This window comes from Rhinoderma darwinii, chromosome 2 (genome assembly GCF_050947455.1).
Source record: "Rhinoderma darwinii isolate aRhiDar2 chromosome 2, aRhiDar2.hap1, whole genome shotgun sequence".
Taxonomy (NCBI): domain Eukaryota; kingdom Metazoa; phylum Chordata; class Amphibia; order Anura; family Rhinodermatidae; genus Rhinoderma; species Rhinoderma darwinii.
The window spans coordinates 277,315,080-277,387,168 of NC_134688.1; the positions used below are offsets into that span (position 1 = coordinate 277,315,080).

The 72,089-nt window shown below is 43.2% G+C and overlaps 2 protein-coding genes across 3 annotated transcripts; both read right to left on the reverse strand.

Moving 5' to 3' along the window:
* Window positions 1-4,111: 4,111 nt before the first annotated feature.
* Window positions 4,112-23,497, reverse strand: ADPRS (ADP-ribosylserine hydrolase). 2 transcript variants are annotated; one of them, XM_075850542.1, is made up of 6 exons: window positions 23,260-23,497; window positions 21,598-21,691; window positions 15,242-15,449; window positions 14,077-14,261; window positions 7,621-7,721; window positions 4,112-4,737 (listed from the first exon to the last, which is right to left on the reverse strand). In XM_075850542.1, the coding sequence occupies exons 1-6, from the start codon at window positions 23,405-23,407 to the stop codon at window positions 4,439-4,441; spliced, it is 1,035 nt and encodes a 344-aa protein (XP_075706657.1). In that variant the 5' UTR covers window positions 23,408-23,497; the 3' UTR covers window positions 4,112-4,438. The 2 variants fall into 2 exon arrangements, with proteins under 2 accessions (XP_075706657.1, XP_075706656.1); XM_075850541.1 differs by lacking the exon at window positions 23,260-23,497 and adding an exon at window positions 22,830-23,039.
* Window positions 23,498-53,894: 30,397 nt separating this feature from the next.
* On the reverse strand, window positions 53,895-69,374 carry TEKT2 (tektin 2). Its single transcript, XM_075850544.1, has 10 exons — window positions 69,216-69,374; window positions 67,692-67,849; window positions 60,028-60,153; window positions 59,286-59,491; window positions 57,405-57,548; window positions 55,642-55,756; window positions 55,220-55,327; window positions 54,857-55,000; window positions 54,651-54,730; window positions 53,895-54,217 (listed from the first exon to the last, which is right to left on the reverse strand). Exons 2-10 carry the CDS (start codon window positions 67,845-67,847, stop codon window positions 54,004-54,006), a joined length of 1,293 nt encoding a protein of 430 aa, XP_075706659.1. The 5' UTR covers window positions 67,848-67,849; window positions 69,216-69,374; the 3' UTR covers window positions 53,895-54,003.
* Window positions 69,375-72,089: the final 2,715 nt, after the last annotated feature.

A 72,089-nucleotide genomic window follows, 5' to 3' on the forward strand; every position in this document is an offset into this window, starting at 1 on the left:
AAGATCGTTCTTAATGACATTGGCGATGTTTGGTCGTTGTTCTGCTGCAAAATAAACTTGGTGCCAATCAGACACCTCCCTGATGGTACTGCATGATGGATAAAGATCTTCCTGTATGTATCAGTATTGAAGACACCATTAATCCTGACCAAACCTCCAACTCCACTTGCTGAAATGCAGCCCCAAACTTGCAAGGAACCGCAAACATGATTCGCTGTTGCCTGCAGAAACTCATTATTGTACCGCTCTGCAGCCCCTTTGGCAAATAAACAGTCTTCTGTTACAGACAAAAATTTAACATTTAGACTCGGTTCAGAGCACCTGCCGCCATTTTTCTGCACCCCAGTTCCTATGTTTTCATGCATAGTTTAGTCGCTTGGCCTTACCACGTAGAAGGTATGGCTTTTTGGCCGAAATTCTTCCATGAAGACCACTTCTGACCAGACTTCTGCGATCAGTAAATGAGTGTACCTGTGTAGCACTGGTTTCTGCCAGTACTGAGCGGATGTCACTGTTGGACATTTTCTGATTTCAAAGGGAAGTAAGAATGATGTGTCTTTAATCTGCTGCACTAAGTTTCCTTGGCTGACCAATGCGTCTATACGGTCCCTAACGTTGCCCGTTTCTTTGTGCTTCTTCAGTAGAGCTTGAACAGCACACTTTGAAACCCCAGTCTGCTTTGAAATCTTTGCCTGGGAGAGACCTTGCGGATACAGAATATCTACCTTGTGTCTTGCTGCTGTGCTCAATCTTGCTGTGGTGGGCCGGTGACATGAAACAGTCTAGCACAACCTCACCTTTGTAGCAGAGTTTGGCTGTTCCTTACCCAGTTTTAAGCCTCCTACACAGCTGTTTCGGTTACAATTAATGACTATTTCAACCTATATATGAAAAAGATTATCATTATCACCGGTTAGGTGTATAATTAACCAATTATACCAGACAATCACCCTACAGCATCCATGACTTGGGCAAATGTACCTAGACAAATTGATGCTGTTTTGAAGGCAAAGAGTAGTCACAACAAATAATGATTTTAATTTAGATTTCTCTTCTGTTCATTCACTTAGTACATTAATTGATATTAAAAAAAAACAAAAAAAAAACACAACCTATTAACACCTCTACTTTTAAGGCATTCTAACGTTGCAGCATTTTTCAACAACTGCCTAAAAGGGTTGCACAGTACTGTATATCGACACGGCATTTGCCGATCTCAAGCATAGAGGCACCTGATCGCCAGTTAGCAGGAAAGAGATGACCATACATGTAACTAATCTCAGTTGTTTTCCTATCTCACATTCATCATAATTGAGAGTAACCCCACGTGACTTCTCCGCAAGGAATGAAGGACCAGGCTCAATCATTCTTAAAGAGGCTCTGTCACCAGATTTTCAAACCCCTATCTCCTATTGCAGCAGATCGGCGCTGCAATGTAGATAACAGTAACGTTTTGTTTTTTTCAAAAACGAGCATTTTTGGCCAAGTTATGACCATTTTTATATTTATGCAAATTAGCATTTCTTAAGTACAACTGGGCGTGTTTAAAGTTATGTCCAAGTGGGCGTGTATTGTGTGTGTACATCTGGGCGTTTTTACTTGTTTTAGTAGCGGGGCGTTGTGAATGGAAGTGTATGATGCTGACGAATCAGCATCATCCACTTCTCTTTGTTACCACCCAGCTTCTGGCAGTGCACAGACACACAGCGTGTGCTCGCGAGATCACGCTGTGACGTCACTCACTTCCTCCCACAGGAACTTCATCGCGTCGGATGAGCGAGGACACGCTGTGTGTCTGAACTGCCAGAAGCTGGGTGGTAACGAAGCGAAGTGGATGATGCTGATTCGTCAGCATCATACACTTCTATTCACAACGCCCAGCTAGTAAAACAAGTAAACACGCCCAGATGTACACACACAATACACGCCCACTTGGACATAACTTTAAACACGCCCAGTTGTACTTAAGAAAGGTTCATTTGCATAAATATAAAAATGGTCATAACTTGGCCAAAAATGCTCGTTTTTGAAAAAAACAAAACGTTACGGTTATCTACATTGCAGCGCCGATCTGCTGCAATAGGAGATAGGGGTTTGAAAATCTGGTGACAGAGCCTCTTTAAAGTTTGGTCAGGCCACCAATCAGACATTTAATGGCATGACCTTAAGGCAGATTGACAGGGTATGTTCACACATAGCGGATTAGCTGCGGATTTTCCGCATCGGATTTCATTGCGCAAAATCCGCTGTGTAATACGGTAGCAGCAAAGCGGTTGAGATTTAAATAAATCCCATGCAGACGCTGCATAAAAATTCAGCAGAGAAAACGTTCATAGATTGTAAATAACCTGTCGTGCGGTTAATTTGTGGCATGTAAATTTACGCAGCGGAATCACTGCACTTCTTTTGTAGGTTTTCCCATATTGAATTCATTGGGGAGGTATAAGGAGCAACAAATAGCAAATGTTGCGATTTTTGCAGCGGAAAACATGAACTGCAGCGTCAACATAGTAGGGCCGGACTGCACAGAGAACAGAGGGAAGTGCCCGGTGGGTACCGGATTTTTAGCAAGAATCTTGCTAAAAAGTTGCTGTGTCTTATATAGTCAGCAGTATACGTGTATGTTTCTTTGCCTGATGAAGAGATCGGTCCGATCTCAAAGCGTAGCATTCTTATCCATTAAACATATATCTCATTTAAACTTCTTGCGTTGGATTGAATCCTTCAATTCCACAACATTTGGACAGCGCTGGAAAAGTCCTTTGAGCTGAGCCCGCTCCATACACTTTTGATGTCCGCTGTGTTTTACAGCTGACACGCTGCTCTAACGGCCAGGAACAGCAATGGCTCTGTTCCTGGCCGTTTAGTTAAATGCCGCAGTCAATAGCGACCGCAGCATTTATAGGGGTCTTCCCATAAATGTTAGGTAGATGCGGGTTCCACCTATCTCTAGAACAGGGCCACCTAAACCGATTTCTAGCTTACTCGCTCCGCTGTCTCCTGGCCACTTCCTGGTTAGGTGGTCGGAAGTTACGGAAACAGCCGAGTGCTCGCGAGCTACACACAGTTTCCGGAACTCAGTAGCTCGGAAAACAGCACACATGGTCGAGTTACGGAAACAGCGTAACTCGCTGAGCTACGCGGTTTCCGTAACTCTCATAGAACTAAACCGTAGTTATGGAAATAGCCTAGCATGCTACGCTGCTTCTGTAACTGCCATTCACTATTATGGGAGTTACAGAAACAACGTAGCTCAGCGAGTTACGCCGTTTCCGTATCTCATCCATGTATTGTACCAGCGATCAAATGATCGCTGTTTCCAGTCCACTAGGGGAACTAATAAAATGTGTAAATAAAAATAAATAAATAAAAGTTAGATACATTTTCAGGAGTGTAAAAGAATATACTAAAAGTTAAAAAAAACAAACACCTTTTCCCATTTTTACCCAAGTACAATGTAAAAAATTTTTTAAAAAAAAGGAATGAAATAAAAAGATTACAAAATAAGTCTCTCAGAATTAGGTGAAACAGTATTTTTTTTTTTTTAACAAATAGTTTTTGCTTTGTAAAAGTAGTAAAATATGATATTTTTTCCTATTTTCTGTGGTCTAAAACCTGGGTGCATCTTATAGTCAGGTGCGTCTTATAGTCCGAAAAATACGGTATATGGTAACTTTTTAGGAAAAGCAACAGAAGGAAAAATTCCAATTCCAAAAGCCAATTGAATCCAGCAAGTGGAAAAACTGTGTCTTGGCACATTCTGTTTTTATTCCACAATATTTTATAGCTGATCGCTAAAGGAGCAAATGAATAGGAAGTGAAAGAATGTCAGTGACCGTGTCTGGGGTATTTTAGGTTATTCCTAGAGGAACGATGAGGTGAAGGAGGTACATATTTTTTTATTGAAGTTAAATTAAGTATGTCTGGCAGGTAATGGGATTTAGACTGGACTCAAATCTGCATTTTTCCCAGAGATCTGCTAAATGAAATTCTGATCATATATTCTCTCTGTAATGAGCCTGCTGTTTATGAAAGGACAACCAGCGCCATTTACCAGACCATGATTTACAACCAAGTCAACCCCTCCTACAATACAGACAGAAAACAGAAGAATGAGTCATTGTTTATTAACACCACTCTGTGGTGATATAAAGCCATTATCAATGCAAATCACACCTCAGGTTATTAAAACAATGATTTACAAAAATACATTGGATGGCCACGACTAATCCGTGCTATGAAAACGGTAAACCCTTCATCTATATTGCCAGTAGTCAAAACACAAATAGGATTACACTGTTAAGAATAGTTTTTAAAATGTTTGCCAAGCTCTTAACAGTAGCGCTCACTGCAATAGAACTACTTAAGTCTTTCATTTTGAGCTCTATTAATCCTGTATTCAGAAACACCAGGCATTTCGAGAAGTCCCTCTGGTCACTCAGGAAGTAAGTCGAGAGCTGTATAATTCCCACAGTTGTTTACCCCAATCTTCTGCATCTTTGTATCCCTCAGAATTCTTTTTCCATAATTCAGGAACCTGATCTTCGCCATGGTAAGCACCAGCAATAGCTCCAGCCATGGTCGCAATAGTATCAGTGTCTCCACCTAGTAAGATGCAGAAGATGACCGTACGTTGCAAGCTGTTCATCTCTTTGGGAAGATCATCCACTGGGTCCATACAGCGAAGGAAGGAGTAGATTGCAGTGGGAACAGATTCCAAAGCAGCAATGCCATGACCTTAGGGACATATGAATCAAGAATTAGATATACTACATATACGGTTGAGATTTTTTTCCCTTTCTTACCATGTACTACTTATAAAAACTTATAAAAGTCTTGTTTTTGTATTGCAATGATAAAAATCGTATTAAAGCAGGCAAAGCTTATATATATATATATATATATATATATATATATATATATATACATATACATATATACATACACACACACATACATATATATATTCCAGAGGAAAAATGCAAGGATGAGGCAGCACTCCAAAAGTAAAGTAAGAAAAAAAGTCAAGATCTTTATTCAGGAATATGCATATTCGGAAATACCTGCTTTTAGAGTGCCACCTTATCCTTGAATATTCCGGGGCTGCCGGGAGGATTAGAACCAATTTTCTTGTGGCTATGCTGCTTTCTTTTTTGTTTTATAATCGAGAGGGGAGATGTTTGCATAAAACATACTTATGTGTTGAACTGCACAAAAATATTATACATATAGAAAAAATTGTGGAGGGAAGGCAGGTCGCTATATTAAGTCATCAGTGGTGAATCCGTATGTCAGAAGTGGCACATCACAATTCTACTGGCATGTGCCGCATCATCAGTTGGCGGTAGAAGTGGCTTTGGGAGTCGAAGGGCTACCTCAGCAACAAGGCCGCCGTGTACAACTTTGCATCTCCCGCCATTACTTGCTAATTTCTCGTTCTTCATGAGTGTAACTTAATGGTGCTGAGCATTGGAGGTAATCCAGCGCTTCTACTGCTAAGAGACATCTAGAGCATAACTGCACTAACTGACCTATAGCGGACAGTAGCAGGAAAAGCGCAGACACACTGGTCACATTCTTTCACCTCAGGACAGAATCGCACAAGGTATTGCTTTATTACCACTGTTATGGGGGCCCTGTGGCGGTCACTATATTTGAGGGTTTATCTTGCAGTCAGTCACTGCCATACTCAAAATAAACTTCTAACACTTCTGCTGTAAGCACGAGTAACTGTAAGATACAGAAAGGCAGTGGTGAGGGAATCAGACGCCTGTGTAAAACAGTGTTGACCTGCTGAAGGAAATGTACCCGATCAAGCTGTAGATAGTCCCTGCTCACAGCAAGATTGCTTCTCCTCCGACAAAATACTAGAGAATTGCAGAAGTAGCCAGAGTAGTTCTAGACTGAAGATACACTTTAGGTAGTATGTGTAGGGTCACATTTTGTTAGGGAGTTGTATAAACAGTAAAGCTCTAATATACTTGTGTTGTTAGTATTGTTTCATGAGAAATTAAGTTCTCTGCAGCTTTTCTGCTAGAATTGGTCTGAGTTTTTTCATGGGCAGACCACTGGTTGCTGTAAACGGCAGCCTGTATTTTGCTGGAAGTATTGAAAGGCAACGAAAGAGAATCAAATTGTCCTGCCCCTTCCTACTCGCAGATAGAGATAACCTCCAGGAAGGCTAGGAGCTAGAATACAGTGAGGCTGGATAATTGACAAAACGCACCTTCTGTATCAAGAAACCACTGGGGAAAAAAAGGCAATAGATTGTCCTAAATAATATTACATGTGCGACATTTAAACTTTGGAAATTGTAAGGCTTTGTACACATGGCCATATTAGAGTTCCGTGTGCTAAGGCTGCAGAATACCACACCAACAGAATTCTTTGTGCCTACGCTGTATCTTCATACCCTTCCAATTTTACAAAGAATTTTTTTTGCTGTAGTAAAGAGGTATTTAGTACAATCCTTCATAATACGGCATTGTGGAGGGATTTTGTGCCATCATGCAGGGTCTGTGCATCCAGCAATGCCATGCGCATAAGCCCCTTCTGACACTTAGGCACTTTCCACAAGAAGGTATGCCACGGTTGTGATTAGTTGCAGTGTGTAAGAAGTACTTCTGAATGTGTAATAACTCTCCCGGTTTGGTTGTTTTTTCTCAGTATGGGACACCTAGAAGCAGGCAAAGACAATACAATCAGGAGCCTACTGAACATTTAGCAGCCCAACCACTATTTTCATTGACAACAAATTGGGCCAATTAGCCAGGAGGAACCTGCGATTGGCCAACCTTGCCTTGAAGCTTCTAGGAAAGGGGTGGTGAATCTTTTTGTCCTAGGTTAACCAAATTCACAATAATTTGAAAAGTACCAAGGTACCACTATGGCTGGGACTAGAAGGCAACAGTAAATAGAGACAAATTGCTGTAAATTTCCAGCTGCAAAACCATAAACAGCCACAAGATCTCCCCTAACAGTAATACTGAAATACCTTGAGGGGTTCTGTCTTGGGGTGGAAGAATGTAACCACTGTTACTAGTCTGGTGGACGGCAGAAGCAAGAGAGAAGTCAGCGCACTGAATGTCTCTCAGAAGAACTAGCGTTTCACAACCTCCGATCGTCACCAACGTGACAAAACAAACCACACCTCTGATGGTGGCAGATGCAGCAACAGACAGGGCTGTCAGATTGCCGAAATCCTATCCTTTCACCGCACGATGATGTATGTGCCACCCAAATGTATACCATTTTTCCAATACCAATAAAGTAATGGCCATTTGGAAGAAAAATAGATATATTCTGACGATTGCCACTGACAAACAGCTGGTGCTAATCTGCTAAGATTGCCAATTCATCAGCAGTAGCATTGTGAACACCCCAAACTCTGGTTTGAGAGAAGGGGATTGAGTGAGGGCTGTTGGGCTCTTAGCATCCACTATGTGAAACCCTAAGCTATTATAGATGCCATTGTTTCAATTGCATCAGTCTTATCACCGGTATATGTAGTATATTAGTGGCTTCTAAAGCACCGATGCAGCGAGCGCCGATCAACGAGACATCGCCCATTGTAAAACCCCCTTAACTACAACCACATTTACCTAAAAAGAAAACACTCACCAAGTTCATTTACCACATCACTGCGGGACACATTTCCTTTATCTAAAAACTCCTTAATCTTCTTTAATCTGTTGCAGTAAGGAAACTCTCCCAGCTCTAGCCTGAAATGAGAATTAGATTATAGAAGAAATAAGAACCATTTAAATAATATTTGATATTAAGTCTAACCTAATACTAATAACCGGTGCAGTTTTTCTAAATTGCAACCGAGATCCTAAACATGTGAAGTTGAACAGATTTTCGGTTTCATATTTTTTTTTTAATGCTCATCAGAAAAAAAAAAAAAGTATACAAAAATAAACATTTCTCATGGTGTAAATGAAAATTGTTCATATCATGGTAAATACTGTACTGCCACACATTAACCCCTTCAGGACTGAGCCTGATTTGGCCTTCAGGACGAAAGCCAATTTTTCAAATCTGACATGTGTCACTTTATGTGGTAATAACTTTTGAATGCTTTTACCTATCCAAGTGGTTCTGAGATTATCTCGTGACATTTTGTAATTTGTTAGTGAAAAAATTTGGTCGATAAATTCAATATTTATTTGTAAAAAATACCAAGATTTGGAGAAAATTTGCAAAAATTTGCATTTTTCTAACATTTTAATGTATCGGCTTGTACAACAGAGATAGTAATACCACACAAAATACTTACTAGTTACCATTTCCCATAGGTCTACTTTACGTTTTTTGAACATTCTTTTATTTTTCTAGGACGTTACAAGCTTAGAACTTTAGCAGCAATTGCTCATATTTTCAAGAAAATTTCAAAAGGCAATTTTTTCAGGGACCAGCTCAGTTCTGAAGTGGCTTTGAGGTCCTTATATATTAGAAAGTCCCCATAAATCACCGCATTTTGAAAACTGCACCCCTCAAAGTATTCAAAACAGCATTCAGAAATCGTTTTAACCCTTTAGGCGAAGTAGAGGTGAAATTTACAAATTTTTTTTTATTTTTTTTACAAAATTCATTTGTAATAAAAAAAAAAAAAATCTGCACCACAGAAGGTTTTACCTGAGAAATGCAACTCAATATTTATTGCCCAGAGTCTGCAGTTTTTAGAAATATCTCACAAGTGTGGTAATGGACTGAAGCAAAGGAGCACCTAGTGGATTTTGGGGCCTACTTTTTTTTTTTTTTGGAACATATTTTAGGCACCATGTCAGGTTTCAAGAGGTCTTGTGGGGCCAAAACCGTAAAGACCCCACCCAAAGTGACTTCATTTTGGAAACTACACCCCTCAAGGAATTTATCTAGGGGTATAGTAAGCAATTTGAAACCACAGTTTTTATGCTAAATTTAGACATTTTTACAAGGAGAAAAAAACACCCCAACATTTGTAAAGCAATTTCTCCCGATTATAGCAGTACCACATATGCGATAATAAACTGCTGTTTGGACCCACAGCAGGGCTCAGAAGAGAAGAAGGAGAACCATTTGGATTTTGGATTTCTGATTTTGCTGGAATAGTTTTCAGTGCCGTGTCGCATTTGCAATGCACTGGAGGGACCAAAACAGTGCAAACCCCCCAAAAGTGACCCCATTTTGGAAACTACACTCCTCAAGGAATTTTTCTAGGGGTAAAGTTAGCATTTTGACCCCACAGTTGTTTTGCTGAATTCATTAGAATTAGTCTGTAATAGGGATGCAGGATGCATCGAAACTTCGATACTGTGGATGCCGTGCACCCTCAAACTGTTCTATTTCCATTATTTCATGTATTTCGATACTAAGCTGTGCGGCAGCACAGCCTAGTATAGTAACACATGAATGTATGGGAGCAGGGCTACGGCTGTGTAAAACAGCTATTGCCCCGCACCCGAGTCCTGACAAGTGCATGCGGTCAGCATGTGATGCGACCAGCGCTGCACTGAAGACCGAACATGGCGAGCACACTGCAAAACACTCCCGTGTTCTGTCTTCAGAGCCTGAACCGCCGCTCATTAGTGCAGCGCCGGCCGCATTACCTCATGCTGACCGCGTGCGCACTTATTGTCAGGAGCAGGGCAATGACTATTACACAGCCGCAGCCCCACTCGAATGGCGGAGATGAGAGAAACCCCTAATTTACGTCGTTATTCCCCTGAATGCTGCGATCAAAGCGGACCATGGGGATTCAAGGGGAAAATGAGAAGGGGGGGGATGCCCCTTGTGTCGCGTGACAGGGATGCGATTGAGGGACATACCGTATATGGGCAGACAGCCCAGGGTCCTTCCCCAGGGCTGACTTACCATATTTCCTGTTAGGGCATACTTTGGTATGTCCTAACAACTGCCTGTGTACTATCCGTACACAGACTAATGTACTGGAATATAGATTTAGGCCAGTACATTAAAGTTTAAAAATAAAGTAATATTAAATTTAAAAAAAATACACATACACCTTTTTTGCAATAAACATTAAAATAAGTCTCAATACACAAAATATACACATTCAGTATTGGCGTGGCCGTAATAACCTGCATAACAATATTTTTTTGCCGTTTATGATGTGTACGCTGTAAAAAAATAAAATAAAAATTAGTAATTAACCCCATCATGTACCTTACACATTAACCCATTATGACTGGGAAATATGATGGGGTTAATTACTATTAACGTGAGGCATATTTAAAATTCATCACACCTCGCGCCTCACATCAGAAAATAGAGGAACTTATTTTTCTTTATTACTGTTGGCAAAGTATCGTTATCGCAATACCACACAAAGTATCATTATCGAAGTCCAAATTTTGGTATAGTGACAACCCTAGTCTGTAAAGGTAAAAATGTACTTTTTTTCTGAAAAAACTTAGACATTTTTTATTTTTACAAGGAATAAAGGTGAAAAAGCACCCCAACATTTGTAAAACAATTTCTCCCGATTACGCAAATACGCCATATGTGGTAATAAACGGCTGTTTGGACCCACAGCGGGGCTTAGAAGGGAAGGAACGCTATTTGGCTTTTGGAGCTCAAATTTAGCTGGAATGGTCTTCGGGTGCCATGTCGCATATGCAAAAACCCTGAGAGGCCAAAACAGTGGAACCCACACAAGTGACCCCACTTGGGAAACTACACCACTTAAGCAGAATTTATTAGAATTAGGCTATGAAAATGAATATCAACATTATTTCCACTAAATGTTGAATTTTTTCCTCAATTTCACAAAGGATAAAAAGGAGGAAAAAGCACCCCAACATTTGTAAAGCAATTTCTCCAGAGTACGGCAATACCCCACATGTGCTCATGAATGCTTTTTCATTAGAAATTAACCCTTTCCGGAGTGATCCATTTTTTGCTTTTTCGTTTTTCCCTCCCCTCTTTCCAAGAGCCATAACTTTTTTATTTTTCCGTCAATAGAGTAGTGTGGGGGCTTATTTTTTGCGGAACGAGTTGTAGTTTTTATTAGTATTTTTTGTTACATACAACTTTTTGAGCACTTTTTATTACATTTTATGGTAGAGCCAAGGTGACCAAAAAACAGCAATTTTGCAGTTTTAAATACTTTATTTTTCACGGCGTTCACCGTGCAAGGTAAATAATGGTATATTGTAATAGTTTGGACTTTTACAGACACAGCGATACCAATTTTGTGTAATTTTTTTTATTTGTTTACATTACTTTAGAGAAAAAAAATGTGAAATGGGTTTTTTTTTTGGACTTTAAATATTTATTTAATTTTTTTCACTAATAATAACTATTTACTTTTGTTTTTACACATTTTATTATTCCCCATAGGGGGCTTGAACCAGTAAATCAGTAGATAGCTGGTACATTAGTATTGCAGTGTATTGTATTACAGTATACTGTCATTTTTACAGGCTCCTGTAACAGCACAATCGCTGTTCCTGTCAGTTAGTCCCGGGTGTCATCTGTAATACACAGCTGACACCCGCAGCATATGGCGTTGGCTCAGCGCGTGAGCCCGCTACATTCATCACCCCCACACCACGACATGCTATTAAGTCGTGATGCGCGAAGGGGTTAATGCGCAGCGGATGGCGCAGAGTGAAAATTACAATTCTCCACTGATATGCCATTTTAGTGCACTATATGTTATGCCCAGTTTGTGCCACTGAAGACAAATACCTCATAAAATATTAACTGTGTTCTCCCGGGTATGGCGATGCCATATCGGTGGACGTAGACTGCTGTTTGGGCACGCTGTAGGGTTCAGAAGGGAGGGAGCAGCATTTGGCTTTTGGACCGCAGATTTAGCTTGGTAGTAGTTCTGTTTGGCGTTTTGCTGGTATTTAGTTTATAATGTGGGGGGGTATATGTAATCTGTGCGGGGTACATCAGGTCATAATAAGAGGGTATAATAATGGGGTAAATAAATAATAATTTATAGATATGTGGCCGGTGTCGCACTGATAAATGGTGCCCAATCTTATTGGCTTTTGGAACACTCTGCACATTTTGCATCGCTATATTCTGAGAGCCAGAACTTCTTTATTTCTTCTTCACCGGAGCTGGGTGAGGGCTTATTTGTTGCGGGACAATCTGTACTTTTCAATTGTACAATTTTGGGGTACATGCAATTTTTTTGATCACTTTTTATTCCATTTATTGCAAGCCGGGTGACCAAAAACCATCAATTCTGACAATGTTTTTTATTGTTTGTTTTTTCTTATGGCATACACTCTGGGCTATAAATGACCATTTTACTTTATTCTGCGGGTTGGTATGATTATGGCGATACCGTATGTGTGTAGTTTTTTTTCAATAAAATCACTTATTTATAAAATAATTTATTTTCTGTGTCACCATATTCTGAGAGCCATAACTTTTTTATTTTTCAGTCAAAAAAGTGGTGTATGGGCTTGTTTTTTGTGGGACGGGTTGTAGTTTTTATTGGTACTATTTTGGTGTGCATGCGACTTTTTATTGTATATATTGTGGTGGTGACCAAAAAAAATAGTGATTCTAGCATTGTTTTTTTACTTCTTTTTTTTGCGGTGTTCACCGTGCGGGAAAAACAATATTATAGTTCTATAGTTGGGGTCGTTACGAACGCGGTGACGACGTTGCTATAAAAAGCCCAAGGATAGGAAGTGTATCCACACTTCAGTGATAGGATTTTCATTTAAGTGGATCCAAAATTACCTACTCCATTGAATGATAAAAAAAATAAAAAGGGGACACCTTCACAATCTTTATCATAAGGATTAAAACCTTGGCGAGCCAATGTGTGACTTACAAGTTCTTCAATACACAAAACTCTTCTGTTCTTCTATGAAAAGTAAAAGTCTCAAGTACTCCAACCACAAAATTTTAAGACCGTATCCAATTGAGACACTCACTGCTAGAATAAAGAGGCTGCAGGACTCTCCAGATCACCACGTCACTTTGGTTCCCATTGGCCTCTCTCCGCTTACTTGGGAAAAAAAGCAGTAGACACAGGAATTGTCCGAAAGATTTTTTTTCCAAAGTAAAATGATTCTATTTTGTTTCATAATTTTTTTTAAGAATGTTGTCATTGAATTTTCACAGTAAATAAAATCAGAGTGGAACAATAAAGAATCAGTGCATTCTTCCATTAGTAATGAAGATGCAGATTCAACAATGACACCATTTAATAGGCCGAGTTCCAGTTACTTAACAAACGGGCCTACAAACATGTATTAGGAAATGAGAAACGGTGGGGGGCTGGTGATTTGGGGGCAGGGGAAAAGCGGAATCTAAGTAGGGATTCCTCAGTCCCAGTCAGTTTTCTATATAACGGGTTTCACTGCAGGGAATGCATAAGTCGTGCATTTGTCCCATATTTTCTGAAAGAAGTATAAGGTACCTCACCCCTGAAGTGAGTTTCTCATTCATAATTAGGATTCTGTTTCTAATTATTTTTTTTTTAAGTAGTCTCTCAAACAGTTAGAAACTTTCTGAACAAACGAGTTAAAACGTGTAAATGACACCGATTTTTTTTTAAATAATTATATATATATATATATATATATATATATATATATACACACACACACATACATACACACACACACACATACATATATATATATATCTATCTCGGCAGAGACTTTCGAAAACCTCAATAATTAAAAAAAGAGGAACAATAAAAGTTCTCTATCTCTGTTATAACAAGAGTCCAACCCTTTATATCCAAATTTGTTTGACAGGAGGCAGGGGTGGACAAATTACCGTGCACTTAAGGAGCCAGGTACATCATTCCAGAAGCCAGTTTCATTGGTGTAGTGACCAGAAATAAAATTTTCAAGACATGAATAGAAAATAAACTAAAAAGTTATGCACCAGTAGGACATTTTTTGGGCACATTGGCTAACATCTGGCTCCTGAGAAGTCCATCCCTGTATTAAGGCGTTCATTTAAGAAACTCCACATGGCAAAATATTAACCTGTGTAAAATGCACAAACGGAAGCCAAAGGGTGTATACATAATGGACTGCAACTTCACAGACAACAGAACTGATGAAATGGCATTGAACATTAACTTACTCCACAGCATCACTCCGAGACTTATCATCTGCTTCTACTTCCTGCATGTTGGCCAGAAGACACTCCAGAAAAGCTTCCCGACTCAGATTTCCCTGAAGAGCGTAATGCACAGCAAGGGCCAAAAGGATGGCCCCATTGTAGCCCAGCGAGGATGCATGTGTTAGTTCTCCACTGGTTTTAGCATACTGTTTAAAAGACACAAATGTATTAGTGGTGGGTCAAACACATTTTTTTTCTCCAAATCCCGTTATTTGAAATCTCAAACAGAACCCTAATATAACAATTTGTAGATGGAAGATTAAACTCCATTGTGGTCTAGAAAACTTTCTGGACGATAAAACTAAAATAAACGATCATGAGAACGTGGGTCCTGAACCCCTATATCCTCCTCACTGCACTCCCTACAGTGAGGAGCTTGAATGGAGTGGCGGTAGAGCCTGCCGTTTCATTCACTGTCTAAGATACCGGAAACATCCGAGCGCTGTACTCCATCATCTCCATAGATGCAACTGCGCACATACTCAAACAACACTCCATTTAATGTCCTCCTCACTGCAGTCGAGCAGTGAGGAGGATATGGGGATCGAGACTCCGTTCTCACAATCGGTCCCCCAGATAGCTGATAATTTAGGATTCTGGTAATACCCCTATAAACCCTGATACGAATCATATTAGCTGTTTAAATGAACAAACAACAATTCAGGTATATGTTAAACCAGGGTTCATCCAGTTTTCAGCATGAGAGTTATAGTTTTACAACAGCTGGGAAGCCACAGGTTGGAGACCACTGCTGTAGACACTCTTAACCATTTCCCTGCCAAGGATGTTTTTGACAGGTGCTAGCAGGGAGGCACTTTTGTAGCCAAGGATGTATCGGATACACTACCATGGCAACCGGATGCCGATGCACTACAATGGCAACCGGGGGCCTAACAAAGGCCCCCAGGTCTGCCATAGGTATGTGCCTATTGATCAACTGATAGGTAGTGGATACACTGTTCCAAATTATTTATCTTAAAGTACTCAAGTTTAATAAAAATTAAAAAAATTGCCCCCCAAAAATTAACTAAATAATAACAATAATAATAATAATAATAATAATAATCTAAAGCTATTTTTTAGGGGAAGGATGCAAAAAAATAATTGGTGACGCTACTGTATTAACCTTTATGATATCCTGAACATTGGGAAATGCCAGTGGGATGCCGACTACTCTCATGGCTGCTCCATTCCCATAGGAACCTTTCCCATTAAATTGCTCTTTAGCTGGCGCGAACACACTATGGTACTTTCCACTTTGAAGCTTTTCAAACACATGTACTACACCCATGCCATATCCACGGTCTGGATCATTAAAATACTCTGTGGTGAACCTGAAAAATAAAAAATACATTTAAAGAAACTAAAAAACAAAGTTAAATAACATTTAGAAAAAAAGACATGCATAAACATAAAAAATAAAATCTCCAATATCGCTGTGAAAAACATTATAGCCCAAAAGGGGAAATTGCCTCGGCGTCTCCACCACTTAATGGCCTCCACCACCCAGTTCCTTCCAGCCCTACCTACAGTTACAAGAAAAAGTTAGTGAACCCTGTGGAATTACCTGGCTTTCTGCAGGGCTGCAAATAATTTTCTTGGACAGCTGCAGCTTCCTTACGTGAATAATATTTTTGTTTAGTGTTTTTCCAAGGGCTTATTCAGATGAACGTATAATTCGTCCGTGCAACGCGCGTGATTTTCACGCGCCTCGCACGGACCTATGTTAGTCAATGGGGCCATTGACGGTCCGTGATTTTCACGCAGCGTATATCCGCTGCGTAAAACTCACGACATGTCTTATATTTGCCCGTTTTTCGCGCATCACACACCCATTGAAGTCAATGGGTGCATGAAAACCGCGCACGGCACTCGGACGCACTTCTGTGTGCCACGTGTGATGTGCACTACAGTAGTCAAAACTATGAATGAAAACAGAAATAGAAACAGAGTGTCATAATGATGGCGGCTGCGTGAAAATCACGCAGCCACGCATCATATGCTGCTGACATACGGAGTTTTTATGGACCTTTTGCGCGTGCAAAACGCGGCGTTTTTTGAGCTCCTGTGAATCCGGCCTAATAGTGGACACACGAACAGAGGTTTCTGCAGTTTGTAGAGTCTTTAGTAGGTATTTTGCAGTTACCATTGGATTCTCTCTCACCTCTTTCAGGGTTTCCCATTGTGCTCTTGGAGCGATCTTTACAGGACACCCACTGATAGGGAGAGTAACAACAGTACTGACTACTTTCCATTTGTAGACAATTTGTCTAATCGTGAATTGACGAACACCCTAGTCTTAGCAATGCTTTTGTAGGCTTTCCAGCTTAATGCATCTCTATAGGAAGTTTTCTGAAAGTTATTTTCCTTGAGGCATGGTTCGCACTAACCAATCTTTCTTGAGAAGAACAGATTTACCTGGCATTGTGTGCCTTTATTTAATGGGCAAAACACCTGTGAAACCCAGACTTCCACTCTTATCTCCTTAGTAGAAACACCTTTTTTGGAAAAGTCATTAACCCTTTCAAGACTGAGCTCAATTTGGCCTTCAGGACCAGCCCCATTTTTTCAAATCTGACATGTGTCACTTTATGTGGTAATAACTCTGGAATGCTTTTGCCTATCCAAGCGATTCTGAGATTGTTTTCTCGTGACATATTGTACTTTATGTTAGTGGAAAAATTTGGTCAATAAATTCATTGCTTATTTGTGAAAAACACCAAAATTTAGAGAAAATTTGCAAAAATTATGATTTTTCTAATTTTAAATGTATCTGCTTGTAAAACTGATAGTAATAACACACAAAATAGTTACTATTTCACATATGTCTACTTTATATTTGCATCGTTTTTTGAACATCCTTTTATTTTTCTAGGACCTCACAAGGCTTAGAACTTTACCAGCAATTTCTCACATTTTCAAGAAAATTTCAAAAGGCCATTTTTACAGGGACCAGTTCAGTTCTGAAGTGGCTTTGAGGGCCTTATGTGCTAGATAGACCCCATAATTCACCCCATATTAAAAACTGCACCCCTCAAAGTATTCAAAACAGCATTCAGAAAGTTTCTTAACCCTTTAGGCGTTTCACAGGAATTAAAGCAAAGTAGAGGGGAAATTGACAAATTTTATTTTTTTTGCTGCAATTCATTTGTAATACATTTTTTTCTGTAACACAGAAGATTTTACCCGAGAAACGCAACTCAATATTTATTGCCCAGATTCTGCAGTTTTTAGAAATATCCCACATGTGGCTCTAGTGTAATAATGGACTGAAATAAAGGCCTCAGAAGCAAAGGAGCACCTAGTGGATTTTGTGGCCTCCTTTTTTTAGAGTATATTTTAGTTACCATCTCGGGTTTGAAGAGGTCTTGTGGTGCCAAAACAGTGGAAACCCCCAAAAGTGACACTGTTTTGGAAACTGCACCCCTCAAGGAATTTATCTAGGGGTATACTTAGCATCTTGACCCCACAGGTCTTCTGCTATATTTATTGGAGTTTGCCTGTGAAAGTGAAAATCTACTTTTTTTTCTGAAAAAATATTTAAAAAAATAATATTTGCAAGGAAGAATAAAAAGCACCCCAAAACTTGTAAAGCTACTTCTCCCGATTACAGCAATACCCCATATGTGGTACTAAACTGCTGTTTGGACCCACGGCAGAGCTCAGAAGGGAAGGAGCGCCATTTGGATTTTGAAGCGCAGATTGTGCTGGATTGGTTTTCAGTGCCATGTCGCGTTTGCAACGCCCTGGAGGGAGCAAAACGGTGGAAACCCCCCAAAAGTGACCCCATTTTGTAGACTACACCCCTCAAGGAATTTTTCTAGGGGTATAGTTAGCATTTTGACCCCACAGGTTTTTTGCTGAATTTAGTGGAATTAGGTCGTGAAAATGAAAATCTACTTTTTTCTGAAAAAACATAGAAGTGTTTCATTTTTACAATGAATAAAGGAGAAAAAAAAAAATCACCCCAAAATTTGTAAAGCAATTTGTCCTGATTACAGCAATACGCCATATGTGGTAATAAACTGCTGTTTGGACCCACGGCAGGACTCAGAAAGGAAGGAACAATATTTGGCATTTGGAGCTCAAATTTAGCTGGAATGGTTTTCGGGTGTCATGTCGCATTTGCAAAGCCCCTGAGGTACCAAAACAGTGGAAACCTCCCAAAAGTCCCTTTAGGGGACTGGAACGAGCGATCATTAGGTCGCTGGTACAATACACTGCAGTACTAATGTATTGCAGTATAATGTCATTTTACAGGCTCCTGTAACAGCGCGATCGCTGTTCCTGTCCATTAGTCCCGGGTGTCAGCAGTAATACACAGCGGACACCTGCAGAATATGGAGCGGGTGCAGCGCATGAGCCCGCTCCATATATAACCCCCCGCACCACGACATGCTATTAAGTCGTGGTGCGCGAAGGCGTTATTGCGCAGCAGAATGTGCAAAGTGAAAATTACAATTTTTCACTAATATGCCATTTTAATGCACAATATGTTGTGCCCAGTTTGTGCCACTGAAGACAAATACCTCATACAATGTTGAGCGGGTTCTCCCGGATATAAAATGTCACATATGTGGACGTAAGCTGGTGTTTGGGCACGCTGTGGGGCTCAGAAGGGAGGGAGCGCCATTTGGCTTTTGGAGCGCAGAGTTTGCTTGGTAACTGTTCTGTTTGGGGTTTTGCTGGTATTTCAGTTTATGATGTGGGGGGCATGTGTAAATTGGGCAGAGTACATCAGGACATAATAAAAGGGTATAATAATTCGGTAAATAAATAATAATCCGCAGATATGTGGCCGATGTCGCACTGATAAATGGCGCCTGATCTTATCAGCTTTTGGACACTGCACAATTTCTGTCGCTATATTCTGAAGCCAGAACTTTTTTTATTTTTTCTTCACCGGAGCCGTGCGAGGACTTATTTGTTGCGGGACAATCTGTAGTTTTCATTGGTACCATTTTAGGGTACATGTGATTTTTTTATCACTTTTTATTAGATTTTTTTTGGCAAGCAAAGGGACAAAAAAACAAATTCTGACAATGTTTTTTGTCTTTTTTTTTTTTTTTTACACTTTTCACCGTGCGCTATAAATGACATTTTACTTTATTCTGCAGGCCGGTACGATTATGGCGATACCAGATGTATATCGTTTTTTTAATGTTTTGCAGCGTTTGCGGAATAAAATCACTTTTCGATAAAATTATTTATTTTTTGTGTCACCATATCCGGAGAGCCATAATTTTTTATTTTTCAGTCAAAAAAGCTGTGTAAGGGCTTGTTTTTTGCGGGACGGGTTGTAGTTTTTATTGGTATTATTTTAGGGTACATGCGACTTTTTGATCACTTTTTATTCTATATTTTTGGAGGGTTGATGACCAAAAAAAAAGTGATTCTGACATTGTTTTTTAATTATTTTTTTTGCGCTGTTCACCGTGCGGGAAAAATAATATTATGGTTTTATAGTTTGGGTCGTTGTGAACGCGGTCATACCAAATATGTGTACTTTTTTTTTACATTTTAATTTTTTTCCTTGTTTTTACACTTTTATAAAACATTTTTATTACTTTATTTTTTACTTTTTACTTGAAGACTGGCAGCACTTATCGCTGCTATAATACATTACACTACCTAGGTAGTGTAACGTATTATACACTGTCAGTGTGACGCTGAGAGTCACACTGACAGGAAGCTTATGAGGACCGGCCTCCGGCTGGTTCTCATAGGCTGCTGTGCATGGCAGACCCGGGGGCCGTTGTAAGCACCTGCAATCGGTCCCCGGGAAAGTTTGTTGTAGTAACAAACTTTCCAGTTTGTTGTAGTAACAAACTTTCCAGTTTGTTGTAGTAACAAACTTTCCAGTTCGTTGCTACAACAAACTTTCCCTGCGATCACATGACCGGGACCTGAACCAATTAGGTCCCGGTCATGTCTCCGGGACCAGAGGCAGGGGTTAACAGCGCGATCCGGGTGTCAGCGCTACTCTGAGACACCTAGATCGCGCTTTTAACACCCACCGTGAATTCACGTCGGCACTGCACAGAGCCCAGCAAGCGCCGACGTGAATATACAGTGGGCGGTCGGGAAGCGGTTAACAGAAAGGTTCACTTACTTTTTTTTTTCCTGCATGTGGATGCTTACTCAACGTGCTCAATAAAAGACATGAACAGTACAGCAGTTTGTATGTTATTACTTTAGTTAGATTATGTTTGTTTAAAATTGCGACTTCGATAAATAGAACACAATTTATTAGTAATCAATGCAGAAATCCAGGTAATTCCAAAGGGTTCACTTTTTCATGGAACTGTATTCTCCCGCCTGAAATCCAGTTTTCAAATAAGCATATTTATTGCTATAGAGAGAAAAGATAAGCAGTTGTCAGATACCTCTGGCGATGCTTATCACCTGGTTGGACAAAGAGTCAGGTTAACATGCTAAACCTTGCTCCAGGGGATAGTAGGGCTGCTTGGAAACCAGGCTGTTCAACTCACAGAACTGTCTAGACTAGATACAACTGTATCCACTTATCGGAGAGCCAGCACTAGGTCTGAACACCGGCTCCGTCACCATTGAAATCAATGGTGATGGAAACGGAAACCAGAGGTGTCAGTTTGTGTCTGCTCAGGGTCCCGTTCTGACAGAAACCTCAGACGGAATGTCAGAACGGGACCCCAACGCAGATGTGAATAGAGCCTTATGGATGTAAACAAGAATGTCCTCATTGACTGACTGCAAAGAAAGATCATGAAAAAGGAAAGGAATTGAAACATCAAGTATTTTAGGAAGTTAAATAACCTTTCATTATACAATGATTAAAGAGGACCTGTCACCTCTCCTGACATGTCAGTTTTAGTAAATACTTGCTTTCCCATGATCTTTTCTTAGAACTCTGCATCGTCATTCCTCTGACCATTCCCCTTGTCAGTGCGTTAGACCAGTTGTCACTTCATTCATGCATCTCCAGGAGGAATAACAGAGGAAAGTCAGAACACAGTTCTAGGAATAGGTGCTCCAGAATTGTTTTCTCTCTCTGTACAAGGAACCGCAACACAGTCCCATTCACTTCAATGGGGTGGTGTTGCAATTCCCTGCATAGCAGGTGGCCAGAAGTGTCACTGAGAAAAAGAAAAGGGAAGGGACCTTGGTTCTGCTGATCGGTGAGCTCCTATTAGTTATACCCCCACTGATCAGAATGTTGTGGCATAGGGAAATTATGGAAATACCCTTATAGCTTAAATGACCAAAAACCCCAATGAAGCCCATGGTTTTATTTGAAATGTACAAGAACCACATATGGTGTTCACATACTTTTGGCCATGTAATGTAGAATTATATAAGGCATTTGTATGTAATTTTTAAGGGTCCATTCATAGGGTGCGGTCAAATCTTAGTTTATTGCAGCAATTATGCAAGAACCACGGCATTAAACTGCAATTTTACTGCACCATGTGAATAGAGCATTTAAAAAAAAAGCAGCTGTACCTCTCAGCAAGATCCCTTTCATCAAACGGAGGCTTCTCCAGCAGAGACTGCACCACTGATCTGGCCATGGCTGTGTCATCTGTGTACATCAGCACTTCCAAGGATAAAAAGAAAAAAGGTTTGATTATTGTTCATCCTTGCGATCATCAGCTCTAAGGCTGTGTTCACACTTGCATGTTGGTGCAGTTTTCAAATTGAGAAAACCCCTTTAAAAGGTGGCCATACACCTTCAATAGCTGTGAAAGGAGAACAAGCTCCTGCCTGACACCTCTGGTGGCGGATCATTTCGATTAAGAAAAAGGATCGGGCATGTTGAATTTCAACATACCTGACCCCTTTTTTCCCCCAACATCTGCCAAATGAATGTGGGCACATCTAATACACATTAGGTCAGCATGTCCTGCTAAACATCAGTGAGTTCGGCCGACGATAGTCTAATGTGTATGGCCACCTATAGGTTCACATCAGCGCTGGTCTCTGTTCTGTTGGGTATCCACTGCTTTGAAAGCACGAATAGCGTAGAACTCAGCGCTGTGGCCGTCATAAAATTATAAATAATAGAATCTATTCAAATATATTAATATCAGTTTCAAAACAAATCCACCAAAGATCTCATGGTTCTGAGACAGAGGCTATGACGCCAATGTGAACAGAGCCTGACCGGTTTATTCACCAGATTTATACTCCATTTATACTCCATGTACGCCATGACAACTTCAAACATTTTGGAGACATTTAAACGGATATTAAAAATACAATATTTTTTACGTCATTCTACATAATGTGGTCCAATATTAAATTACTGGTATATTCGTACAGGTTACCCGCCTTCTCTACTAGATCTCACAAGAACATGGATGTCCGCTGTCACCCACCAGTCATGCCCGCTGTCACCCACCAGTCATGTCCGCTGTCACCCACCAGTCATGTCCGCTGTCACCCACCAGTCATGTCCGCTGTCACTATGCAATAGCCCAAACATAAACCAATGGCAGCACAGCAAACAGCTCAAGAATTGATCCAGTAGAGGGCCCTCCATTACTACAATGGGAAACGAATTCATCACTTGTTACCGATAGCAACCAAACAGATTACTGCTGGGCTACAGAAGCTGAAGTCTGACGGTCCCTATGGGCAACAGCTCAGAAATGATAAAGTCTGCATCTCCCCGGTGACAGGCCGCCCTCACCTGTCCCTTCCGAGTGACTGTGTAGGACTCCCGGGCCTCCTACCTTGCTTCTCACAATTATTATTCTCGAGGCCGCGCAAAAAAGTGAGCACTGGCCGAACAGCTACTGACTCCATAGTTTCAAATATCGCCCCTATGCAGTCCCCGACTAGCGCCCCCAGGAGGGCACCCCGGAACCGAGACAAAAGCATCGTATAGAGGAGGCGACCTGAGGCGGTAGCAGGCCGCACAGTGCACGTGACGAGGCGCTCCAATCACACAACGCGGAGCGCCGAGCCCACTACACACAGCGGTGTCGAACCAATCACGGGGGCCCGATCCGGCTCTCTTCTCCGGTATATAATTGATTTCTCCAGTATATAGTACAAAACACTTGTCTAAGCCGAGGCGGCTAGTTGTCAATTAAGCTTATTGTAATTATAGTAAGAAAAAACAACTACAAGGCGTCAGCGTACCCAACAGCAAGAGCTTACCGTCCGCTCTGGTGTTCAAGTCGCGCAGGAACCCGAGCACCCAGTCAAGAGATACATGTTGGCTTCCCTCGACCAAGGATCCTAAGCAGTCTCCAACCAGTGCACCGAGCAGCGAGCCTCGGAACCGACACAACTCAGCTGAAGCCATCTCTATGCGCGATAGGGCAGACTAAAACATCAGTCTGACAGGAAATGCCCAGTACTTCCACACACCAATCATACGGCACGTAGAGGATCTACATTATCTATCCGCAGTCAGGGTTAGGGAGCCGTGTGAGACGCCACACACAGAACTCCTAGCACAAGCTAATGTATGTAAACAAGGCAGATAGAACAGGGTCATGTGTGATAAAGAACACATAGCACAAGATCATGTATTACATAAGGTAGATAGAACAGGGTCATGTGTGATAAAGAACACATAAAACAAGGTCATGTGTGGTAAAGAACACATAGCACAAGATCATGTATTACATAAGGTAGATAGAACAGGGTCATGTAATAAAGACAACAGCACAAGATCATGTATTACATAAGGCAGATAGAACAGGGTCATGTGTGATAAAGAACACAGCACAAGATCATGTATTACATAAGGTAGATAGAACAAGCTCATGTGTGATAAAGAACACATAGCACAAGATCATGTATTACATAAGGCAGATAGAACAGGGTCATGTGTGATAAAGAACACAGCACAAGATCATGTATTACATAAGGTAGATAGAACAAGCTCATGTGTGATAAAGAACACATAGCACAAGATCATGTATTACATAAGGTAGATAGAACAGGGTCATGTGTGATAAAGAACACATAGCACAAGATCATGTATTACATAAGGTAGATAGAACAGGGTCATGTAATAAAGAATACATAGCACAAGCTCATATATTACATAAGGTAGATAGAACAAGGTCATGTATGATGAAGAACACATAGCACAAGATCATGTATTACATAAGGTAGATAGAACAGGGTCATGTGTGATAAAGAACACATAGCACAAGATCATGTATTACATAAGGTAGATAGAACAGGGTCATGTAATAAAGAATACATAGCACAAGCTCATATATTACATAAGGTAGATAGAACAAGGTCATGTATGATGAAGAACACATAGCACAAGATCATGTATTACATAAGGTAGATAGAACAAGCTCATGTGTGATAAAGAACACATAGCACAAGATCATGTATTACATAAGGTAGATAGAACAAGCTCATGTGTGATAAAGAACACATAGCACAAGATCATGTATTACATAAGGTAGATAGAACAAGCTCATGTGTGATAAAGAACACATAAAACAAGGTCATGTGTGGTAAAGAACACAGCACAAGATCATGTATTACATAAGGTAGATCGAACAAGCTCATGTGTGATAAAGAACACAGCACAAGCTCATGTATTACATAAGGCAGATAGAACAGGGTCATGTGTGATAAAGAACACATAGCACAAGCTCATGTATTACATAAGGTTGATAGAACAAGCTCAAATATGATGAAGAACACATAGCACAAGCTCATGTATTACATAAGGCAGATAGAACAGGGTCATGTAATAAAGAATACATAGCACAAGCTCATATATTACATAAGGTAGATAGAACAAGGTCATGTATGATGAAGAACACATAGCACAAGATCATGTATTACATAAGGTAGATAGAACAGGGTCATGTAATAAAGACAACAGCACAAGATCATGTATTACATAAGGCAGATAGAACAGGGTCATGTGTGATAAAGAACACAGCACAAGATCATGTATTACATAAGGTAGATAGAACAAGCTCATGTGTGATAAAGAACACATAGCACAAGATCATGTATTACATAAGGCAGATAGAACAGGGTCATGTGTGATAAAGAACACAGCACAAGATCATGTATTACATAAGGTAGATAGAACAAGCTCATGTGTGATAAAGAACACATAGCACAAGATCATGTATTACATAAGGTAGATAGAACAGGGTCATGTGTGATAAAGAACACATAGCACAAGATCATGTATTACATAAGGTAGATAGAACAGGGTCATGTAATAAAGAATACATAGCACAAGCTCATATATTACATAAGGTAGATAGAACAAGGTCATGTATGATGAAGAACACATAGCACAAGATCATGTATTACATAAGGTAGATAGAACAGGGTCATGTGTGATAAAGAACACATAGCACAAGATCATGTATTACATAAGGTAGATAGAACAGGGTCATGTAATAAAGAATACATAGCACAAGCTCATATATTACATAAGGTAGATAGAACAAGGTCATGTATGATGAAGAACACATAGCACAAGATCATGTATTACATAAGGTAGATAGAACAAGCTCATGTGTGATAAAGAACACATAGCACAAGATCATGTATTACATAAGGTAGATAGAACAAGCTCATGTGTGATAAAGAACACATAGCACAAGATCATGTATTACATAAGGTAGATAGAACAAGCTCATGTGTGATAAAGAACACATAAAACAAGGTCATGTGTGGTAAAGAACACAGCACAAGATCATGTATTACATAAGGTAGATCGAACAAGCTCATGTGTGATAAAGAACACAGCACAAGCTCATGTATTACATAAGGCAGATAGAACAGGGTCATGTGTGATAAAGAACACATAGCACAAGCTCATGTATTACATAAGGTTGATAGAACAAGCTCAAATATGATGAAGAACACATAGCACAAGCTCATGTATTACATAAGGCAGATAGAACAGGGTCATGTAATAAAGAATACATAGCACAAGCTCATATATTACATAAGGTAGATAGAACAAGGTCATGTATGATGAAGAACACATAGCACAAGATCATGTATTACATAAGGTAGATAGAACAGGGTCATGTAATAAAGACAACAGCACAAGATCATGTATTACATAAGGCAGATAGAACAGGGTCATGTGTGATAAAGAACACAGCACAAGATCATGTATTACATAAGGTAGATAGAACAAGCTCATGTGTGATAAAGAACACATAGCACAAGATCATGTATTACATAAGGCAGATAGAACAGGGTCATGTGTGATAAAGAACACAGCACAAGATCATGTATTACATAAGGTAGATAGAACAAGCTCATGTGTGATAAAGAACACATAGCACAAGATCATGTATTACATAAGGTAGATAGAACAGGGTCATGTGTGATAAAGAACACATAGCACAAGATCATGTATTACATAAGGTAGATAGAACAGGGTCATGTAATAAAGAATACATAGCACAAGCTCATATATTACATAAGGTAGATAGAACAAGGTCATGTATGATGAAGAACACATAGCACAAGATCATGTATTACATAAGGTAGATAGAACAGGGTCATGTGTGATAAAGAACACATAGCACAAGATCATGTATTACATAAGGTAGATAGAACAGGGTCATGTAATAAAGAATACATAGCACAAGCTCATATATTACATAAGGTAGATAGAACAAGGTCATGTATGATGAAGAACACATAGCACAAGATCATGTATTACATAAGGTAGATAGAACAAGCTCATGTGTGATAAAGAACACATAGCACAAGATCATGTATTACATAAGGTAGATAGAACAAGCTCATGTGTGATAAAGAACACATAGCACAAGATCATGTATTACATAAGGTAGATAGAACAAGCTCATGTGTGATAAAGAACACATAAAACAAGGTCATGTGTGGTAAAGAACACAGCACAAGATCATGTATTACATAAGGTAGATCGAACAAGCTCATGTGTGATAAAGAACACAGCACAAGCTCATGTATTACATAAGGCAGATAGAACAGGGTCATGTGTGATAAAGAACACATAGCACAAGCTCATGTATTACATAAGGTTGATAGAACAAGCTCAAATATGATGAAGAACACATAGCACAAGCTCATGTATTACATAAGGCAGATAGAACAGGGTCATGTAATAAAGAATACATAGCACAAGCTCATATATTACATAAGGTAGATAGAACAAGGTCATGTATGATGAAGAACACATAGCACAAGATCATGTATTACATAAGGTAGATAGAACAGGGTCATGTGTGATAAAGAACACATAGCACAAGATCATGTATTACATAAGGTAGATAGAACAGGGTCATGTAATAAAGAATACATAGCACAAGCTCATATATTACATAAGGTAGATAGAACAAGGTCATGTATGATGAAGAACACATAGCACAAGATCATGTATTACATAATGTAGATAGAACAAGCTCATGTGTGATAAAGAACACATAGCACAAGATCATGTATTACATAAGGTAGATAGAACAAGCTCATGTGTGATAAAGAACACATAGCACAAGATCATGTATTACATAAGGTAGATAGAACAAGCTCATGTGTGATAAAGAACACATAAAACAAGGTCATGTGTGGTAAAGAACACAGCACAAGATCATGTATTACATAAGGTAGATCGAACAAGCTCATGTGTGATAAAGAACACAGCACAAGCTCATGTATTACATAAGGCAGATAGAACAGGGTCATGTGTGATAAAGAACACATAGCACAAGCTCATGTATTACATAAGGTAGATAGAACAAGCTCATATATGATGAAGAACACATAGCACAAGCTCATGTATTACATAAGGCAGATAGAACAGGGTCATGTGTGATAAAGAACACATAGCACAAGCTCATGTATTACATAAGGTAGATAGAACAAGCTCATGTATGATGAAGAACACATAGCACAAGCTCATGTATTACATAAGGTAGATAGAACAAGCTCATGTGTGATAAAGAACATACAGCACAAGCTCATGTATTACATAAGGTAGATAGAACAAGCTCATGTATGATAAAGAACACATAGCACAAGCTCATGTATTACATAAGGTAGATAGAACAAGCTCATGTATGATGAAGAACACATAGCACAAGCTCATGTATTACATAAGGTAGATAGAACAAGCTCATGTGTGATAAAGAACATACAGCACAAGCTCATGTATTACATAAGGTAGATAGAACAAGGTCATGTGTGATAAAGAACATACAGCACAAGCTCATGTATTACATAAGGTAGATAGAACAAGGTAATGTGTGATAAAGAACATACAGCACAAGCTCATGTATTACATAAGGTAGATAGAACAAGCTCATGTATGATGAAGAACATACAGCACAAGCTCATGTATTACATAAGGTAGATAGAACAAGCTCATGTATGATGAAGAACACATAGCACAAGCTCATGTATTACATAAGGTAGATAGAACAAGCTCATGTATGATGAAGAACATACAGCACAAGCTCATGTATTACATAAGGTAGATAGAAGAAGCTCATGTATGATAAAGAACACATAGCACAAGCTCATGTATTACATAAGGTAGATAGAACAAGCTCATGTGTGATAAAGAACATACAGCACAAGCTCATGTATTACATAAGGTAGATAGAACAAGGTCATGTGTGATAAAGAACATACAGCACAAGCTCATGTATTACATAAGGTAGATAGAACAAGCTCATGTATGATGAAGAACACATAGCACAAGCTCATGTATTACATAAGGTAGATAGAACAAGCTCATGTATGATGAAGAACACATAGCACAAGCTCATGTATTACATAAGGTAGATAGAACAAGGTCATGTGTGATAAAGAACATACAGCACAAGCTCATGTATTACATAAGGTAGATAGAACAAGCTCATGTGTGATAAAGAACATACAGCACAAGCTCATGTATTACATAAGGTAGATAGAACAAGCTCATGTGTGATAAAGAACACATAGCACAAGCTCATGTATTACATAAGGTAGATAGAACAAGCTCATGTGTGGTAAAGAACACATAGCACAAGCATTACATAAGGCAGATAGAACAAGCTCATGTGTGATAAAGAACATACAGCACAAGCTCATGTATTACATAAGGTAGATAGAACAAGCTCATGTGTGGTAAAGAACACATAGCACAAGCATTACATAAGGCAGATAGAACAAGGTCATGTCTGGTAAAGAACACATAGCACAAGCTCATGTATTACATAAGGTAGATAGAACAAGCTCATGTGTGGTAAAGAACACATAGCACAAGCATTACATAAGGCAGATAGAACAAGCTCATGTGTGATAAAGAACATACAGCACAAGCTCATGTATTACATAAGGTAGATAGAACAAGCTCATGTGTGATAAAGAACATACAGCACAAGCTCATGTATTACATAAGGTAGATAGAACAAGCTCATGTGTGGTAAAGAACACATAGCACAAGCATTACATAAGGCAGATAGAACAAGGTCATGTCTGGTAAAGAACACATAGCACAAGCTCATATATTACATAAGGTAGATAGAACAAGCTTATGTGTGATAAAGAACACATAGCACAAGCTCATGTATTACATAAGGTAGATAGAACAAGCTCATGTGTGATAAAAAGAACATAGTACAAGCTCATGTATTACATAAGTTAGATAGCAGGGGCGTAACTAGGAAAGACTGGGCCCCATAGCAAACTCTTTACCAGGCCCCCCACCCCGGCTACCACAAGCAGCCCCCCTTATAAATAGTGCCCCCTGTAGAATGTGCCATACAGCCCCCCTTTAGATAGTGGTATATAGCCCCGCATATCCCCACCTCCCCCTTGTAGATAGTGCCATACAGCCCCCTGTAGATATCACCATAATGCCCCCACTGTATATAGTGCTATACAGCTCCCACTGTATATAGTGCCACACAGCCCCCCTCCCTTGTATATAGTGCCACACAGCCCCCTTAGTAGATAGTGCAGCACACCCCCCCCCCTTAGTAGATAGTGCCACACACAGACCCCTGTAGATTTCGCCACACTCAGACCCCTGTAGGTATAGCCACAACCCTCCCCCTTGTAAATAGTGCCATACAGTTCCCCCATGTGTATATTGCCACACAGCTCCAGCTTGTGTATAGTGACACACAGCCCCCCCTTGTGTATAGTGCCACAAGGCAATGGCGCATCTGAGAAAGTTGTATCAGCCAGGGAGATGTTAATCAAACATGGAAAGGTGGGTTTGGAGACAGGACTATATAACTCTTCAGGATAACGGCACCACCCCATGACCCTTTAATGAGTAATTAGCATATAGTGTGCGCCGTTTTAAAACTGGATTAGCGCATGTTGGCGGTTCAAGGGGTTAAAACTACCAGACAGGTTCCCATGAAATATACAATAAATTGAGAACAATTCCATCTGCCTGCAATTTTGTCATTATAAATATATCCTATATAATTACAGATCCAGAACCAAGCTCTGACATATATAGACTACCACAACCAAGCTCAGTACATAAATACAGCACTAGAACAAAGCTCTGACATATATACAGCAGCAGAACAAAGCTCATTACATATATACAGCACTAGAACCAAGCTCAATACATATATATATATATATATACAGCACTAGAACCAAGCTCAGTACATAAATACAGCACCAGAACAAACATCAGTACATACATACATCCCCAGAACCAACTCAGTACATATATACAGCACCACAACCAAGCTCAGTACATAAATACAGCACCAGAACAAACCTCAGTACATAAATACAGCACTAGAACCAAGCTCAGTACATACATACATCCCCAGAACCAACTCAGTACATATATACAGCACCACAACCAAGCTCAGTACATAAATACATCCCCAGAACCAAGCTCATTACATATATATATATATATATATATATATATATATACAGCACCAAAACAAATCTCATACGTATATACAGCACCAGAACAAAGTTCAGTACTTAAATACAGCATCAGAACCAAGATCAGTACATATATACAACACCAGAAACAAGCTCAGTACATATATAAAACACCAGAACAAATACAGCTCAATTTAGTGCAACCCCTGCCGTATAGGTTTGTACGGCGTAAAACTACAGCTTCCAGCATGGCCCTGAACAATAGTAAGGATATGCTGGCAGATGCTGTTTCATAAAAAAAAAATCATACCACCCATCATCTCGCTGCAGATCATACAGTGACTACAATACTGATTAAAGGCAGAATAAACATTTACATTAAGTGACTCACCGGTGACGTCTCAGATTCTAGTTCTTTTTTTCTCCCTCTGGTCCAGACCTCTATGATGGATTTCTCCAGGCCATGACCCATTTCTGCAGTTTTCTGCTCAGGTGTCTTCAGCTTCTCACTTTTAAAAAATGTCTGCACCTGTAAACAAAGATAAAATTCTCAACACATCTAAATATAATAAAGCGCCATACACTGCACCTCTTACTGTAATAGCGCCATACACTGTGTCCCTGATTATAATAGTACCATACACTGTCCCACACACACACCATGCCCCCTGTAGATAGTGCCCCCATAGCCCACTGTAGATAGTGACCCTCATAGAGCCTCTGTAGATAGTTCCCTACATAGAAGCCCCTGTAGATAGTGTCCCACATACAGCCCTCTGTAGATAGTGCCCACATATGGACTCCAAGGGCAGCAAGGCAATAGTGCTAACCACTGAGCCACTGTGCTGCCCTACATATAGCTTCCCCTATAGTGCTCCACGTATAGCCCACCTCTGTAGATAGTGTCTCACATATAGCTCCCTCTGTATATAGTGTCCCACATATAGACCTTCCCTGTAGACAGTGCCCTACATATAGCCCCCTGTAGCTAGTGTCCCAGAGGTAACCCACCCCTGTATATAGCGTCCCACATATAGCCCACCCCTATAGAAAGTGCCCTAAAAATAAATCCCCTATAGATATTGCGCTAAATATAGCCCACCCCTGTATATATTGTCTCACATATAGCTCCCCCTGTATATAGTGCCCTACATATAGACCCCCCTGTAAATAGTGCCCCACCACCACATATAGACCCTCCTGTATATAGTGGTCCACATCCCCACATATAGACCCCCCCTGTATATAGTGGCCCACATCCTCACATATAGAACCCCCTGTATATAATGGCCCACATCCCCACATATAGACCCCTGTGTATATAGTGGCGCACATGCCCCACATGTAGACCCCCCCTGTAGATAGTGTCCCCCATCCCCACATATAGACCCCCCTGTAGATAGTGCCCCACATATAGAACCCCCCAGTAGATAGTTGCCCACATCCCCACATATAGACACCCCCCCTGTATATAGCGGCCCACATCCCTACATATAGATGACCCCCCTCCTGTAGATAATGCCACTTAAAGTTTTATTATGAAAAAAAAAAACTTGACATACTCACATGATACCGTTCCCGCGCCGTCCGATGGCAATGCAGATCTGCTCTCTTCTGAGCAGGTCTGCTGGAGCTGAACGACGTGTCGTTCAAAGGCGCTGATTGGCAGGGCAAAATGACTTGCCCCATCAATCAGCGCCTTTCAAGCACGGAAGCAGCGCAATGACGTCATCGCGCCTCTAGCGTCGTTGTAAGGCACTGATTGGCGGGGCAAGTTATTTTCCCGGCCATTTAGCGCTAATGCATGTATTTGTACCTGCGTGCTATAGACGCAGGTACAATTACTGCTAGACGGGGTGGCTGTTGCTAGCATCGGGGCCCCCTCTGGTGCTAGCGGCGACGCCTACGGTCATGAGAGGGCCTGTGTCACCCGACCCATACATGTTAGAGGCTCGACAGCGCGGGCCCCGTAGTAGCGGCGCTACAGCTGTAGCAACCATAACGGCTGCTAGCAGCACCACCGGGCATATGGGGGCGTGGCGGCTGGCGGCACGGGCCCCCTCAAACCGCGGGCCCCGTAGCAGCCGCTATGGCTGCTACCGCGGTAGTTACGCCACTGGTAGATAGAACAAGCTCATGTGTGATAAAGAGCACATAGGACAAGCTCATGTATTAAACAAGGTATATAGAACACCTTTATGAGTGATATATAGAACAAGATCATGTGTGAGACAGGATACACAAAACATTCAGGAACTGACCTCAGCAGAGGCAAGAAGAGAAACATTCTATTAGGAAAGGTTAGGGAATGTTTTGTTTCTACCTTGTGCCAGTTTCTATTCATACGCACGGAGGAGTGAATTTCCAAAAGAAGTGTGAAAGCCATAGAGTCACTGAATAAATCTTCGTTAAGGGGTTGTCCAGAAGAGGAAAAAAATTGTCTTCTTTCTTCCAAAAACAATGCCACACCTGTCCACAGGTTGTGTCTGTTATTGCAACTCAGCTCTATTAAAATGCATGTGGACAGCTGTTTTTGGAAGAACGCAGCCATGTTTTTATAATGAATGGGTTAATGTCAACATCCCTAGTGATATAGAGCAGTGAAGATTAATTTCAATTTCCATGGTGGTTTAGGGTAGAGGGGCCCGCTTCCCTGGTGGTGTAGGTAGTGGAGGAGTTAATGTATGCTACACTAGAGGTTTGGGGTAGTAAAGGGTTCATTTCTGCTCCCCTGGTGATAGTGAAGGGGTGAATCCTTGTTGCATAATGGTTTACTCACTTCTCCACATTATGTTCACTTCAGCTGAAAAAATCATCCTAGGTAAGGGATTCTGACCAATCTGGTTTGTTGAGAAAATTACTACTACAGTAACTTCCCAAACCACCCCTTTTTAAAATAAATTCAAAACTTTTGTTTAATTTTATTTGTTTATATGTAGTTTCTGCAACTTTTGCCATTTAGCTCATATTATGTATAATGTATTGAGATAATTGGTGAGCAAGGCCACCATCAGGGCAGTACAGGTGGTAGTACCCTCAAGGGCCTGGCCAAACAAGGGGCACACTATGATACACGCAACCTGACACCTTAGAATTATATGAAACTAGTATAGAAAACCCGTTAGGCTATGTTCACACAGAGTATTTTGGGGGAGGAATATCTGCCTCAAAATTCCGTTTGGAACTTTGAGGCAGATATTCCTCTCCCTGCACGCCGATTTTTGCGGCGATTATCGCGCCGTTTTTCGCCCACGGCCATTGAGCGCCGCGGGCATAAAACAGCAAGAAATACGCTTTCTCCTGCCTCCCATTGAAGTCAATGGGAGGTCAGAGGCGGAAGCGCCCGAAGATAGGGCATGTCGCTTCTTTTTCCCGCGAGGCAGTTTTACTGCTCGCGGGAAAAAGACGCCGACGCCTCCCATTGAAATCAATGGGAGGCGTTCTCGCTCCGTTTTTGCCGAGTTTTGCGACGCGGTTTCCGCGTCAAAAAACTCGGCAAAATACCCCGTGTGAACATAGCCTTACATGGGTTTGCTAGCAAAAGGAATGCAGTGGTCTGTTAATATATATAAATGCTCCCCATAGCTGACCCACAAAGTATAATGCCCCCCTACACAGTATAATGCTCCCCATAGCTGCCCCCACACTATAATTCCCCCAATAGCTGCCCCACACAGTATAATGCAACCCATAGCTGTCCCCACACAGTATAATGCCACCCAAGATCAGCTCCTCCCACGGTATAATGCCCCTCATAGCTGCCCCCACAGTATAATGCCCCTCATAGCTGCCCCACACAGTATAATGTCCCCTATAGCTTCCCTCACACAGTATAATTCCCCCCTAACTGCCCCCACACAGTAGAATGCCCCCATAGCTGCCCCCACAGTATAATGCCCCCATATCTGCCCCACACAGTATAATTCCCCCATACAGTATAATGCAGTATGGGGGATAGCTTCCTCCACACAGTATAATGCCCCCCAAAGCTGCCCCCACACAGCATAATGCCCCCTCCCTCCCATACACAGTATAATGCCCCCATATGTACGGACCAAATAGAAAAATAATAACATACATACTTACCTATCCCCGTTCCCATGATGAGCGGAGGATCCTTTGCCTCCTCTGCACTGTGCTCAGTGTGCTGTGAGCGGCTCGGCGAAGGCAGGCGCGATGTAGTGACGTCATCGCGCCTGTCTGAGTCACTCACATTGCACAGACCGGAGGAGTAGGATCCTCCACCCAGCGGGAGAACGGGGATAGATAAGTATGTATGTTATTAGTTTTCTATTAGGTCTGTACATATGGGGGCATTATACTGTGTATGGGAGGGAGATGGGGGCATTATACGGTGTATGGGATCGAGATGGGGGCATTATACTGTGTATGGGAGGGAGGGGGCATTATAGCTATGCCACTAATCACTCACATCACCTTCCTCAGTCTTCTGGCTGTGGGCGGAACTAACGGGCTGTGAGCGGAGCTCTATATGGGCGGAGCTCTATGTGAGATTCGGACACCACGTCCTTCTCGATTATAGAATAGATAACTTTATTTCTGGCTCTGCAAGAAGCTTGTTCATATTGACTTATGTAGATAGTGTTGAGTTCAATAGCAGCAGTATAAATCTGTCTTTAGAACAGCACACCCTAGTTGTTGCTCCAGGCAGTCCGAATTTTATCATTTAACTTAATGGTTCATTTAGGGAAGCAGGAGCTAACAGAAAAACACAGCTCCAACCTCTATAAAGATATATTATTTTTTTTCTTTATCAAAGATTTGTATTTTGAAAATATAACAATACAAAAACATTTCACGGTTTGTGCAAAAAAGTAGAAATTTGCACGCAGTGCAATACATTCTAGTGAAGCATCATAGCATAACAACAGTATTCATATATATATATATATATATATATATATATATATATATATATATAAAAACAAGTATAAGAACAACAATAGGAGGTAGCCTCCTACCTATCGGAATTGAATGATAAGAGAGATATAACGGCAATAACAGTATCATGTTCGCATTAAATCAGTGCAATAGTCAGGGAGACCGCCCCCCCAGTAAAGTGAGAAGTGACACATATAAGAGCACTTTTGAGTATATGGACACACCACACATAACATCAGACCACAAAGGGAAAATACATACAGACAAAAGCGCCTCATGTAGGTGCTATGATTCATTCAGAACCTGCCATCCAACTAGAGAGGTAGATCAGTACCATCCCGGAATCCAGACCACACCATCCAATTCTGGACGAAGATCCCCGATTTGCCCCTATCCACGGACAGCAACTCCTCCATCCTCATGATCCCTGTAATGGCAGGAAGGAGGTGAAGGGAAAGTGAGCCCTAATCTACCCACCGCCCTGTCCCTGCCTACTTGCAACGACCCGCCCTAGGCGACGGGGTACAACTGGGCGGCGGTCCCTACTCTGCCTAAGTGCACGGGAAAACAAACAGGGAACACGCAAGGGAAGGGGCAGTAGCCCACGGAACGCCACGAGGAAACGGAGCGGTGAATGAGTAGTCAGGACCAGGATAAGGTGGAGTATACCCAAGTGAGTACGGAGGAGGAAGCAAGCCGGAGGCAAAGCAAAGCAGGTAAGCAGAACAGCAGCAAGGCAGAAGCACGGCAGGAGCAGGCTGGAGCAAGCAGCAGTGGGGCCAGGAATCCAAAAGAATTACAAGCACTGAGGAGGAGAACACAGCAGGTAATAAAGGACAGGGGGCGGAGCTAACTCCGACTGACCAGGCCGCGATAGGCTCTCCCACTCCTGAGCCTGCCACCCTGGTTGGTGGGAGATGGTGTCAGACGAACAGGTCTGGCCTCAGGTGTGGATTGATTAATCCCAGGAGTATACCTAGACGTAGTACCTGGCAGATCCCTAACAGTACTCCCCCTTTTATGAGGGGCCACCGGACCCTTACTAAGAGGACCCGGTTTAGTAGGGAAGAGAAGGTGGAACCTCCTGATCAATACCCCAGCGTGAACATCTCGAGCAGGTACCCAAGTCCTCTCCTCCGGCTCGTATCCTCTCCAATGGACCAGGTACTGGAGGGAGCCCTGGACCATCCTACTGTCCATAATCTTGGCCACCTCGAATTCCACCCCCTCAGGGGTGAGAACGGGAACAGGAGGTTTCCTCGAGGGGGACCAGGACGGGGAGCAGCGTTTAAGGAGGGAGGCATGGAAGACGTCATGTATGCGAAAGGATGGGGGCAGCTCCAGACGGAAGGATACAGGGTTGAGGACTTCAATGATCTTATAAGGCCCAATAAATCGGGGAGCAAACTTCCTGGACGGGACCTTAAGGCGCAAGTTCCTGGACGACAACCAGACCAAATCCCCGACGACAAACCGGGGGTTAGCAGAACGTCTACTATCCGCCTGAATCTTTTGTGCGCTCTGGGACGCCTCTAGGTTCTTCTGAACCTGGGCCCAGACAGTGCACAGTTCCCGATGAACATCCTCTACCTCAGGATTATTGGAACAACCAGGGGAAACGGAGGAGAACCTTGGGTTAAACCCGAAATTACAGAAAAACGGGGAGACCCCTGACGAGTTACTGACCCGGTTATTCAGGGAAAATTCAGCATGGGGAAGGAATGAGACCCAATCGAATTGACAGTCAGAGATGAAACACCTTAAATATTGTTCCAGGGACTGGTTAGTCCTCTCCGTTTGGCCATTAGTTTCGGGATGGAAGGCGGAGGAGAAGGACAGATCAATCTCCAACTTTTTACAAAAGGCTCTCCAAAATAAGGAAACAAATTGTACCCCTCTGTCAGAAACGATATTGACTGGGGCCCCATGGAGACGCAGGATGTGTTTCACAAACAAAGAAGCTAACGTCTTGGCGTTAGGTAGCTTCTTAAGGGGCACAAAGTGGCACATCTTGCTGAAGCGGTCTACTACCACCCACACCACCGACTTGCCCTGAGATGGAGGCAAATCGGTGATAAAATCCATGGAGATATGGGTCCAAGGTCTCTGGGGAATGGGCAAGGAACGTAGTAGGCCCGCAGGTCGGGACCTAGGGGTTTTGGACCTAGCGCAAACCTCACAAGCGGCGACGTAAGCCCTAACGTCTTTAGGCAACCCAGGCCACCAATAGTTTCTGGTAATGAGGTGTTTGGTGCCCAAGATGCCAGGATGACCAGATAGAGCGGAGTCATGGTTTTCCCTGAGTACCCTTAGCCGGTATTGCAGGGGAACAAACAGTTTGTCTCCAGGGACGTTCCCGGGAGCTGCACCCTGATCAGCCGCGATATCAGAAGCTAAATCAGAATCCGTGGCAGAAATGATTATACCAGGGAGTAAAATACAAGCAGGATTTTTCTCTGAAGGAGGATTGGCCATGAAACTACGTGACAGGGCATCAGCCTTAATATTCTTGGACCCAGCCCTATAGGTAACCAAGAAATTAAATCTGGTAAAGAATAGTGCCCACCGAGCTTGTCTAGGATTAAGCCTCCGGGCCGATTCTAGGAAAACCAGATTCTTGTGATCCGTAAGGACCGTTACCTGGTGTCTGGCCCCCTCCAGGAAGTGCCGCCACTCTTCAAAAGCCCATTTAATGGCTAAGAGTTCGCGGTTGCCAATATCATAGTTACTCTCCGTGGGCGAAAACTTCCTAGAGAAGTAAGCACAGGGGCGGAGATGGGTGAGGGAGCTGGTACCCTGGGACAAGACGGCCCCCACTCCCACCTCGGATGCGTCAACCTCCACAATAAATGGCTCCTCTTGGTTGGGCTGAATCAGCACGGGGGCCGAGATAAAGCACTTCTTGAGGGTCTCAAAGGCCTGGACGGCCTCAGGGGGCCAATGGAGGACATCAGCACCCTTGCGAGTAAGGTCCGTAAGAGGCTTAGCGACGACCGAGAAGTTGGCAATAAATCTCCTGTAATAGTTGGCGAACCCTAAAAAACACTGTAACGCCTTAAGGGAGGCAGGTTGGACCCATTCCGCCACAGCCTGAACCTTGGCAGGGTCCATGCGGAATTCATGAGGAGTGAGGATTTGCCCTAAAAATGGTATCTCCTGTACCCCAAAGACACATTTTTCAGTCTTAGCAAACAGATTATTCTCCCGAAGGACCTGGAGCACCTTCCTGACATGCTCCACGTGGGAGGACCAGTCCTTGGAAAACACCAGTATGTCATCAAGGTACACAACAAGAAAATTACCCAGGTAATCTCTCAGGATTTCATTAATAAAATTCTGGAAGACAGCAGGGGCATTACACAACCCAAAGGGCATGACCAGGTATTCGAAATGACCCTCGGGTGTGTTGAACGCAGTTTTCCACTCATCCCCCTCTTTGATGCGGATAAGGTTATATGCCCCCCGTAGATCGAACTTAGAAAACCATTGGGCTCCCTGAACCTGATTAAAAAGATCCGGAATCAAAGGAAGTGGGTACTGGTTCCTTACGGTGACCTTATTCAGGTTCGGGTAATCAATGCACGGCCTAAGACCACCATCCTTCTTCCCCACAAAGAAGAAGCCAGCACCTACAGGAGAAGTCGAGTGGCGAATGAAACCCTTGGCCAGGCATTCTTGGATATACACCCTCATAGCTTCACGTTCAGGACATGAAAGATTAAATATCCTACCCTTAGGAAGCTTGGCACCAGGCACCAAATCGATGGCGCAATCGTAATCTCTATGGGGAGGGCAACACCTCGGAGGCCTCCTTAGAAAACACATCGGCGAAGTCCTGAACAAACTCAGGAAGCGTGTTTACCTCCTCCCGGGGAGAAATAGAATTAACAGAAAGACATGACATAAGACATTCACTACCCCATTTGGTAAGCTCCCCAGTATTCCAATCAAACGTGGGATTATGCAACTGCAACCAGGGAAGACCTAATACCAGATCAGACGATAATCCCTGTATCACCAGTACAGAGCACTGCTCCAAATGCATGGAGCCAACACGGAGTTCAAAAACAGGAGTATGCTGAGTAAAATAACCATTAGCAAGGGGAGTTGAGTCGATACCTACTACAGGGATAGGATAAGGTAAATCCATAAAAGGCATTTTTAGAGACATAGCAAATTCCACAGACATGATATTAGCAGATCAGCCAGAATCCACAAAGGCACTGCCAGTGGCAGACCGGCCAGCAAACGAGACCTGAAAGGGAAGCAAAATTTTATTGCGTTTCACATTAACGGGAAATACCTGTGCGCCCAAGTGACCTCCCCGATGATCACTTAGGCGCGGAAGTTTTCCGGCTTTTTATTCTTGCGCCTGGGACAGGTGTTCAGAAGATGCTTGTCGTCCCCACAGTAGAAGCAGAGACCCTTCATTCTGCGAAACTCCCTACGTTGTCGAGGGGACATGGAGGCCCCGAGTTGCATAGGCACCTCCGAGTCCTCCGTGGAGGGGCGAGGAGACGGGACCTCGGGGGGGATCGCAGAAAAGTCAGAGGGGAGCACATTGAAGCGTTCAAGCTGACGTTCCCTGAGACGTCGGTCAAGTCGTACTGCTAGGGCCATAACCTGGTCAAGGGAGTCAGAAGAGGGGTAGCTAACCAGCAGATCCTTCAGGGCGTCAGATAATCCTAACCTAAACTGGCACCTTAGGGCCGGATCGTTCCACCGAGAAGCTACGCACCACTTTCTAAAATCAGAACAGTACTCCTCAACCGGTCTCCTACCCTGACGTAAGGTCACCAGCTGACTCTCGGCTAAAGCAGTCCTGTCAGTCTCGTCGTAAATGAGTCCGAGGGCAGAGAAAAAGCGATCAACAGAGGAAAGTTCAGGGGCGTCAGGAGCCAAGGAGAAGGCCCACTCTTGGGGCCCTTCCTGGAGTCGGGATATGATGATACCCACCCGCTGGTTCTCGGAACCTGAGGAGTGTGGTTTAAGGCGGAAATACAGTCTGCAACTCTCCCGGAAGGAGAGAAACGTCTTACGGTCCCCTGAGAACCGGTCAGGTAACTTGAGGTCGGGTTCTAGAGGTGAGGTGAGGGGAACTACTACGGCAGCGTCACCCTGGTTGACCCTCTGGGCCAGGGCCTGGACCTGTAGGGAGAGGCCCTGCATCTGCTGGGTCAGGGTCTCAAGGGGGTCCATGATAGCGTCAGCGTAGGGGAAATGGTAGACTAGGTAAGGGGCTAGTAATTATGTAGGCTTGTAATTATGTAATGGCAGGAAGGAGGTGAAGGGAAAGTGAGCCCTAATCTACCCACCGCCCTGTCCCTGCCTACTTGCAACAACCCGCCCTAGGTGACGGGGTACAACTGGGCGGCGGTCCCTACGCTGCCTAAGTGCACGGGAAAACAAACAGGGAACACGCAAGGGAAGGGGCAGTAGCCCACGGAACGCCACGAGGAAACGGAGCGGTGAATGAGTAGTCAGGACCAGGATAAGGTGGAGTATACCCAAGTGAGCACGGAGGAGGAAGCAAGCCGGAGGCAAAGCAAAGCAGGTAAGCAGAACAGCAGCAAGGCAGAAGCACGGCAGGAGCAGGCTGGAGCAAGCAGCAGTGGGGCCAGGAATCCAAAAGAATTACAAGCACTGAGGAGGAGAACACAGCAGGTAATAAAGGACAGGGGGCGGAGCTAACTCCGACTGACCAGGCCGCGATAGGCTCTCCCACTCCTGAGCCTGCCACCCTGGTGGGTGGGAGATGGTGTCAGACGAACAGGTCTGGCCTCAGGTGTGGATTGATTAATCCCAGGAGTATACCTAGACGTAGTACCTGGCAGATCCCTAACAATCCCATTCACCTCTGTTACCCATTCCGCCAGAGACGGTACAGTATGTGACTTCCAGTGACGAGGTATCACCGTTCTCGCTGCAGTCAAGAAATGTCGAAAGATCCCCCTTTTGAGGTGTGGGAGTGATCCCGGAACCATAGAGAGCAAGCCTATGGAAGCCGAGGTTGGAACCTCAGTATGGAAAAGCTTGTTGCCTAGATCAAAAATCTTCCCCCAAAAGGGACGTAGCATGGGACAATCCCACCAAATATGCAACATAGTTCCAGGAGCCCCCCCACACCTCCAACAATCAGCAGACACATCAGGGTATATCCTGTGCAACAAGGTCGGACAACGGTACCACCTGGTAAGTATTTTGTAATTCTTTTCTTGTGCAAAACAAGACACCGGTAACTTATGGGCTAACAGGGAGGCGGTACCCCACTCTTCCTCAGAGTGTCTAACCCCCATTTCCTCGTCCCATGCGGCAGTGAAGGATAATTGAGAAAAAGCAAATTTCGGCAGAAGGATCCCATGTAGGTGAGACAACACATGAGAAGGGGCTGTGGGCAAGGACAAGTAGAGTTCCAGAGGAGTCTTATCCTGTAGAAAGACCATACAATCACCCATGGAAGAGATATAGGACCGCAACTGCAAATAGGACCACCAGGTTGACCTCCTTCCCGGGCAGGCAGCCGATACATCTGTCATTGGCAACATGGCACCGTCTGGAGTAAGGGTCTCAGATATACATCCACCATTTTCTCTCTCCCAACAGAGGAATGTATCAACACCCTCCGCCGGAGGGAAAGAAGGATTATCAAATAGAGGAGTCAAGGGACCCGGGCGATGAACAAGGCCCGTAGTGCCCAAGATCCGTTCCCATACCATGAGAAACTGACGTGTGAGGAAAGGTAGAGGGAGAGTTTGTCTCTGAAGGACTGACAGCCACGGCAGAGAGGATAATGCAAGAGGAGACATAGCCTTTTCAATGCGCACCCATTGCTTACCTGACTCCGAACGGAACCAATCCACTACTCTCATAATTATCGCTGCTTGATGGTATCGTTTAAAGTCTGGGAGACCCGTGCCCCCGTCTACTTTTGGTCGGCTAAGGACAACATACCGGATACGAGGCTTAGAAGAGCCCCACACAAACTTAGTAATGGCCCTATGTAAAACCTGGAAAAAACTGGATGGTACCGCAATTGGGACGGTCTGGAAGAGATATAGAAATTTGGGCAAGACATCCATTTTGACCGCATTGATACGTCCAAACCACGACATGCGGTTCCCGCCGTATTCCGCCAAGTCCTTCATGGTGCGCTGTAGGATGGGCGTATAATTCAGAGCATACAAGTCTGACTGTTGTGTAGGGACATGTACCCCTAGATATTTTAAAGATTTGGGTTGCCACCTGAACGGAAAAACCTGAGCAAGATGGGCAGCTAGAGGTTGATCCAAAGAGATATTCAAGGCCTCCGATTTAGAGTAATTGACTTTAAAATTACTTAGATGGCCAAAGCACTCAAACTCCTCCGTCAGGGATGGCAAAGAAATCATGGGAGTTGTGATGAATACCAGGAGGTCATCCGCGTATAACGCCAATTTATGATGCCGTGAGCCAATGCGTATACCGTTAATATTAGGGTTGTTCCGCAGTGCCACGGCCAGGTGTTCCATGACCAGAACATACAAAAGAGGCGAAAGTGGGCACCCCTGTCTCGTGCCATTAGCAATAGACAGAGGATCAGATAATAGTCCGTTGACACGAACTCGAGCAGAAGGCCTTTGGTACAAGGCCATTATCCTATCCACCGTGGTGGTGCCAAGGCCCACCTGCGTCAGGACACTGCGGAGGAACACCCAGTGCACTCTATCAAAAGCCTTTTCGGCATCTATCGAGAGTAAACACATCGGTATCTTACGGGATTGGCAGTATGACGTCAAAAGGAGGGTTTTGTTGGTGTTATCCCGCGCTTCCCGACCACATACAAACCACACCTGATCATCCACGATCAAGCCAGGTAGTAACGGCGATAACCGAGAGGCAAGCAGCTTCGCGAAAAGCTTCACATCTACATTAATTAACGATATGGGCCTGAAGTTTGCGCACACTGTTGGGTCCTTGCCCGGTTTTGGTAGAAGAGTTATATGAGCCTCGAGGGATTGAGGCGCAAAGGGACACGAGGAGAACACCGAGTTAAAAACTTTCGTCAGAAAAGGAGCCAGTTGATCTTTAAATGCCTTATAAAATTTGTTATTAAACCCATCGGGCCCCGGGCTTTTGCCCAAGGGCGACTCTCCAATAGCACGCTCCACTTCGGTTTCCAAAAAATCCTCCTCAAGCTCCAAAGCCACCCCCTCCTCCAAGGTCGGCAACGCAGTATCATAAACATAGCGGTCTATTTTATCCCGTAACGATTCTGCCTGCATATCATGAAATTGGCCTTTCATATTGTATAGCGCCGAGTAATAGCGTTTAAAGCAGTCAGTAATACCAACCGGGTCATGAACCTCAACGCCCGAGGGAGATGAAACTTTAGGGATATATGATGCTTGTGTACGGGGATGCAGTATTCGTGCCAGTGACCTACCGCATTTATCTGCATATTCATATGAGTGCTTGCGCATCCGATCCCTGAACCGAGCATGCGACTGATCTATCAAAGAACGCAAGGATTCTCTCACTGTAGTGAGCTCTGCAAAAATCTGTGAGGATGGAACCCGTTTATGACAGGATTCCAAATCCCGTATCTGAATCAAGAGACGTGCAATAGCAAACCCCTTTTCACGCTTCAACCGCGCCCCATGTTGTATCAGTACCCCTCGAATGACACACTTCAGTGCCTCCCACTGGAGTGGCAAGGGAGTAGCTTCATGTTCATGAACCTCAAAGAAACCGGTAAGTGAATCTTTAATGGCCGCCACGCATACTGCATCCCGCAACAAGTTGTCATTAAGTTTCCAGGATTGGAAATTAGGCCTCGAATTAGGAAATGTAAGGGTCAGAAACACAGGTGCATGGTCCGACCAAATCATAGGGCCCACGTCAGAGGTAGGGTGCCAGGTAAGCAAGTGGTGGCTAATCAAAAAAGCGTCTATCCTACTGTACATATTATGCAATGGGGAGAAATAAGTGTATTCTCTTACCTGAGGATGTAGGATCCTCCACACGTCAATCAACTGCATGGAATGCATCACATTTTTCAGTGCCCCCAAATGTGACTTAGGAACAACAGACCTGCCCGAGGAGGTGTCAAGTCTGGAATCAAAAGTCAGATTAAAATCACCTCCAACAATTAGAACGCCCTCAGTGAACTCCTCCAATTTCCTTAAAGGGAATGTGTTGCCAGAAAAACATGTTTTTTTAAAAAAAATTAAACATTTAGTGTGTGGGTGATTAAACATTGTTCAAATTTTTTTTATTTTTTTGCACGAGTCCAGGAAATATTATAAATTATTTCTAATTTATAATACTACCCATTTTTGGTCACTAGATGGAGCTGTTCCCAAAATTGCAGCATTGCAACATTGGGTTAAAAGCCCTCGCTCTAGTGAGCTCTCAGCATTCCCCCCTCCTTTATCCTGGCTAGTGCCGGGATAAACGAGGGGTTTGAACGATGTAACCTCCTACACTGTGTGTCGCCATTTTTTGAGCTAACCCACAGTGTAGTAGGTTTACATACAGTAGTAAACACACACAAACATGAACATACATTGAAATCTCTTACCTGCTCCTGCCGCCGCGGCTCCCTCCGGCCCGTCCGCTCCGTTTGCTGCCGCTGGTGCAAGTGCACAAATCCGGAAGCCGCGACCGGAAGTAGTAATATTACTGTCCGGCCGCGACTTCCGGTCCACAGGAAAATGGCGCCGGACGGCGCCAATTTCGAATAGGACTGTGTGGGAGCGGCGCATGCGCAGTTCCCACACAGACGCCGTACACTGCAGTCAATGGGACGGGAGCCGTTCGCAGTCCCTATGGGACTGTGGCTGCCGTATTCCATGTCTGTATGTGTCGTTAATCGACACACACAGAAATGGAACAAAAAATGGCAGCCCCCATAGGGAAGAAAAAGTGTAAAAATAAGAAAAAGTAAAACACAAACACACAAATGAATATAAACGTTTTTAATAAAGCACTAACATCTTTAACATATAAAAAAATAATTTGTGATGACACTGTTCCTTTAAGTACAACCGGCTTACTCGTACTTGGGCCTTATTGGGGAGGTACAGATTAGCCAAAGTAAAGATCTTATTACGTATGGATAGCTTGAGAAAAACATATCTACCATCCGGGTCAACCACTACATCCAGAATTTTATGTGAGAGTGACTTATGAATACCTATACTGGCACCCTTGGACTTGGATTCCGGGTTGGTACTGTGGAACCAGGCCGGAAAATATCGGTTCGTGAACTGTGGCGTATGGCCCGTCTGAAAGTGAGTTTCTTGCAGGAACAAAATATGTACCCGCTCTTTATGCATGTTATATAAAATTTGTGAGCGTTTTTCTGGGACATTAAGCCCCCTAGCATTAACCCCTTAATGACCGGGCCATTTTGCACGTTAATGACCAAGGATTATTTTTTGTTTTTTCACGGTCGCATTCCGAGAGTCGTAACTCTTTTTTTATTCCGTCGACATAGCCGTATTAGGGCTTGTTTTTTGCGGGACGAGTTGTATTTTGTAATGGCACCATTTTTATATTGATTAACTTTTATTAACTTTATTTTAGGAGAGAATTGAAAATAAGCAGCTATTCCAGCATTGATTTTCACGTTATAAATTTACGCCGTTTACTATGCAGCGTAAATATCATGTTAACTTTATTCTATGGGTCGGCACGGTTACGGGGATACCAAATATGTAAAGGTTTTATATGTTTTCCTACGTTTGCACAATAAAAAGCCTTTTATAAAAAAATTACTTGTTTTTGCATCGCCGCATTCCAAGAGACGTAACGTTTTTATTTTTCCGTCGATGTGGTCGTATGTGGGCTTGATTTTTGCGGGACAATGTGTAGTTTTCATTAGTACTATTTTGGGGTACATAGGACTTATAGATTAACTTTTATTTTATTTTTTTTATGGGGGGAATGGGAGAAAAGAGAGAATTTTGCCGTTGTTTTTTGCGTTTTCTTTGGACGCCGTTCATCCGGCGGTTTAATTAATATGTTAATTTTATTGGTCAAGATGTTACGATCGCGGGGATACCATATATGTGTATGTGTGATTTGTTTTGACCGTTTTACTAAATAAAACCACTTTTTGGGCCAAAAAAGTAGTTTTATTTTACTTTGACTGTAAATTTATTTTTTATTTTTTTCACAAACTTTATTTAACTGTTTTACATTTTTTCTTTTAGTCCCACCAGGGGACTTCACTATGCGATGTGCCGATCGCATATATAATGCTTTGGTATACTTCGTATACCAAAGCATTATTGCCTGTCAGTGTAAAACTGACAGGCAACCTGTTAGGTCATGCCTCTGGCATCGCCTAACAGGCAGATGCTGAAGACAGACCTGGGGGTCTTTGTTAGACCCCCGGCTGTCATGGAAACCCGACGGCGACCCGCGATTTGTTTGCGGGGGCGCCGATCGGGTGACAGAGGGAGCTCCCCCCTCTGTCAAACACATTAAATGCCGCTGTCACTATTGACAGCGGCATTTAATGGGTTAAACTGCCGGAATCGGCGCGCGCTTTGATTCCGGCAGTTGCAGCAGGAGCCAGGCTGTGTATAACAGCCGTGCTCCTGCTGCTGATCGCGTGGGTACAGTCTCAGTACCCGCGCCATCACAGGACGGATATATCCGTCCTCCTGCGCGAACTAGCAGCTGCTGAGGACGGATATATCCGTCCTTCGGCGTTAAGGAGTTAAAGGTACAAGTCTTCAATTGTGCCATTGCCACCACTCACTGAAGGAGCTCGTAGAGCAATGTGCTAAGTAGAGGCGCGACGAACAACAGGACAAACAAGGAAGGGGGAGGCAACAACAAAGACAAACAGAAAGGTGAAATAATCACCTACTCCTTGAGCTACTCAAGGAGAAACAATCAAGAATACACCGGATATAACCAGTGAGTCCCTAAGAGGAGAAGTGTCAGGACAAGGTCTAGCCAGTGCCCCGCACCCCCCAACCCAGTGCAAATATCACACATCTTAGAACCAACACTTGAATGGAAAGAACATCAAGGCAATTAGCTCAATATCATGAGAAAGTGAAATAATGGCCGACATTTGGTCAGGATCAAAACAGAGATGCCAACATAACAATACATTCCCGTAAATTTACACAGTTACCGCATGGATGCACAGGCATGTAATTAGTAACAACGTATATAATCACATAGCATACATGGTGCAGTAGTACTGGCAGCTGAAGAACATTAATTAATCCCGGGTAACTGATCAATCTGCACACCTGCAGCCCCTATCTAGGGCGAAAGAACAAGCATAACTGGGTATTATAAGACACACATCAGACCTTCGCCTCCCAAGATATAAGCAATAACAATAGAGCTTAACCGGCCTAGGCCGACTGCTGGCTGACCAAGAAACCTCTATACAAAATCACAGCGGATCAGCACGTCGCCCCCCAGGACGACCCATAGGAAAAGCGGGAGAACGACCACGCCGGCGCGGCCTTGAGCGCTGTGGTGGAAGAGGGACATACGGCCAATCAGGCAGGGAAAATCTCGGCACCTGGAGGGCAGCACAGAAGTCCGGGACATCCCCTGGGTCTCGAACACTCAGCAATGTCCCATCTCTGCGGACCTGTAGCTGGAAGGGGTGACCCCAGGAATAGGAGATCTCATGCTCTCTCAGCACATCCAGTAAGGGACGAAGCACTCGGCGTTTGTCCAGGGTCATCTTGGACAGGTCGGATAACAACTGGATCTTGACCCCTTGTAATAAGACTTCTCCTTTATCTCGGGCCTTCCTCATGATCTGCTCCTTCAGAGAGAAAAAATGGACACGGCATAGCACATCTCTAGGCCTATCAGGATCCGGGTTACGAGGGCCAAGAGTCCTGTGATCCCTATCCACTTCCAATGGATCATCAGCAGGACGCTCCAGCAGGGAGTTAAACAAAGACTGTAAGACAGGTATGAGTTGCCCCGAAGATATATCCTCAGGAATGCCCCGGAGCCGAATGTTGTTACGGCGATTCCGATTCTCATGATCTTCAGCCAGGTTAAATAAAGCATGAATCTGCTGGGAGTGATGATCCAGCCGTTCTGCATGAGAAACTTGCTGCTGTGCAACAGAGGAAACATCGCCTTCTATGCGCTGAACTTGATCGGACAATTGAGAGACATTAGTCGTAAGAGCCTGTATCTCTGATTTATAAGTCATCTCAAGACGATTCACATAACGCTCCATGTCCTGTTTAGTGGGCAATGTGGCGAGCTGTTGTCTCAGGCCCTGTAAATCATCGCCCATGCTAGCAGAGCCATTAATGTGAGGGGAGAAATGAGGATCCAGATCCCGAGAAGACGCAGGCATTGATGCAGACCCCAGCATGCCAGAGGATGAGGAATGAGAGACCCGGGCGCCATGACTGACCCCACGTGGCGAGCAGGACGGAGCGGGAAGCGCCATGACAGTTCCAGAAGGGCCCATCTCCACCCCCGCCAGCAGGGAAGGAAACGAACCCTGGGAGCCAAAGACCGGAGAGGGGGTACTGTCGGTACCTGATGCTGCAGCCGCAGTAGCAACTCCCGAAGAAGACTCCTCTGCAAGCGGGAATCCTGGTACAGTTTGTCTCCCCTCCAACGGCGCCATCTTGTGAGACGGCCCGGCAGCAGTGTCGGTGAGAAATCGCTGAATGGAGCCGGCTGAAGACATCTGCCTCGTACAGTATGGAGTCCCCGTGGTTGCTTTAGATTTCCTGACCATTTAGGAAGGTTCAAGTGTGTCTTATAGTATGCTTATGAGCGGGTTATGGAAGTGCAGGAACGGAGCTCTCAAGCAGCACGTCTGGTCAGCGCCATGTCCAAGCCACGCCCCCCTATAAAGATATATTATGACACTAATCAGCAGAAAACTTTACCTATATTTTATTTACTCTAAATAGATCCAGACTTAAACCACTTTACTTCCCTATACTATCACACATAATACCATTAACCCTTTTACCATCCTAACCTGGACTTTTCTCAACAGGAATCCCTCATTGACAAATATTTTTCAATGCATTAACGCCACTTTTATTCCATTCAAAAACTGGTTTTCTGTGAAGTACGGCTACAAAATTAGAAAATTGTCACTTTCTTACCACAAATCCTCAGTTCTGATGGCTACATTTTTTGAAAACCGTTCACACGGGGGCAATACCGGAAGCCTATGTGAGCGATCTAAAGTAAGAGGAGCTCCACTTGGCGCATACACGGCCTTGAGCTACATATTTGGCCTTCCATGAGTAAGAAAATTTGTTCCTGCAAGCTCTAACCCCCTGGTTTTTCTACTCAAGCTCCGTCCGCGGTGTCTATGCTGGATACTTTATTCCTCAGGGAGCCGTGAGGCTCCGGTACCATTACGCCACATGGCCTTCCTCCCCAGCCTCTTTGCTCATACTGAAGGGCCGATGCAGGTTATGCACATCAGATGACTCCCTGTCCCCTCCATATCTGGGTGCAGTATATGTTCTGCACTTTTCAAACAACAGCACAGAGTATTAAATAGGGGCAGAATTGCCTACATCCCCCCCAGCGCCATGATGATCACTCCGGCCAGAGCACGCTGCATACACACCACAACCCGGTCAGTGGCTCCCCCACAATCTCTGAAGATCCTGCATCCCCTAAGCCCTTGCCCCCTAGATCACAGAAGATTGCTCCTCCATCCTTATCTACATGAAGGAGACATAATTCAGGTGCTTCCAACTGGTATGAAGCCTCCCTTTCTGATCTTGGGGCCATCCCCTTCCTAACAGTTTGCCACCTCAGCTGACCCCTTGGCTAATTCGTCTGACTCAAAATAGGGGACCCTCCAGGCTTATTTGCCGCCAAGTCTCTACCAAGCGCTCTGCAGTGCTATATGAAGCAATTCTCTATAAAAAAAAAAGAACTTTAAAGACATTCCACATATTGCGGTGCGCATAGACTCCCTGGAAGATGATCACGACACTACCAGACGATATGTTTCCAAACTGCAAACTACCACTTCAATGTAAAATCTGGAACTCCACGGGGCTCAAAACCACCTTGAAGGCCTTGATAAACAGGGCAGGAGGAAAAATATTAGGGTTCGTGACATTCCAGAAGCAACCGGCCCTGAGGACTTAAAAGTAACCCTCAAAGCAATCCTTAACTCCTTCTTAGGTGAACCCCCAACTCACAAAATTAAGCTAGACCGCACCCACAGGGCATTGAACCCTAAAGGACATCCATCCCAACCTTGTGATGTGATCTGTTATTTGCACGATTGTGTGGTCAAAGAAACTATAATGAAGATAGCACGGGCCCCACGCTCTATTGACTTTGATGGCGCCCAAATTCAACTCAACCCTGATATGTCCAGAATCACCTAGCCGAAACAGAGACACCTTAAAGGGGTTATGTGCGAACCGAAAAGTATTAGCAGTGTACTCGCTGCAGTTTGTGATTACACTTGCGAATATAGATTCCGGTCCCCGTCACGCTGATAATTCGATTTTAATGGATTTTTATAGTGTTGGCAGGGGACCGAAAGTTTAGTGGCACAGCCTTCCTTCGACCTTTCATCAGTCGTCGTCATGTGGCCGGCCTTGCTGTATTCTGTGTAATCGCTGTAGCTGTAGTACCATCACGGGGACCATGACAATCACGGGACTTATAGATGGGGATTTCCATTTTCTGCCCACTGGCCTGATTTGTTTATGTTTTTGTCTTGTCAAATGGATAGTAATTTTCTTTCTTCTATTACATCTGTAAATTCTCTATATATGTTATGGTTTTGCTACTAATGTGATGATGTAAACATATCTATGACTGGTTCTTCTATGCATAAGATTTTGTGTTGTATTTATTTGTAATCCTGCTACCTTTTCTTGCTAAAGGGAAAATTGTCATATTACTGAGAAACTATATTTTGTTACGATTTTGGCAGGACTTGCACTTGTACCCCTTTTGTGTTGTGTTAAAAAATGTAAATTCTTTCAATAAATATTACAGTTGAAAAAAAAAACAAAGACTGTTCACACTATTATTGTCTGTTCCGTCTGGTTTCCATTGCCTTTTGACGGTGAGAATAGTGTAATTTGTTCTACCATTCTCTCCATTAGGAAATAAATAGAAACAAGACAGATGCGATCTGTCAGGAACCATTACAAAACTGTGTCAGTGTTCAAACCCAGAAACTCCTGCAGCAGCTCTTCTCATTGAGCTATCTGAAATGCTGGACAGCTCCACTGCTGAATCTAGTTTCTCTTGATTCTTGCCTTGATTGCTTGATAGGTCTTATCCTTTTGGCTTACTATATAAGCCTGGCCCTTAAGCCCCATGCACACGAACGTAAAAACGCCCGTAATTACGGCACGTTTTTACGGGCCCATGGACTTCTATTGGCCAGGGGCACCTTCCTGTATGCTTACGGGAAGGTGCCCGTGCCGTTGAAAAATATAGAACATTTCATGTCGTAATTACGGCACGGGCAGGCCCATAGAAGTCTATGGGGCTCCCGTAATTACGGGTGACTACGTGTGTGTGCACCCGTAATTATGGGAGCGTTGCTAGGCGACGTCAGTAAATAGTCACTGTCCGGGGTGGTGAAAGAGTAAAACGATCGCCAGTAACTCTTTCAGCACCGTGGACAGAAACTACCGATCACAATATAGAACCTCTAAAAAAAAAAAAAAGACGTTCATACTTACCCAGAACTCCCTGCTTCTTCCTCCAGACCGGCCTCCCGGGATGACGTTTCAGCCCATGTGACCGCTGCAGTCAATCACAGGCTGGATGTCAAGAGAGGGACGCGTCACCAAGGCAACGGCCGGGTAAGTATGAATTTCTTTTACTTTTACCTCGGAAAGGGCTGCCCCTTCTCTCTATCCTGCACTGATAGAGAGAAGGGTCTGCCGATTAGTGCAGTGCAATTTTGCAGCGAAAACGTGCCCGTAAATACGGGTGGAATACTGGTGACACCGGACCCGTATTTACGGGCACGGGTCCGTAAATACTGGTGCAATACGGGTCGAATACGTGTGACCAGGGACTCGTATTTACGCCAGTATTTACGGGAGGGAAAAAATACATTCGTGTGCATGAGGCCTTGGGCCCCATGCGCACGGCCCATAAAATGCAAAAGAAAGGACATGTTCAATAATTTTTGGAACATTTCTACAGCACAGACACCCATCCGTAGCGATAGGCAAAGGTGTCCGCGGCCAATAGAACTGAATGGGTTCGTAATTGCAAAACGTGTTACGGTCCGCAATTACGGACAATTTTTACGGTCGTGTGCATGGGGCCTAAACACTTCCTCCTTGCCAGACTTTTGAGCCTTCTGTCTGTAGTCTAGTTCCATTCCGCCTCACTTTACAAACAGTTGCTAGTCATTTGTGTACCGAACTTGGATTGTTTCCTGACTACATCTCTGCCGTATACAATGAAATCAATTAGCTGCCTGTAAAATGCATGAACATGCTGGGTCCCCCAGAGCAAGAGACACTCTTAGGCCCCATGCACACAACCGTATTTTCATCTATCCCGAAATACTGTCCATAAATACGGATCCGTAGCCATCCATATTTTATCCGTATATACAGACTCTTAAAAAACAAAAAAAAAGGGAGGCTGCAAATGTTGTCACAGTCATGTTGCATAGCAACGCTTCCGTAATTATGGACAGTTTTCTAATGCACATCAGTAGCTGTCCGTATTTACCGAAGGGCCCATAGGCTTCTATGGGGGAGTCCGTGTCGTAATTACAGACAAGAATCGGACAGGTTCTATAATTTTTTTCAGCACAGACATCCATCCGTAAAAATAATGAAAGGTGTCCGTGGCCAATGGAGATGAATGAGTTCGTAATTACGGCCCGTAATTACAGATGAATTATACGGTAGTGTGCATGGGGCCTTAGTAGCCACTCTCTGCTCTAGCTAATAGATAAGAATCCTGAACATGGGACCCCATCTATTTTTTTTCAAATATATTTAAAATTGGGTTTTCTAAACCAGACAGCCCCTTTAACTGTAGATGACGAAGAAATGTCTAACATAATCTTGTCTGATTGAATGGTTTATTGTAATGTCAAGTTCATTAGCAAACTATTTTGCATGTAGACCAACACAAGAGAAGACACGCTAAAATAACTAGTTTCTGGAAAACTATTTAGGCCAGTTCTAGTTGACGACTTTTCAGAGGGGAAAGATGGCGGTTGGTGGTGCGGTTGAAGGTGTCCACTGTTGCAACATACTGCCCAGCAGGAAGGGTGAGCTTTCGGCGACTGTCTACACACTTTTTGTCCAGCGTTAGAGAATTTTCTTTACACTTGATATCGGCTTCTATACGAGCGAGATGCTTGTAAAGAGCATCCAGGGCATTCCTGCAGGAATAGAGCTATATTTCAATATTTTGTACAACAGCAGGGGCGCTCAAATTGTCTGCCAACCCACAAGGGCTAAAAATAATATAATTACTATTAATAGTGTTGGGTATATACTCTAACAAAATCAATCAAATTGTGCTCATTTTTAAAGGCTTTGCTTTGCCAAACAGGGACATAGGTGACGGGAAATATAGGTGCAGTTAAAAACAGAGGTAGGTACTATATGGGGTCGTTCCTTTGGCGGTGGGTACCCTGTATTAGATAAGATCAAGTATAGGTATACAGGCATGAGAGTTTGAGGCGTCCCACCCTCCTGAGTCATTATAGCGTGAGACTGATTTGTTGAAACGACAACTGTTGGTTTTATATGGTTTTTGTTTTTAACTATGAAAGTAAAAGTTATATCTTGATGGTAACAACACAAACTTACTGTGACTGAGCTAGTTTTTGCTTCAGTTCAGCAATAGTGCCCTCTAGCTGGTGGATTTCATCTGTCAAGCCATACTGCACCTACAGTATAAACTCAAAATGTTATAGCATCATATGCACTATTGTATATGGCACAGACTGCTATATGAGTCTAGTCTCTCCGATATATACAGAGCTACTGACAGTTACCATAGTAGCATATCTTACCGGGTCCCTACAAAGATCTATGTTTGGTCTGTAAGTACGGGTCTCAAGTCGTGTGTGAGCCAGTTTTAAAGGCCCGCTCTTGTCTCTCAGATCCCCTTCTAATCGTCTTATATCTTCCTCCAGTTCCTCAATTTCATGTTTGGTCTATATGAAAAATTTGCAAGCGATACAGCCATCAGTAGACATAATTTGTTACAGAACTCTCTACTTATTAGTAAGTATAGGAAAAGGTGTTACAGTTAATGGTTTGGTCGAGTGGCTACATGCCTCTATTATGTTCAACAAACAAGCCATTCATCAACATTCCTACTCTAGTATAAAATAAAGTTTCAAATAAAAGTGAAAAATCCAATGCAGACTTACATTTTTCTCTTGCCACTTGAGCTCATTGTGAGCTTTTTCAAATTCATGGATCCTTTTCCTGAGGGAAAATTCCACGGCCACTCTCTGGGCTTCCACCTCATTATTAGTCTTTAATGGAGAAAATAACATGTGTCTATCAGTAGAATGCTCCACTTGCCATTTAGTTATATAGAAACGCCCCATCGACAGTTCACGGGCTTATTTACATATCGGGCGCTAAACATAACGGCACCGATATGTAAATAACGGAGGAAGATAGGAAAAAAGTGTAAAGTGAGACAATGTTTGTGCAGCCCTGCCTAGTACATGCTGCGCCCAGCTGCACATGTATGGGCAGGTGAAAGCTTGTCTTTTAATAAACGCTGATTTACCAAAAAAAATTGCAGTAAGTAGTAATTAAAATAATATTATCCGAATTTTACCTGTGCAATTGTCAAAGCAATGGCTTCTCTCAACTGCGCAGAGGCTCTGAGCTCAGCTTCTGCTCTCTCCTTGTTGTAACGGCTGAATTGTTCCCATTCCTGGGGAGTGGTTGACCTGAGAAGAGAATATGTCTTACTGATCATCACCACCTAACATAAGAAAAGTGTTGGAAGGAATCCCTTGATTTAGATGGAATTATCCTTAAAGGCTACATACACCTTTGAAAACGTTTTTGTTTTTTTAAACTTTCTAATTATTTTTTATTAAAAATTACTTTAGGAGATAAAGCTGCTTTGTATCCTGTATACAGAGCAGCTGCATGTTGCGCTGAGACCTGAATCATTCAGGTCAGCGGGTCTTGCGTGTCTCTGTTTTCCACCGCACGGCCAAAAATGTCTCATCTAAATGCACCCTAACTACTTCACTTACCCGCACTAGTGCAGCTGCAGCAGGGTGTATACTCTGACTTGAACTCTGACCTTTCCCACCGACCAAAAGTTACTAACAGCTCCTGTACTTAGAGCAGCCTCCTGAATACGGCTGGGATCAAAGAAAACTCCAATCCCAGCTGTTTAACCCTTTGATCGGCGTGGTTTGTCACTACAGCATGATCAAAGGCAACTCCCCTCTTTGATCGCATCACCAGAAACCCGGTGACGTGATCATAGACTAGGGTAACCCTCTGCAGTCAGCCCTGGGGACCTAGACTATGTGTTGTGCTAACAGCAGGCTGTGTCATAGTGACACCGAAGATAATGTATTAGCATACACTAGTATGCTAATACATTATAAGTATAAAATAAAGTTGTTAAAAAGTAATCTCTTCATGGGATTAAGAAAGAAACATAAAAAAAATAATAATAATAAAGAAATGTCTGGAAAAAAAAACTATTTAGCATAAAAATATATTTTATTGCCCATACATTACATAAAAACAAAAAACCTAGACATATTAGGTATCTACAGGACCGTAATAACCTCAGGAATATACTTAACAGATTGTTTTACGTGAATCGTGAATGGGATAAAAAAAAATAATGCCATAAATCGGTATTTTCTATATTCACGCCACAAAAATAAATGACATAACTTACATGGTAAATTTTTTTGTAACCCTAAACTGCACAGAAAAAAAAAATACAATTTCTCCCGCATAAAACAAAGCCTCACATAGCCATGTCAATGAAAAAAAATAAATTTGCAAAGGTGCAAAAGCAAAAAAAATTTAGCTGGTCATTAAAGAGGTTGTCCAGTCCCAAAAAATGGATGGCCTATCTAACTCCCAGCACCCACGCCGATCAGCCCTTCATTCCCGTTACTGCTCACACTGTGAATCGCCAACACACCTATAGTGTTGGATCACAGTATTACAGCCTTGTCCTATTGAATTGAATTGGAGAAGGCTGTGATACTGTGAATGGCTGCAACTGAGGATAGGCCATCAATTTTTTTGGGACTGGACAACGCCTTTAAGGTCTTTTTAGGCATGGTCATTAAGAAGTTAAGGCTGGGTACACATTGTGCATTTTTGTTGCATGTTTGAAATGCATTTCTTTGTTCTTATGTCTTTCTATGGGAGTTTATCAAGCAAAACAAAAATGGCTTAAAATAAACTCCTTTCGGTTATTTTTCACCAACCAAGGTCTGTTTGTTCTTTGGCAAATCCCAAGCTTCACTAGATGACATTCACTCGTTTGGTATGGATGGATGGATGGATGGATAGATATTACAAGATAATAAACACACTTTTCAAAGTTCTTACCCATGAGGTACACGGGTTGGTTCCACTTTCAGCGATATATTTGGAGAATTCTTGGTAAGTGAAAGGCATGTACGGTCTATATCCAACGTTTCAACTTTGCACCTATGATCCCAGTTTAGCTGTTGACGTAATTCCTGTAGTAGGCTAAAGGAGAATATATTGAATAATGTAACACTGATAAAAGAGCCTTAGGGTCCATACAGGTCGTATATGCTGCGAAAGTCTGCAGCGTATACGACGCAGAACACCCAGGGTAATCCGGCCGTATATTTGCACAAAATGGTGCTTTAATTTGGGGAGTATATTCTGCCAGAAAAAAAAAGCCTATAACGACCTCACCGGCCGTTGCCATAGAAACTCGTCCCTTCTGTTTCAGCTGCTCCGTGTCCAGGCGGTCTCTTGTGATGACATTTCATCACATGACAGCTGCAGCCTGTGATTGGCTGCAGAGGTCATGTGATGAAACGTCATCACAGGAGACCGCCTGGACACAGAGCAGCCGGATGAGAAGTCATGTGTTGCTATGGCAACGCCGAAATATGTATAGGCTTGTTTTTTTCACCGGAGGAATTTGCTGCGAATACGCAGCATAATCCCAGCAAATTCCGCAAACAAATGTGCAGCGAATTTGCGGCATAAATTTACATCCTGCAGATTTATAATTGGACCACAGGTCATTTTATTGACGTAGTCTTTGCGTAATTTTTCCGCAGGGTGGGGATGAGATTTGTTAAAATCTCATACACTTTGCTGCTACTGTAATACACTGCAGAAAATCCAAAGCGTATACACTAAGCGTGAACTTACCCTTAGAGTTACCATTAAACCAAGGTAACCGCAATGCAAATCCATATGTGGAGATAATGGTCTAATGATAAAAAAAAACCCTGCTTCTGCAGAAACTTTTTCATATGTGAAAAAACATCATTTTAATCGAAACAGAGGTCTTATATGGTTTTCAACATTGTACATAATAAATTCTCCATTGTTGGTAACAGGTATGAAAACAATACATTTGTCTAGCGTGTTCTACCTAAGGGCTAGGGAATATATAATGAATCACGGTTTTCTTTTCAGTGGATATGAATTTGTATCTTTAAGGCCCCATGCACACAACCGTAAAAAACCTCCGTTTTTGCGGACCGCAATTGCGGCCCGCAAAAATGGACCCATTCACTTTCATTGAACGTGGACACCTTTCCGTAGCGCTACGGGTGGGTGTCCGTGCCGTTGAAATGTTCCGAAAATTATGGAACATGTCCGTTCTTTTGCATTTTGCGGGCCGTGCTCCCATACTTTGTATGCCCGAAAATGCGGGTGGCAGTCGGCGGCTGGCCGTGCCCGCAATCACGGGCCGTGATTGCGGGCACAGTCGTGTGCATGGGGCCTAAAACCAGCTGCAATCTGTATACTGTTAAGGAACTTAGATGACCAGCTTAAGGTCTGTAAACATCTGCGTCACAACTTCCATTCATAAGGGAAGCATGATGCTATGCCTGATCCATTGTACATCAGATACCAAAGGCGCCCGATGGAACCCATTATTTATAATGGGTCTGATGGAGGTTCTGCCGTGGTAGCCGTTGTTTTGACTGCAAGAATAGCGCTGCATGCCGTACTATTCTTACTGTCAAATACAACAGACGGCACTTTTAACAGGGTATTAGTGTAACTTTGTATTTTTAAGGGGAACTCTTTTGAGTCAGATTTACAAATAGTAAATATGTAAAGGGATCTTATAACTAAGGTTGAATGCACCAAATGCCTAGGAAAACCGCTGCTTGTTTAAACTCAAAAGGTATGAGAAGCTTGACCTGGCATAATGATTTTCACATGGATCTACACAAGGCAATACATAACCATTTCTAACCCTACATTTACCAGAGCTGTTCAAAAGCCTCACTGATCTTCTGCTGCAGTGCCTTCCGAACACCTTCTATCACCTCCACCTCTTTGTGCAGCTCATCCTCCACCGGGTCTTTCACCAGGTCAATGTCTCGGCGGCTCTCACGTAGAGTCAGACACTCTATAGCTACATCTGATGGCACATTCTTAGCCTGCAGGGCACGTTCTGCTTCATCTTTCATCTGCAACCACCCAAGAGAATATTAAGAATAATAGAAGCGATATCAATAAAAACGTAACATATTTATAAAGAACTTACCTGTCTGTGCTCCTGCTTTTACCATTATAAACCACTTCTGTAGTGCTCATATCATGTTCATCGTGATGTCACGTTCATGTTTTACCTGGACTGTTTGGCTACACTATTGTTTGTGACCAACTTTTTCTCATTTGGATTACTGACGCTTTCCCTTTTTGACCTCAGCTAGTTTGATTTTCCTTGTACTGCACTTTTGCAGACCCAAACCAAAGTCGCTTGAAAAGGGGGGTCCTATAAGCCAAATGCGCGATTCAGTTTAATTCCTCCCCGGGATATCAAGGAACCAGGCTGCGAACTATACTGGAGTATACAATCTCCCATTGCCATTAGACAATCTGATCGATCAAGGTGGGTAACTTACTCGTACATGCAAATCCCAAAATTGGAGATTGCTTGACCTTGTATTGTGTGATGACAAAGGACATGTCACACAACGGGGGAGCGTCATATAAAACTCACCAGGGTCAGGGCATCTATTTCAGCATCAACTTGAGACAGACAATTGTCCAACTCCAGTTTCCAGTTTTCCACTTCATCAATACGATCAGCAAGTCGAGTACGGTTATCCTCCTCGTCCCATTTAGTCTAGTCAAATAGAACATTTTGGTTATTCCTTGTCACAGTAGAACTACATTTGGGTCCCTGTACACACAGCAGCTGCGGTTTTACCGTGAATTGGTTAAAGTTTTGCAATGCAGACTTTAGCCGCGTGGCTTGTACAGATGAAGCACGTTAAAACTATTAGCTTCACCTGTACAAACCGTATGGCTAAAAATCGCATTGCAAAACCTCGGCAAGAGGGTGTGTTTCTGGGCTGCTGCGTATACGGCACCAATAAACCAACACCAATTTACTTCTATGAAGTTATAAAAAGTAATAATAAAATAACTAAAAAAGGCCAGAGCAAAAATGTTAAGGGGTTATCCAGCTTCTAGTAAATAATGTTTAATAGACAGTCATAAATCAAACAAAAGATAAACAAGTAACTAATTTAAATTGGTTTACATAGTGATCGGTCACATGTGTAGGAAGAGTCAGGCTCCAGGCTGTGCTGCTAGAGAAGTTACATTCTCTTGACAATGTGAAAGAGTTCTCATAAGCAGTAGTGACGTCACTCGAACACGTGTTGCATCATGCCCAGGAGGCCGGTGAAACACAGAGCGGGAACCAAGACTGATATACAAGTGTTCGGGTAGGCTTTAAGAAGAGTGAGCGTGGTGGTGCCATGGGGGGTAAGCTACAACCATCTTTTATGTTGAATGCCCTGTACTGACACCAGCTGTATCCTACAGGAATACCTGATTATAAGGCAGGCTCCTAAAACATAATTGAGCATTAACGAGGACCTGTCATGTCCCCAGAAATGTTCATCTGCTGCATGGTTCTCTTCTCCCCAATTTCAACGCAATTTATTTCATGTTTGTAGATGCAGCCATTCCTCTGCAATCGACCACCTTTCCCCCAGCATTCAGCCCATTCGTGTCGGCAGCTAATATACTAATTTATTAATAAATTAACCCCGGGGCTGTCTCCACCAAGCAGTTGTCAAAGGGGCATGAACCTCGGCAGCTCTGACAGAGGAGCCTCCGTTGCAGATTCTGTAGTTTTTGATGGACAAAATAAGGGAGAATATGATCAAAACCCATTAAGGTCAATGTGTTCTGTCAGGTCCGCATCGTGTCATCATGTGACTGATCCAGAGGTTCCAGTTTTTCGTTGTTCTGCTCCTATGACAGAGAAGAACAGGACAACAGAAAGCCATAATACAGATAAAGAGCCTAAGGGTATGTGCACACGATAACTGCATTTATGTCTGAAATTACAGAGCTGTTTTCCGGAGAAAACAGCTCCTGCATTTCAGATGTAATTACTCGTACTCGCGTTTTGCGGGGTGTTCATTACGGACGTATATTGGAGCTGTTCTTCATTGGAGTCAAAGAAAAACGGCTCCAATTACGTCCCAAGAAGTGTCCTGCACTTCTTTGACGAGGCAGTCATTTTACGCGCCGTCTTTTGACAGCGACGCGTAAAATGACAGCTCGTCTGCACAGAACATCGTAAAGCCCATTGAAAGTAATGGGCAGATGTTTGCCGACGTATTGGAGACGTTTTTTCAGGCGTAATTCGAGGCGTAAAACGTCTCCATTACGCCTGAAAATAGGTCATGTGAACCCAGCCTTAGGCTGACTAGGTGAAGATGTAGTAATTTCTCATTGCGATCTATATTTTATTGGACAATTATTGTTTATATATATGGTTTGTAACTTTATATGTGGGAAAAACGCAATCATTTGGAGGGCTGTAGGTACTATAGGTAAAAACAGTGTCATTTCTACGTGATATTGAATGATAGTTGTGAGCAGACAAAATTGCCAACCATCTGTTAACCCTTTAATGACCAGCCTATTTTAGACGTTAATGACCAAGCCATTTTTTAAGTTTTTCCATCGTCGCATTCCAAGACCTATAACCTTTTTATTTTTGCGTCGACATAGCTGTATAAGGTCTTGTTTTTTGTGGGACAAGCTGTAATTTTTAATAGCACCATTTTGGGGTACATAGAATTTATTGATGAACTTTTATTAACTTTTTTTGGGGGGAAATAGAAAAAAACCTGCAATTTCGCCACACTTTTTTGCGTCCTAAATTTACGCCATTTACCGTGTGGTATAAATAACACAATAACTTTATTCAGCGGGTTGTTACGATTGCAACGATACCAAATTTGTATAGTTTTTGTATGTTTTACTACTTTTACACAGTAAAAACACTTTTTTTTCAAAATTATTTGTTTTTGTGTCTCCATATTTGAAGAGCCGTAACGTTTTTATTTTTTCACCGATGCAGCTGTATGAGGGTTTTTTTTTTTTGCGGGACGACTTGTAGTTTTTATCGGTACCATTTTGGAGTAGATGCGACTTTTTGATCACATTTTATCACATTTTTTTTAAGGCTGGATTCAAAGAAAACAGCAATTTTTGCATGGTTTTTTATTTTATTTTTTACGACGTTCACCGTGCGGGTTAAATTATGTAATAGATTTATAGTCGGGGTCGTTACCGATGCGGCGATACCAAATATGTGTAACTTTTTTACTTTATTTTGTTTGTTAATAATAAAGCAGTTTGTAAGGAGGAAAAGTGGGTTTTCATTTTTTTTTCTTTTCACTTTTTATTAAACTTTTTTTTTTACTTTTTTACTAGTCCCACTAGGGGACTTCACTATGCGATTATACGATCGCATTTATAATACACTGCAATACTTCTGTATTGCAGTGTATTATGCCTGTCCGTGTAAAACGGACAGGCATCTGCTAGGTCATGCCTCTGGCATGACCTAGCAGGCATTCACTACAGGCAGACCTGGGGGCATTTATTAGGCCCCCGGCTGCCATCGGAGACACAGACACTCGGCGATCTTATCGCCTGGTGTCAGTGGGATGAGAGGGAGCTCCCTCCCTCTCTCCAAAATCACTCAGATGCGGTGCACGCTATTGAGCACCACATCTGAAGGGTTAAACGAGTGAGATCGATACGGTCGAGCAGGGACGCCCCCAGCTCTCAGCTGCCTCTGGCAGCTGAGAGCAGGGAGATTTGACAGCTCCCTGCTCTGTTTACTTATTCCGATGCAGCGACGTAAAAAGTCTATTGCATCGGAATAAGGCCCGTTAGTGACCGACGTAGAAACACTATGGGCCGGTCACTAACAGGTTAATTCAATGACAGTCCATAAAAACGAAAAAAGACTTTTCACCAGTGTCCTTAAAAATACATTTGGCTGATCTGTACATTATTACTTATAATATTTATCATTCATCTTTGGTTTTCCAAATTGTAGATACAAATTTTGTCTAGAAAAAAAAATGAGGTTGGCAATATGTTCTATACCTAGTACAGACAGAGTACATAATTGTTATGGGGCCGGTGGTGAACAGGGTTGCCAACCGTCCGTAAATTTACGGACAGTCCGCAAAAATGGGTGTTTTTTGCTGCCATCCGTAGCGTCCAGAAGAAAAAAGCACCGTCCGGGATTTTCGTCAGTCTCCCGGAACTTTGCACTGCGCATGCGCGAAAATTCACATGCGCAGTGCAAAGGAATACCAGGCCGCAGCTGGGCATATTTTCAGCTTCTGTGGAACCTGAAAATATGCAGGCCGGCCGCTGCCAAGTGAGGTCGGTGCTGGGAGTGGACCAATCCAGTCACCTGACATGAGGTCAGGTGACTCAGGTCAGGTGACTGGTCTGGTCCAGTCCTGTCCGTCGCTGTCGCCAACCACATTCAAAGTGATCCTCCGCCGCTTTTCTTCGCCGCATGACCACCTCCGCCTCCTGAAGGGGAGTGGTGTCAGGCAGAGCGGAGAGCAGTAGCGTTAGGCTACCGCTCTTCGCTCTGTTTGTACTAAGTACAAGGGAGGGGGGGGCGCTGTGTGTGGCTACAAGGGGGGAGCTTTGTGGCTATCTACAAGGGAGAGAAGTGTGGCTATCTACAAGGGGGGCTGTGTGTGTTGCGCTATCTATAAGGGGGGCTGTGTGTGTTGTGCCATCTACAAGGGGGGGCTGTGTGGCGCTATCTACAAGGGGGGCTGTGTGGCGCTATATACAGGGGGGCTGTGTGTGGCACTATTTAGAAGGGGCTGTGTGTGACACTATCTACAGGGTGGCTGTGTGTTATCTGCAGGGGGCATAGTTACTCATGGGGGGCACTTTTATTGTGTTGAGCACTGAGGGATCATTACTACCATCTGGGGCACTGTGGATTACGAGTTTGTTTATAGCATGGGGTATAGGTAGGAGGTGCTGGAAAAGCGAAAAGCCAACATGTCTGTGTGTCACATTCTGCAGAGATGAGTCGTGGCTGGAATAAGTCGTCACAGCGGTCTGGGCTGGATGGAGAAAAAAGGGGAAGGTGAACGATTAATCAGAGAAAACATCACCTGAGTTAGCGGGGGAAAGCTACAAGAGGAGCTGTGATTGGCGAGTCACTCCTAGAACACTGCACACTGCACAGGCAACAATTTTGTAATGTGTCCGTAAAAATGTTGGTCTGTCTGTGAATTTTAGCTCAGTTGTCCAGAAATTTCTGAAGTGGAGGTTGGCAACCCTGGTGGTGAGCTGCTTCTCCTGCATGCCCTGACACTATCATAGTGGATACCTCTAGCAACCACTAGGAGGAGCTCGCTGAATTCAGATTTATACAGCTCCCATTCAGTTCAATACTAGTTGGATGATTCCATTTGTAGTTACACAATTATGATAGAAAAAAAGAGCTCCCTAATGCAGATATATTATAACATTGATCAGCACTGGACTTAAAAAGTTTAATATGCAAATGTAATACATTTAAAGGGTAGGCCTTAGGATAGGCCAACAATATCTGATCAGTTGGGAGCCGACTCTCAGCACCACCCCAATCAGCTGTATTAAAGTGCCCGCACGCTCGTGTGAGCGCTTCTTCTCCTTCAATGCTCACACTGTTCAGTAATGTCAAACACCGAGTCTAACTTGTAGCAGCTGTTCACATTCACTTTGGGAGAAGGCTGTAATACTGTTAACTGTCGCTACAAGTGTGTCGGCATTTGACAGTATTGAGCAATAAAGGGAATTATGGGGAAACAGCATTCACACTTTCACCACGGCCCCTTGAAAACAGCTGATTGGCGGGTTGCCGAGAGTTGGACCCCCACTGATCAGATATTGCTGTACTATCCTGAGTATAGACTATCAATTCTCTCCCTCGGATAACCCCTGTATTAAAAGCTTAGTATATTTGGTGTTTTAAGTGGGGAGTGGGGACATTCTAAGCTTTTCTTCCCTGTGATTTATGTGTACATCCCGAGCGTTTGATACTGTGCCACAAAAAATGTTGGTACATAAAATGAGACTGCTGGCACTGGTGGAAAATGTGTGTTAGTGGGTAAATAACTATGTGCATTGTGCACAGAGAAATAAGTATTTGATCCCCTACCAACCATTAAGAGTTCAGCCTCCTCCAGACCAGTTACACGCTCCAAATCAACTTGGTGCCTGCATTAAAGACAGCTGTCTTACATGGTCACCTGTATAAAAGACTCCTGTCCACAGACTCAATTAATCAGTCTGACTCTAACCTCTACAACATGGGCAAGACCAAAGAGCTTTCTAAGGATGTCAGGGACAAGATCATAGACCTGCACAAGGCTGGAATGGGCTACAAAACCATAAGTAAGACGGTGGGTGAGAAGGAGACAACTGTTGGTGCAATAGTAAGAAAATGGAAGACATACAAAATGACTGTCAATCGACATCGATCTGGGGCTCCATGCAAAATCTCACCTCGTGGGGTATCCTTGATCCTGAGGAAGGTGAGAGCTCAGCCAAAAACGACACGGGGGGAACTTGTTCATGATCTCAAGGCAGCTGGGACCACAGTCACCAAGAAAACCATTGGTAACACATTACGCCGTAATGGATTAAAATCCTGCAGTGCCCGCAAGGTCCCCCTGCTCAAGAAGGCACATGTACAGGCCCGTCTGAAGTTTGCAAATGAACATCTGGATGATTCTGAGAGTGATTGGGAGAAGGTGCTGTGGTCAGATGAGACTAAAATTGAGCTCTTTGGCATTAACTCAACTCGCCGTGTTTGGAGGAAGAGAAATGCTGCCTATGACCCAAAGAACACCATCCCCACTGTCAAGCATGGAGGTGTAAACATTATGTTTTGGGGGTGTCTCTCTGCTAAGGGCACAGGACTACTTCACCGCATCAATGGGAGAATGGATGGAGCCATGTACCGTCAAATCCTGAGTGACAACCTCCTTCCCTCCACCAGGACATTAAAAATGGCTCGTGGCTGGGTCTTCCAGCACGACAATGACCCGAAACATACAGCCAAGGCAACAAAAGAGTGGTTCAAAAAGAAGAACATTAAGGTCATGGAGTGGCCTAGCCAGTCTCCAGACCTTCATCCCATCGAAAACTTATGGAGGGAGCTGAAGATCCGAGTTGCCAAGCGACAGCCTCGAAATCTTAATGATTTACAGATGATCTGCAAAGAGGAGTGGGACAAAATTCCATCTAACATGTGTGCAAACCTCATCATCAACTACAAAAAACGTCTGACTGCTGTGCTTGCCAACAAGGGTTTTGCCACCAAGTATTAAGTCTTGACTGTTCATATCTTTGACAGTGGGCAAACTTACAAAATCAGCAAGGGATCAAATACTTATTTCCTTCACTGTATATATTCGCAAATAAACTCCCACACCTCCTCCATTTTAGAGGCCAACAAGCTATTGTATTCTTACCAAGAGAATTTGGAGGTGTGAAGTAACGTTAGCATCTAATAAAGAATTATAATATTCCATTTGAAATGTATTGTATGTCTGTGATTGGCTCAATATGACATTGTATGCTATTGGCTGAATTCAAGCCTACACCCCATTTGAAAGATAGAAGAGGGGAGTATGTGAAGCACCACGACTCTTCTAGGAGTCCGGGAGATCTCCCCTTTTTCTGTAAGTATTCCGGACATTCCGGGAGAGTTTGCCAGTACAGGGTTTATATTATACAGTTTGAGTAAGTGTGTTGCAGGTTTCTCTACACTCTGGCTAGGGCCGAACAGGATGCCAGTGTGCTCCCCCTACAGTGCCAGCTACTCTATGCCCTTCATACAGTGCCAGCAACAGCTTGGCCATATCATGCCACGCCATACAGCACCAGCCATAATGTCCCTTTCCATACAGAGAGAGCTAGCGGCAAAGGAGGAACAATGTAGAGGGATTGCACAGAAAAATTCAATTTTTGTAGATTATACTAAAGTGTGAAATGTAATTTACACTAAGGAGGACAGTATTCTATTACAAACGGATCTGGATAAGTTGTAGGTTTGGGCAGATAAGTGGCAAATGAAGTTTAACGCTGATAAATGTAAGTCATGCACTTGGGAAGGGAAAATACATGTCACCATTACATACTAAATGGCAAAATACAGGGTGAAACTGACACGGAAGAAGACAATGAACTTAACTGTAGCAACCAGTGTCAGGCAACTGCTGCCAAGGCAAACAAGATCATGAGGTGCATCGCAAGGTGCTATGACAGACTTATTTACTGCTGCAGGGAAGATTGACAGTGTCCGGCAGGTACCTGGTTGTTGGTCTCATTCCGGAGAGTTCTGCCCTCCTGGCGAATCTGGTGGGAAGCTGCATGCTGCCTCTGAGCGTTTGTAGAAATGAGCACGTTGTTGGTATGCCAGTCTGGGACTGAGAAGCGGCTTCCTGGCTTCACACTTAACGTAGCCATGTCTACATTGAATAAATATCGTCATATTAGAGATAACATAAACATGGTGCTCATGGCTGCAGTGAGATAGTATGGCTACTGATAGGGGTGTGTAGGGCTCATAACAGGATGCCAATCACTTGTTAATAAAACATATGCAATAGATAGATAGATAGATAGATATAGATAGATAGATAGATAGATAGATAGATAGATAGATAGATAGATAGATAGATAGATAGATAGATGGATGCAGCACCTTAGGACCCTTACACAGCCTTTTTGCAGATCCGTGTTGTAAGGATCCCTAATACGACACTTTAGTCTGCTATGGGCCATACCTCAGCGAGCCTCCAAATTTATACAGAAAAAATATAAACCTTGTGGCATGTTCCAAAGAATGCCATATAACTAGAAATAGTGCTTCTAGGGGAGTATATAGTCCGTCACGGAGAGCCCACACTGCGGCACACTGAGGTCTTACAGGTCCGTAATGTGCCCATACAGACTCCATGTGCCCACACAGACTCCATGTGCCCACACAGACTCCATGTGCCCACACAGACTCCATGTGCCCTCACAGACTCCATGTGCCCTCACAGACTCCATGTGCCCTCACAGACTCCATGTGCCCTCACAGACTCCATGTGCCCACACAGACTCCTAGTGCCCACACAGACTCCTAGTGCACACACAGACTCCTAGTGCCCACACAGACTCCATGTGCCCACACAGACTCCATGTGCCCACACAGACTCCATGTGCCCACACAGACTCCATGTGCCCACACAGACTCCATGTGCCCACACAAACTCCTAGTGCCCACACAAACTCCTAGTGCCCACACAGACTCCTAGTGCCCACACAGACTCCATGTGCCCACACAGACTCCATGTGCCCATACAGACTCCATGTGCCCACACAGACTCCATGTGCTCATACAGACTCCATGTGCCCATACAGACTCCATGTGCCCACACAGACTCCTGGTGCCCACACAGACTCCATGTGCCACTTTACAGGCTATGAACCCATGGCTATTCAGGCAGAGTCTTAACATAAAACCTGACAACAGATTACAACCTTTCTCAGTATATTGAATCTACAAGCTTCTGTAAATGGCAGCCTGTATCCTGTATCCTGCTGAGTGCTCCTAATAATAAAGGGGAAATATACCAAAAATCCATCTTCTGGTATATTAATGATGATACAGGCAGGGTCCATGAGCAAAGATCCCATAATAGTAATAATCCTTCCACATTTTTACTATGTCAGTGAATGACACCACAGTCCGCCTCTCCCCAGCCCCAGGTACAAGGCACAATGATAGGATAACTGTGAAGCCACAGCCCCGCCATTCCTCGCCCTGGCGTCACATTATAAACCTACTTGTGCTGGTTCACAGCCTTGTACCGGTTCCTTGCTTGACAGTCTCCAATTTACGTGACCACAGTGCTCCGCCGAGTCTCTAGGAGCCGTTTCCAGGGGAACGAAGAACAACCAATCTTCGTTCAGTAAGTTTGTTTACTGGTCGTTGCCTAGTAACGTCCCGTGCGCCGCTAGGCATTCTGGTCCGGGGCGCGTTGTTGGACTCGTTTGTTCACGTTTTATTGCAATGGAAAAAAAGAGGAATGGCCACTGCTTCCATTTTCCAAAGGGCCTTCTAGTTGCTATGAGCATTTGCCCCACTTTCGCCTTGGACCAGTTTTAACAAATCTCCCCTACTGTACATTGGACTTCATCTAAGTGAGGGGGGAAATGGCCATGTTGTCAATAGCAACAGTGCCAGATCAAGATATGTGGAGGCCCATAAGCCTAATGTGTTGGTCTCCATCTTTTTTTTTTTTTTTTTTTTGAATGGGCACTGTTAGGGGCACTTTAGGCTGCTAATGTTAATTATGGGGCACTCTTGCTAGCATTGTTATTGGCGGTCCCCTTTCTGGCTGACACTATTAGTGGGTTCTCATTCTGTTGTGAAGAAGATCAGATCTTCACAGTAGATTTCAGCTTTTGTATTTCATAGACTGAAACCTGCAGTGAATCCACTGCTAAATCCGCAACAAAATCTGCAGGTAACATGTGGATTTTGCAGCAGATTCATTGTGGATTGCGGCGGAAATTGTCCTCCATGTGTGAACGTGCTCTAACGCAGAGTTCTCTGGCTGTCGTTATGGCGAGTGTCTTAGGCTGGATTCACACGAGCATGTTACGTCCGTAATGTACGGAACATATTTCGTCCGGAAGACCCGGACTGAACACACTGCAGGGAGCCGGGCTCCTAGCATCATAGTTATGTACGACGCTAGGAGTCCCTGCCTCTCCGTGGAACTACTGTCCCGTACTGTAATCATGATTACAGTACGGGACAGTTGTCCTGCAGCGAGGCAGGGACTCCCAGCATCGTACATAACTATGATGCTAGGAGCCCGGCTCCCTGCAGTGTGTTCAGTCCGGGACTTGGGGCCGAAATACGATCCGTCCATTACGGACGTAACATGCTCGTGTGAATCCAGGCTTATGTGCAAAAACATTTCCGTGCAGCAAGTCTAATGTGCCCGTGTGGGTAATAGACCATAACAAAGAATAAAGACAGCAGAATCCGTCATCCATCTGGTAGAGTGGCATAGCTATAGGGGTCACAATTGTGACCGGGCTCCGCAGCCAGGAAGTCCCATGGCCCTCCGCACCATGTCTATCCAGGTACCTTTCCTTTCATTATAGCATACTGATTTTGTAGAACTTTTGTGGCAACTACTTACCCCTCCATGATGAGTTTCCGTATATTGTATATGGTGTTTTAAATGAAGTAGGGACGTGAAAGACTAATATCAAGTGATACATTTGATTGCAATTATTGCAGGCCATTACATCCATATCACCCATAGAATATGTAAGATAACTGTATTCCTTAAAGGGGTTGTCCCACAAAACATATGTACACGTATCCCCTATCCACAGGATAGGTGAGACATGTGTGATCGCTGGGGATCCGACCGCTGGGACCCCCAGTGATACGGAGAATGTGGGACCGAAAGTCCCCCATGAGAAGCATGGGACTTCTGGGGTTCTGTGTCCGGCTTGTGTGTCCGGAAGCTCCATAGTTATGAATGGAGCGCCAGTCACAGACACCGGAAGTTTCATGCTTCTCATGGAGGACTTTTAGGGACTTTATGGTCCCCCATTCTCCATATCGCTGGGGGTCCCAGCGGTCGGACCCCCAGCGATCACACATGTATCCCCTATCCTGTCGATAGGGGATACATGGGTTTTATGGAACAACCCCTTTAAATAAATATAGTAATAATTAAAAAACCGATGCTCCTTTATCTATTACTAGATTTTGTTTAAAGATCAGAAATCAGTGAGTATGACAAATATGCAATAGGGGTGAATGATTTTTTTTAATACTGCATATAAATATATATTATTTACATAAATGTATTATTTGATAAAAGCAATTAAAATCTATGAACAATAAATGCTATTGTATAAGTGTGTTTTTTTTAATCTTCATAAACCGTTTGTGAACTGTTAAAGCCATACTTGGCAACTATTCCAGAAAAAAAATGGCCTCCCGGACTCCGAGAAGATCCGTCAAGTCTCTCGGGTGCTGCGTCCGGCGTAAATACCTTTCCTTGTTCCTGCAGTTTGCATTCCTCTCCACTCCCCACCGGCGATCGGGGCATATGCAATTTGCAGCAAATTGAAAACAAATTTAGGGACCAAAACAAATTTAGGGAAATTATTTAGTTGTTTTATCTATGCAAATTTTGTGTGAAGTTACTACCAAAGTTTGACTTCTTGTAATCTGCTGTCCACTCCCCGTTGTCAAGCGAAATCTGGCCCTAGTTACAGAGCAGAGGAGACAGACTGCAGGAAGTGGAGATGTGTCTCTTTACTGCCTGCCAATAGAAGTCTATGAAGGGGGGAGCCAGAGGAGTGGGCAGAGAGAGAAAAAGACACAGACACGCTGACCATACAAGTTATAGAGAGGGGAGGTGGTGGAAGGGAGAAAGACAGACATATACTTCTACCTCTATGGGCAATGTGTCTATGGAGAGGGGAGGGGAGCAAGGAGAGAAAGAGCCACAGACACACTGCCCATACAACTTTGTGGGGAGGGGGAGCAGAGTGAGAAAGACACAGACGTTGTCACGACGCGGGATGTTGACCCCACTGGGCCGTACCGCGTAGCGGGATAGCAGCTGGCCAAACAGGTACAATGCGATGTCTATAGTTCAGAAAGGCTACCTGAGGCAATGT

Bases quoted from the DNA above. Each gene is read 5' to 3' on its own strand.
- ADPRS (XM_075850542.1), bottom strand. From the start codon at position 23,407: ATGGCTTCAGCTGAGTTGTGTCGGTTCCGAGGCTCGCTGCTCGGTGCA. The intron at 14,262-15,241 runs GTTAATACAGTA...TCTTTTAAACAG, and splicing joins ATGTTCAGGATATCATAAAG to TATGCTAAAACCAGTGGAGA. The intron at 4,738-7,620 runs GTGAGTGTTTTC...TATGTCCCTAAG, and splicing joins TGATGTGGTAAATGAACTTG to GTCATGGCATTGCTGCTTTG.
- TEKT2 (XM_075850544.1), bottom strand. From the start codon at position 67,847: ATGGCTACGTTAAGTGTGAAGCCAGGAAGCCGCTTCTCAGTCCCAGAC. The intron at 55,757-57,404 runs GTAAGAACTTTG...TTCTCTTCTCAG, and splicing joins CCAACCCGTGTACCTCATGG to GTCAACCACTCCCCAGGAAT. The intron at 54,218-54,650 runs GTAAGTTTGTGT...CTATTCCTGCAG, and splicing joins CAAAAACTAGCTCAGTCACA to GAATGCCCTGGATGCTCTTT.